General features: G+C 34.4%; 1 protein-coding gene across 1 annotated transcript; it reads left to right on the plus strand.

Annotated features, from left to right (window-relative positions):
• Positions 1-3,969: 3,969 nt before the first annotated feature.
• On the plus strand, positions 3,970-46,051 carry LOC101890479 (uncharacterized). The gene is made up of 3 exons (XM_059125540.1): positions 3,970-6,825; positions 38,056-38,103; positions 43,708-46,051. Exons 1-3 carry the CDS (start codon positions 3,984-3,986, stop codon positions 45,300-45,302), a joined length of 4,485 nt encoding a protein of 1,494 aa, XP_058981523.1. The 5' UTR covers positions 3,970-3,983; the 3' UTR covers positions 45,303-46,051.
• The last annotated feature ends 26,038 nt before the right edge of the window (positions 46,052-72,089 follow it).

Below are 72,089 nucleotides of genomic sequence, written 5' to 3' on the forward strand. Positions count from 1 at the left end.
AAGTCCAAACTTAGAGCTCGGTTAGTCTTTGAATTAAATATCGTAACAGAAAGGCTATAAAAAGTCTTCCAATCCTAAAATAATTTCCTTAAAATGTTAAAAATTAAAAATTTAAAAAAAATTAAAAATTTTATTTAAAGTCCACATTTAGAGCTTTCAAGCCTTTGAAAAAAAGTAGCCAAAAAAAAACTGAGAAATATCCCTCAAAATCTATACATTATGGCTCTGATTGTCTTCCTAAATTTTTTCTCTTGGAACTTTTTCTAAAAAAAAAATCAATTCTATCGAAAAATAAAATATTTCAATTTTCCTATGATTTATGAATCACTTCTAAATCATCCCTTCACAAACATCTGTGCATCAATGGAACTAAATATATTTTAATAGAGTCCTAACAAGAGAGCTCATAATTTTTCTGCCGCCACACAAAAACAAAATGGCATCGGAAAAAAGGACAAAAATACACCAAAAAAAATCCTTTTATTTTTTTTTTATTTGGTATGAAAAGCCTGGAATTAACCCTTTAACACCCCACAATTAAGAACATAGTTATGACAACAAGGACATCATTATTAACACTTGTTACCAGTTGGCTGGCCGTAAACACAAAAAAGTGAACAAATGTAAAAAAAACAACAGCAGCAAGTAAGGAAGGGGGAAGGAGTTAAAGGACATTTAGCTGGGCATCACCCCGCACCCCTTTTACCATGTAACAATTGGTTGAGAGTTTTTTTTTACCCCCAAAACGTTGGGCATTGAAAAAACGTAACTATTATTAACATGATAATTTGATAGCTGATGTTTTTTTTTTTGTGTTCAGTTTGTCCTTCTTTGTCCTTTTGCCGACTAACCCTTTTTGGGTTGGTCGTGCGCTCCCGCTTGCATTGTTTTTTGTTGCTATGGCCGTCCGTGGAAAATTGCATTATGCATTGGATTCGTTACATCCATCACTCCCCTCAGCCATTTAGCCAAGGCAATTGATGATGCATTTACTTGGTTTTTTTGTGAGTCCTGCCTTCAGCCTCTAGACCAGGCTTTTGATTTCGCCATAATCATTGGCCCACAATTTTTGTGTGGCCATATTTGTTACAGTTGGCAGTTGCTGGAGTCTCTGTTGATAGGTGTAATTTATGACATTGATTGATTATGAATTTTTCGCTGAGGGTAATATAATGTAACATTGTGATTTTTTTTTACTGGAAAGGGATGGGGGAGGTCTATCAGTGATTGAATTAATAGATATGTTTTTCTACAGATATGGTTTTTAAATGGAGGCGGGATTTTGCCTATAACACATGTTACGAATTCTGTTTGTAATTTGTTCATTTTAAACTACGAATTTTGAAGTGAGGAGTGAGGGGATAAATCCAGAGGATATTTAGTTAATAGATATGAAAATGTATTTTTTAAAAATATTGTTTTTGAGGACCATCAGAAGCACAAAGCTTGGATTTTTTATGGATACTTTTTCAAGAAACATCAAATCATTTTTTCAAAATCTTGTCAAGCCATCGAACATGGAGATTTTAAGGATATATTTGCAAGGACAAGTACAACCTTCAGCTTTTTTTAACCAGGGCCATGAATTGAAGATTTTTAAGAATACCCTTGCAAGGACTAGAAGAGCCTCCAACAAGGTTTTTTACGAATAAAATTTCGTGTCCAACGAAAGAACTTTGGAAGAAAACAATCGTTACTTTTTTGAGAATATTTTTTTTTTCGAGTCAAACTCTCAATAACATATTTTCAAGAAACACGAGAAGAATATTTTCTAAAAACATTTTTTTCTAGAAACGTCAAAGCCCTTAATTATTTTTCAAGGGCCATCAGTGCTACCAGTAGAAAAATTTTAACGAATATTTGTTCAAAAAGAAAATCAGAAGCATATTAAAGTTTAGGGGTATCAAGATTCGAAAGATTTTTTTTTAAGAAAATAGTTTACAAAGACTGGAATACCCTTGCACTTAAAGTTTAAGAAGATTTTTTCATAAGGTTTTGCCAAAACTAGAAATGCCTTTAATACCTTTTTTTCAAAAATATTTGTTCTCTCCTTTTTTAGGGAATTTTTTTAAAGGCTTTAGCAGCCACCCAGTATGGATTTGTCAGATCCTCAATATGGTCTTGCTAATACAGGAATAGATTAGGATTAGAAGGAAATTCAATGTAAATTTCTTTTTTTTTTTCAAGGAACTTTAAGAAGCCATAAAAATGATATTTTTGGAGTTTGGTTTTTATAATCTCAGCCATATGGCTACATATATCATTTTATTCGGCCAAAACGTGCATCATCGAAATATCTATTTCAGACACTAGGTCTCTTTGGACCAAATCTGTTTAAGGAAATCAGTAGCGGATCTAGGGGTGCCGTACGTCCGTCCGTCTCTCTGGCTGACTGATGCCAACGATAACTCTCGAATGGGTATCTTATTTGGCCCATACTTGATACTTCGCAATATTACTGTCAAAATTAGATCCTGTTCGGAGTTATTCGAGATTGGTCCACTTTTTCTGGTACCTTCCCCACAAAGAGGCAATTTATCTCATAGAACATGAAAGGATCATCCGATTTGGTGCAAACTTTGCAAATTCTAATACTTGTATCATTGCTATACAGGGTGATATAAAAAAAACTGCATCAAAGTCAAACGCCATAATTTTTAAATTTTTTTTAATTTTATTGAATAAAAGCAAAACAAATCTAAAAAATAAGTTTAGATTTTTCGAATTGGTCACCTTTGGCACGAATTATGGCTTTCAAATGGCCAATGAAACCGTCACACGCTGCCTGAATGTTGCTCTGCGGTATTTTGGCCCATTCTCGGCGAAGCGCTTGTTTGAGGTGATCGACACTTTGGTATTTTTTAGTGCCAACCTTCCTTTCCAGACTCCAGACACAATAGTCCAATGGATTGATATCCGGAGATTTTGGTGGCCATTGTGCACTGGAAATGCAGCGAGGAAACTCATTTTGTAACCATTCTTGGGTGTCGCGTGCTGAGTACAATAGTTCTGAGTCCTGTTAGAATGTCCAAGGTCTGCGGCCAAAATCTTTGCTTGCCCAAGGCTTTAATACACCCTCCAGAATATTTTCGCGATAATATTGGGCATTTATTCTGATGCCACGTTCGGAGAGTGACCATCGACTTTTATGGCAGCCCACACCATCACCGGCGCTTGAGTTCTGGTGGCCAACCGAAGGTGCGCATTTTCAGCTGACCTCTATGGCAAGTAAACACGATCATTTTGTTTGTTTACAATCTGCTGGACGACGAATGTTTTTTCATCGGAGAAAACCAAATTCGGCAGATCACCACTTTCGACCAAGCGAAGCAACTCTTTAGCTCTTTTGAGTCTATTTTCTTTCTGTTGCGGTGTAAGTTCTTCCACTTTTTGGAATTTCAATGGCTTTACCCCGAGCTCATTTTTCAATATTTTCCGAATGGAATATTGCGATATGTTCAGCTCACGAGCCATTTTCGGCCACTTCGACGCGGGTTTCGAACTACTTCTGCTGATGTTGCTGTTTTCTTCCGTCCACTTCCTTGACGTCGGGCTACGCTGCGAGTATCACGGTAACGAGCGATGATACAAGACACAAAAGATTTATTCACATTTAAATGCTGGATTGCACTAACGATAGCCACTTGTGGTTTTCCAGCCAAATATAAAGAAATCCCACGATCACGCTTGAATTCCGTCACGAATAACTTCATTTTCTGGAAAATTCTCACAAAAAGCTTTTGAACGCTTGTAAACAATATAATGAGCTGTCACTGGAATAATTTTAACAGCTGTCGTACGAGTGGTTTAGAAACGACAGCAATCTGAAGTTGGTTGCAGTTTTTTTCATCTCACCCTGTATATTTCAAGATAGTAATTTAGTTTTACGAAATCAATTAACAAAAATCTTTCCCATCTTCTTCCAGGCAATTATGAATCACTTTTACCTCTCAAAAGAATAAATAACTCAAAAAGTCCGCAAAATGAAAATATCCGAGGAAATGAAGTTATGCAATGGCATTAAAGAAGAACCAAATTACGAAGAGGATGAAAATCCTGGAGAATACAACTTCTGTGACAACCAGAATGAGGGATATCAATTGAATGCCAGAACCGCGCAAGAAAACTTCTTTCAAAAAAATCAAAATGACATTATTACAATATCGGATTATCAAAACTATGAAAATCATGCTGCATATCAGCCGCTTAAAACCGAATTTCCAGTATCTGAGACAAATCCACAAGCCTTTGGTGAATATCCTTTGACGTCATACTATCAGAACATACCAAGTGTACACCGCTCCAATGCAAATTTAAATTCAAATGCCGAAAATAATTTCGATATGAATCTCAATCCCTTGGATAGCCAATCCTTGATGTGCCAAACAATGTCAAGAGACAAAGAACCGGTTTTAAAATTTCCCTCCAAGACACCGAAATCGGTGGTGCCAGAAATCGATAGGGCCTATGGTAACACAGTCAAGGATATGCTGAAATATTTACGGGAGGGAGGAAAGCAGGCCGTCATTAAAGGAAATGAAGCCTTTCCAAGGCCGGCGGAGAGAAAATTGGATGAGAGGTCCAGAGAAAAAATTGACAAATCTCCAAACCCCTCAAAGGAGAATACAAGGAGAAAAGGTAATTGTCAACCTGAAAATGGAGTTCTCACTTTCCCAAGCTTTCCAAATTCGTCGGGAAATTTTGGCTCCCAATTAAATGGCTTTAATTCCACGCCTCACAACTTCCGAAATAATGAAGGTCCTTTGTTGACCTGGTCCCAATTGTTGGCCACCAATCTGATGCCAATTTGCATAGCTCCAATCAAGCCTGCGTCCATGACAAATGACACATGGTTCCCCCTAGAATCTGCAATGCAAAATACCACCGAACGTGATTTGAAATCTCAAATAACTCCACCACAATCTCCGCACAATTTGTTGCCGGCAGCATTTCTTTTGCCTTTCAGCACCAGCCAAGGAGGTTGTGATCCTTTCGCACAACGTCCAACCGCAGCTACGTTTGTGGTACCAGATTTGTTAACAACATCTACGAATGTTCACTCATCATCAATCGCTCCCACCACCACCACCCCCTACCACAACATCCTCTCCCTGCCGTCGGAGGTAATTAACAACATAAATTTAGCAAATATTGGACATTCCACATTTTTTGGTAAAAGTGTCGACAAACTGGCCAATACAACGTCACTAGCCTCAGCATCAACACCTAACCCACCCAGAGACAAGGTGGCATACCAAAATAATGAAACAGACACAGATGCTGCGGCCACGGCAGATGATGACATGGCCATGGGGCAGAGGGAGGTAGTGGAGGACAAAAAATTACTTGCCCCGTCTGTGTGGCATACGAAATGCATAAAACAGTCTGGCATGTCTGACTTGGAGAATCTAAGAAAGTCATTAACCCAGAATGAAAACAACAAAGCAGACAGCGGCGCTGCCTTCGATGTGACTGTTGCTGCTGCTAAAGCAACAACTATTTCCATGGAAACCCAGAGTTCCCAGCCGGCAACCAAACAAAAGAAAATCAATAACAAAGCACAGACGATGAAAGTTAAGGAAACTGCTCACAAACATCATCGCCATGGACATGGACAACATTACCAGCATCCTCATGTGGCGGGGATGCCTACTCCAAAACAACAACAAGGACAAGTGCATACTCCTGCTTCCTTTACTGCTTCGCCCTCCTCCTACTATGGCGAACAATCCTTGTTTGTTCACCATATCCTGGAAAGAGATCGTCTAATACGAGAGCATCAATTAAGGCAACATTTGTTGGAGAGCAGCTCCTCTAGCCCCCAAAATACTGGAACTACTCCTGCAACAAAACATGCGAGTGGAAGTGGCAACACAACCACCTTGGACAACAATTATAATAATTCACGTGTTTCGTTTGGGCCACTTCAACAGCAGCAACAACACCAACACCTCTCACACCATCCATCCCTCCCCCACAATCCTCATCATTACCATTACAATCACGACGGAAAACAGCAACAGCCTCTCCAGCCCCCACCGGCCTCCAATTTTTATATTCGACAAAGAGGAAACCTCGTAAATCCTGCAAATGTGCAAGATGCCCTTCCGAGCTGCCCGGACTTGGAATGGGAGAATGGAGCCGAAGAAAACACAAAACAACAAGCAGACGAAGCAGATGATGAAGAAGAAAACGAAAAAGTAAATAACACCAATGTTCAGGATAATAATGAGGATGATGATAATGATGAGGACCACCACCATAGTCCTTCCACTAATGAGGAGTCTGAGGCCAGGCGGGGGGATAGCAGTATGGCTGCCATGGCCATTGTTAATCCAACTAATTGGTATGGTGATGTCGATTGTGTTGATGACATTTCTTGTCAGCTAACAAACGGAAAGGAAAACCAAAAAGAATTTCGTAGACAAAAAGAAGTTGCGACACCAAAAGAAGTTCTCATACAAAAGGATTTTCCAATACCAGAAGATTTTCATAGCCAGAAAAGTAAAGAAAAAGAATTTGAAGGAAAAGTTGGAGCTGGAGATGATGGTGGAGAAAAACTTCAATTGGCGGAAAAACCACAAGCAAATAATAGTGTTTTAAATCTTTGCCATGATGATGACAAACATGAAGGACAACACTTTTCCTTGTCTTCAAGGAAGTCTATAAATCCGTCTTCATCGACTACTGATCTGGAGACAAGCCGGATGGCAGAAATAGTGACAAATAATGAAGTTATCTCTAACAACCACATATCACAAACTTCAAATGTTCCTGACATGAACGATGACACATCGTCCATGGCATTGGTGTCTGTAAGAAAAGGTAAGTGGAGAAATTATTTAATAAATTACTTTATTTTTGCTAAACTTGACAAGGCTTTACTTGTGAAGTGTCTAATCTTTGAGGGTAATTTCGAAGTTATTTTAATAGGGAAATTAGACTGGATAATTTTTTTTTCTAAAAATAGAGTTTGTGGAAGAGTAATTTGAGAAGAAGATTTGAGAGTGGGAGAGGGAGAAAGAGAGAAATTACTAAAAAAAATAGACGGAAAAAGGAAAGTTTAGTTCTGATTAAGGAATTCTTGGCAGAATTCTGCTGAGGTTCCTAAGAAAGTCATCAATGTCAATAACAACCAATAAAGAAAGTCTTAAATACGGGCGGGGCCGACTATATGATACCCTACACCACTTTGCTAATTTAGTGGGGGCTCCGCATAACAATCAAAAATTTTCATGGGAGAATTCAATCATACACGCTATGGTTATAATTATAATTTAAAGTTCAAAGGACTAAATATGCCGAAGCATTTGTATCTTTTAAATTCGGACTTGTATTGCCCATTTGGTGCAAAATTAATTTGAAAACGGATAAAAATATATATGGGAGCTATATCGAAATCGGAACCGATCTCGATAAAATTTGGCAAAGATATTTCTGAGCTGCATTTGATATATTTCCCTGAATATCGTTGTTACGGAGTGCATATTACGGCTGTGGGTAACAAATATAACAAATCGGATGAACAATATGTATGGGAGCTATAGCTATATCTGAACTGACCTTCACCAAATTTGACATACTAGCTTCTATACTCAATTCGGTCGTAAGTGCCAAATTCCATCCCATTTGGACAAATATTAGAAATATTAGTAAATCGGACGAAGTTATATATGGGAGCTATATCCAAATCGGAACCGATCTCGATAAAATTTGTTAAAGATATTTCTAAGCTGTATTTAATATATTTCCCTAAAAATTGTTGTTTCGGAGTGCATATTACGGCTGTGGGTAACAAATATAACAAATCGGATGAACAGTATATATGGGAGCTATAGCTATATCTGAACCGATTTCGATCGAATTTGGCATACATTTTTTCAGGCCTAATTTGGTTGTATGTGCAAAATTTCATACTATTCGGGCTGATATTAGACGTTTGGTGCACAATGAAAGGCAAATCCGAAGAAGATATATATGGGAGCTAAATCTAAATTTTGACCGATTATCTCCAATTTCAATAGGGTTCGTCCTTGGGCCAAACAAATGATTTGTGCAAAATTTCATCTGGATAGGCCAATAAATGCGAACTCAACTCTGTTTACAAAAATACATGGGCAGACGGACGGACGGACATGCATAAATCGACTCAGAATGTGATTCTAAGCAGATCATCAAAAGGAACTATGGGTCTATCTCGCTTCTTTTTGCCTGTTACAAAGAAATGCACACAGATATAATACCCTGACCACCTTGTGATGTAGGGTATAAAAATTATGTTCCTAATCGAATGGTCCTTACAAAGAAAAGGAAAGTTGAATACTATTAAAACAAAAATGTATGTCCTCAACCCTGACTTAAATCGAAACCATATGGTTTGGCTTATGTTAAGTTTGGCTGAATCGTAATTTTGATATTCTCCACTATTTCCGTTCAAAAATGATTTTGTCCAACATCCCTAAATGTCCAATTCCTTAAGAAAATGCCAAATATCGAGAAGTACAATAATAAGGGACTTTAAGAAAACGTGGAGCATTAAGACTAGTATTTATTCGGAACTTTAAATAAATAATACTGCGCTACAAAAAATAATTACAGTGGAAATTCAGCAGATTATGAAAGTAGAGCTAATAAAAAAAGTCAGATCCAGAGACAAGGCGTTGTGAAAGTTTACATCGCAAAGTAACATAAATAGAGGAGGTAAGTTCGCCCTCTTCCACATTTTTTTTTTAATTTTCGTATCAAGATTCCCAGGAATCCTGTGGTTTGTGGTATACAGAGTGAGATAAAAAAAACCTGCAACAAAGTCAAACGCCATAATTTTTACATTGTTATACCCTACAACACTATATGTTGGGGGTATTATAAGTTTGATTGGGCCAAAAATAATGTAACATTGGTTTCCCACATAGGAAAGTATATATGGATCTTCCTATCTCGCCGAGCTCAGTCGATCTAGCTATGTATGTCCGTCCGTCCGTCTGGCCATGTTAATTTGTAATCAAGCTACAGGTCGCAATTATGAACCGATCTTCACGAAATGAAAAATGGAGGTGGGGTTTGGGTCTAGTTATTCTGCTTAAAAATCAAGAACCGTTGGGCCGATTTGCATAATTCCCATCAATTCGGAAAGATCTCTTGCCAGAATATGATAAAATCTAAGAAAATCGCGGCAAAATAAACCAATAAAAAAGTAAATATTTTTTGTTCCATTTTTTTCTTTTTTTTTTCAATTTTTGTCATATTTTTTATCGCATGCGATGCAATTTGACTTACAATTTTGAATTGTAATTTTTCTAAATTTTTACACCCTGCAACACTACGTTTTGAGGGTATTATATGCATGCCGCAATTATCGTCCGACTCTCACGAAATTTGGCATAGGGGTAGGATTAGTGTCAGAACTAAAGTCTATTGTTCTTAAGATGTACATTTAGAGGTTCAAATGGTATAAAAAATCTTATTTTTTCTAATTTTGTAGTCGCTCTATAGGCCACAATTGAAAACTAATCGACACGGAATTTCACATCAGAAGAGTGTTAAGGACAGAGAAGAAGATATTTACCTTTGGACAGAGCTCTTTGACATTATTTCAAAAACGAAATCTTCCAAAATGAATTTGGATATAAGGGGGCTTCGAACATATTGAAGTGTTGTAGGGTATCAAATGGTCGTCCCCGCACGACCATAGCTTTAGCTTACTTGTTTTCCATTTTATTGAATGAAAGCAAAAATGTCGGAATTAGCATCAGATTTTAGAATAAGTTTTGATTTGTTCAAATTGTCCTTCAAACGGCCAATGAAACAGCCACACGCTGCCCGAATGTTGTTCTGCGGTATTTTGGCCCATTCTAGGCGACGCGCTTGCTTGACGTGATCGACACTTTGGTATTTTTAGTGCCAACCTTGCTTTCCAAAATATTCCAGATACAATAGTCCATCGGATTGGTTTCCGGAGATTTAGGTGGCCATTGCGCGCTGGAAATGAAGCGAGCAATTTCATTTTGTAACTATTCTTGGGTGGCGCTTGCTCAGTGCGATGGTGCTTAGTCCTGTTGGAATGTCCAAGGTCTGCGGCCAAAATGTTTGCATGCCCAAGGCTTTAATACACCCGACCATTGGCTGTTAAGGCGGCCCACACCATCATCATGACCAGCACCTGAGTTCTGGTGGCCAACCGAATGTGCACATTTTCAGCTGACCTCTTTGGCAAGTAAACACGATTATTTTGTTTGATTAAAAACTGCTGGACAACGAATGTTTTCTCATCGGAAAAAAAACCCAATTCGACAGTTCACCATTTTCGGCCAAGCGAAGCAACTCTCTATCTCTTTTGAGTCTATTTTCTTTCTGTTGCGGTGTAAGTTCTTCCACTTTTTGGAATTTCAATGGCTTTACCCCGAGCTCATTTTTCCATATTTGCCGAATGGAATATTGCGATATGTTTAGTTCACGAGCCATTTTTCGGCCACTGCGACGCGGGTTTCGATCAAGTCTCTTCATTACTTTTCGAACCATTTCTGCTGATGTTGTGGTTTTCTTCCGTCCACTTCTTTGAGGTCGGGCTACGCTACCAGTATCACATTAACGAGCGATGGTACGACACACAAAACATTTATTCACATTTAAATGCTGGAGTGCTCTAACGACAAGCACTTGTGGTTTTCCAGCCAAATATAAAGACATCACACTATTACGCTTGAATTTCATCACGAATAACTTTTTTTCTGGAAAATTCTCACCAAAATGCTTTTGTAGGCCTGTAAACAATATAATGAGTTGTCACTGGAATAATTTTAATAGCTGTCGGACGAGTGGCTTAGAAATGACATCGGTCTGAAGTTGTTGGCAGTTTTTCATCGCACCCTGTACGGGTGAGGAAATATTTTTCCAATTCACCAATCACTCTACGGCGTCTCGCCTAAATATTACTTAACAAATATGGCCGATGGAAAACTAGTATCAATTTCTGATTGGCAGACGTGATGACTTTGAAGGATATCTGGCAAGATTTGACGCTTTTACCATTAGTCCCCTTCCAGTACAATTTTTGAAACGCAAATCTGTAAGAGAGAGCTCTCACAGTGTATTAATTAAATTGATTTTTCAGAAACCTGCAGTACATATGATTGTCAACTGACCTCCAAAAATATTATTCACAGAAGGAATAGGTGGAAGAGTAATAGGGGAAGTTACAAATCTTCCTTACACAGAGGACATTCAAACTATGATTAAGGAAATCCGAAACTTACCAATAATGTCAAGAATCCAGAATCACTGCCAGATGCTCCAACCACCATGCACCACTTTTTTAAATTCATGAATTATTCAATTGTTTTTTTTTTTTTTTGCATTCAAAAATAACTCCCAAACAATTTAAAAAACAACCATAAAATCTAATAAAACTCCATTACAAATTCGCTACACCATTTCCAACCAACCGACTGTAAACTTACCAATTCTAAAAGTCCTCACTCATATTTCCCAACCACCATGGAATTTTAAACTTTACCCCCCTCACCACCCCTAAGCAAAAAAATAAAATGTTTCTCAATCAAATTGCCTTCTCAGCACCCCCCCCCCCCCCCTCTGCCCTATGCTCAGCCCACACAACCATTACCTGAATGATGAGGTTAGGGTTACGCATAATAAATGTTCAAATATTAATTTTACAAAAGTGCGAACAAAATATTTGCAAAGACCAAACTCCATGGAAATATGAGGATGACCTTTTTTCCAAAGCAATTTTAAAAGAATTTCCAAACACTTCAAGGCAAACCAGAACAACCAGAACAGAAGGAAATATAACAAAAAATATTTTAGTCCCCTGAGCAAATTGAAAAGCCATATGATGAGGAGAATACACTTGCCATAATAATAATCCGAGAAAAATGGAACACCTTCAAGGGGGGTAGGCCACAAAACAATTTACAGCCGAGTGCCGACAACAAGTAGATCAGGCCAAAAGCTAAAAGAAAAGTGTAATGCTAACCTTTGACCGGTAACATAATACAAGGCTTGCCACCCTCATCAAAGCCATTTGAAAGCAAATTATGTTTTTTGCCATGTCTTGTGTTTTTTTTTTTTTTTTTTGCACAGGACCGTCAAATATTGCAATAAAAGTTAAAAATTAACCCCCCGCTAGGAAAGCCAACAGACTGGTGTCATCACCGGCTGTGCATTAAATAAAAACACAACAATTTTTATGGGATTTTCAAAAAGAACAAAGGCTGCCAATATTTTTTCCTCCTTCCACACACACAGGGAATGGCAGGGCTAAAGGACTTTCTCTCGTCCTATGGCAAATGTCAAAGCCGAAAAGGTATTGTGGGTGGGTGTATTAACACAATTGTTTTATGGCATATAAAAGTATGTTAAATAAATCCAATAAAACAACGCTTTAGAATAAAAACTTTATTTCACAAAAAAAAAATTGCAAAAGCTGTATCCTTACATGAGAGGGAAAGAGACAGAGACCGTCAAAGGCAAATCAAGATTTATGGCCATACATCCTTGTCGCACAAATTTCAAATCGCATTTAAATGTCTCTATTGCGCGTTTTTTAAACGTTTTATTTTCATTTTTTTTTAGATTTAGGGGTTGATGCTGTGATTTAGGGGTGGGTTTTTGTTTTTTAATGCGGATTTGTAGATTTATAAAAAAAACGATGATTTAAATATAAGGGAGTTTCGATTGAAAGGGTGGAAAGGGGTAAATTTAAATAAGTGGTATCCTAAGGTTATGTGATCTGCTGTTGAGAAAATTTAAATATTTAAATCATGCCGATTGGTTGCTTCCGTTTGAATATGAAATTTTTTTAAAGGGGTAGGGTATCTGCGGAAAATGGCGTATGTCATCACTGAGAATAGGAAATGCGAATTCTAATTGGCTAGCTTAAATATGGAATTTCGTAAAAAAATAGGGTTTGTCGACAGATATATACCCCCGTATAAGCGAAAAAAGCAACTTCAGACTTCGAAAATTTTCTATGGAATTAACATGAAATTAACAACATCTAGATTTTTGTCATTTAGAAGAGAGCAATAAATATATCTTCAAAAATAATTTATAATATTTCCGTATTGAAAATAAACTTGTGGACCAAATCGCAAGACAGAGTGCAACGCTTGTCCAAAGAGACATTGGGTCTAAGATCGTTATTAGGCCATTTTGGACGTAAGTATATAAACGTTATCCGACGTATAACAAATAATACGATTTTTCAAGCAAATTTTTCAAAATTGATAACCTTGCTTCATCTGACTTCGCCGGTTATCTCTTACTATCTCTTATATTGTTAAATTGTTTATTGTGAAATAAATGTCCGATTTTTTTTTAAACTACATTCAAAATATAAAATATTTCGGCCAACATAAGATCTGGTGTCAAAACGGAAAACAGGGTGAGAACTTCAGACTGCTGTCATTTCTAAGCCACTCGTCCGACAGCTACTAAAATTAAAATTCCAGTGACAGCCCATTATATTGTTTACAAGCGTACAAAAGCATGTTGCTGAGAATTTTCCAGAAAACAAGTTATTCGTGATGGAATTCAAGCGTGATAGTGTGATTTCTTTATATTTGGCTGGAAAACCACAAATGGCTATCGTTAGAGCACTCCAGCGTTTAAATGTGAATAAATCTTTAGTGTCTCGTACCATCACTCGTTACCGTGAGCGATGGTATCTGGTAGCGTAGCCCGACGTCAAGGTAGTGGACGGAAGACGGAAAAACAGCAACATCAGCAGAATGGTCAAAAAAGTAAGGAAGCGACTTAATCGAAACCCACGTCGCAGTGGCCGAAAAATGGCTCGTGAGCTGAACATATCGCAATATTTCATTTGACAAATATTGAATAATGAGCTCGGGGTAAAGCCATTGAAATTGCGAAAAATGCAAGAACTTACACCGCAACAGAAAGAAAATTGTCTCAAAAGAGCTAGAGAGTTGCTTCGCTTGGCCGAAAGTGGTGAACTGCCGAATTTGGTTTTCTCCGATGAGAAAACATTCGTTGTCCAGCAGTTTGTAAACAAACAAAATGATCGTGTTTACTTGCCAAAGAGGTCAGCTGAAAATAAGCACCTTCGGTTGGACACCAGAACTGAAGCGCCGGCCATGGTGATGGTGTGGGCCGCCATAACAGCCTATGGTCACTCTTCGCTCGCATTAATCGACCGTGGCATCAGAATAAATGCCGAATATTATCGCGAAAATATTCTGGAGGGTGAATTATAGCCTTGGGCACGCCAACATTTTGACCAGACCATTCAAGAATGGTTACAAAACGAGGTTCCTCGTTTCATTTCCAGCGCACAATGGTCACCAAAATTTCCGGATACCAATCCATTGGACTATTGTGTCTGGAGTATTTTTGAAAGCAAGGTTGGCACTAAAAAATACCAAATCACTTCAAGCAAGCGCTTCACCGGGAATGGGCCAAAATACCGCAGAACAACATTTGGGCAGCATGTGACGGTTCCATTGGCTGCTTGACGGCCATAATTCGTATCAAAGCTCATCAATTCGAACAAATCTAAACTTATTCTAAAATTTGATGCTACTTCCGACATTTTTTGCTTTCATTCAATAAAATTAAAAAAAGTAAAGAAGCTGTAAGTTCGGCCGGGCCGATCTTTGAATACCCTCCGTTCCGTTGAAAATTCTTTTAAAATCTTAGAAATACCGAATGTAGCTGTTATATTAGGGTCAATACGATAACATGGACCTCCATAGGTAACTTTTGTCATAAGCTATTACAATAATCAAATGCGAAACTTAGAAAAAAAATCGGTGAATAATGTCGCTAAAATCATCAAAATACCGAATATCGGCAGGTACCCTTATATGAGGTCTATACGAAGACGTGGACCTGCACAGACAATTTTCTGTCTTAGGCTGTAGTATCCATTGCGAACTTCAAGTACCAAATTTGAAACAATTCCAGTAAATAATGTCGCTAAAATCATCAAAGTACCGAATATCGGGAGTACCGTTATATGGGGGCTATACGAAGACGTAGACCTGCACAGACAATTTTCTGTCTTAGGTTGAGTTATCCATTACGAACTTCAAATACCAAATTTGAAACAATTTCAGTAAATAATGTCGCTAAAATCATCAAAATACCGAAAATCAGGAGGTACCCTTATATGGGGGCCATACGAAGACGTGGACCTACATGTCCCATTTTTCCTGCAGACGTTATATACATTTGAGTAAAATTTTATCATTTAGTTAGATTTGATGTATTCGGAATCAGGAGTCAAAAAAGTTTTATTTCAACCAATTTTTCTAAAATGTCATAATTTGTCTTCCAAGGGAGTATAGCACCCCTTCTTTCGAAAATTTCTTCTTCTAGGCCTTTCTTTTTTTGAGAAACTTCTTTGTCCTTTATGCTAACGGCTATAAAGCATTCAACCCTACCACATTTAGCACCTTTTGATTTTCTCCTTTCAATAAAACCAAAAAAAAAAAAAAAATCCAGTAATTTCTGAAAATTCGTAACGTATTTTCATTTGGCATATTTTCTAGAAAAAAAAATTGAAAAATAACTCCATGACTCCATTGAGCACCCTTTCTGTGACAATAGAGCCAGCAATAATAATTATAATTACTCAAAAAATACGTTACAAAAAAATTCCTCAACTCTTTTTTTTGCCATGTTTTTTTTTTCGATCTCCCCACATTTATTTCGAATGAAGAATGAAAAGTCACACCTGGTTGCTTGTCGAAAGTCATTGACAAAAAACCAGCCAGTCAGCCAACCAACCAATCAAACAGCCAGATACAATAAAGCACAGGACAAAATAGTGAAAAACAATCCATGTTGGCGCCAAAAACCCACAGATTTCTATCAAATGGAATTCCTTGACTCCCAAAAAACAACAGCAGCCATCCAGCCAGCCATAACTGGCATAGCTACACAGCCGCCATTTATCAGCAAAAAAAAAGTGTTTTGAAGTAGACAATAATGCCACTACAAACCACGATGGGAAACCCTTGCTTTTTAATTTTTCCCCCTTTTTTTGTGACTTGCATCCGCCTTCATGGGTAAATAGATTTAAAATTATGGGTTTTCCAACCCAAAAAACTAAAAGGAAAAAATCAAAACAACAACAAAATCAGTTGGAAAAAAAATCGAGAAAAAAATGGGAAGGATCATTTTAACCCAAAACATCCTGTTTAACGGAAATGGAAAAAAAAATCTCGTCGTTTATTTTTTTTTCATAGATGGGCAGCGAAGCCTTTAACTTCCCATTTTCACAACTTTGTCGTTGCCGTTTCTTTTCTGTATTTTTTTTTAAGGATTTTAAGGGAAAAATTGATTATTTATTGTCGAATTTTTATTGTTGTTGTACTTGGGCCTAGGCTTACCTAATGAATGATGACAGTTTTTTGTAAAGAAAAGAAAACCCCAAAAAAAAAGTCCTTTCCGAAGTCCTTTTTTTGCAAAGAAAATTGTGTTCCTTTTTTAGAGGAAAAAATTTACCCAAAAATTTGATTCAATCAAAAGAAAAAACTAAAAGAAAAACACAATAAGAAAAATCATTGTCATTCTTAAGAGGATCGCAAATACTAAAGAGAGATTACAAACGATCTTCCACAACTCAGGACAATGGAAGATCCTTGGCGAAATGAGGGTAGTTTTGTAAATAACAAAAGGAATTCAGGCACATCAATGCCGATGATGTGGATGATTAAAGGACGAAGAGCCTCAACACCCAAAAAACATCATCAGCCATCGAAAAACAACCCCCTTTTTAACAAGGATAACAACATCAGCAACACGACCACCACCAAAATATCTGTTAAAAATATTCAATTTTTTACCAAAAAAATTATTTCAATTTTTTTCTCGTTTTTCTAACATTATCCAACAATGATAACAACAACAACACTCAAGGATATTTTTACCCCCAAAAAACAACAACAAAGAATCCTTGCAATTTTTTTGTATTTTTGACATTTTGCTACGATTTTTTACCTAAAAAACCGCTACGCTTAATGAATCTTAAGAAGAATTCCAAAGACAAAGGCCCATAATTGTTTAGATTTTTTCCTTAAAAAATTCCTTTTATTTTTGTTGGATATTTAGTTTTGCTACCGTTCACCGTTTTTTTCTTCTGTTTTTTTGTTTTCTTTAGCCCTCAACAATGGTATCCGGCGGGTACCGTTCGAAGGTAGTAATATCAATTTTTTTTATTGACATGTTCGCCGGCAATAAGTAACTGTCAATTGTGTAAAGGAATTTTGTTTAGCACAATTTTTTTACGGCATTTTAAGGCAAAAAGATATGATTTTTATTACAGAAAATGAAAGGCAACAAAAAACGAGAAAGAAATTCAACGGATTTTTGGCAAAATTTTCACACAGCTAATCAATGGATTCCTTTTGTGCCTTTTTAAGGATTATTGCATCAGTTTTTTTGGGTTAAATTCACATTTTATTTTAAAGGAATAAGGAGAAGAGTTACGAAATCCTTTCGCAATCAAAGGTTTGGCGCCAAAAAAATTTATAGTTTTTCTATAGGAATTAAATTTTAGCAGATGTTGCTATTTTGAGATTTCGATGGGAGAAATAAAAAAGTTCCCAAAGAAAAAATCTCAATAGGCTAGAACGTCTTTGAATTTGTTACATACAGGAATTCTATACTATCTTTATTTTTTTTTTTTTTTTTTTTTTGTAAATTAAAGATAGTAGTACCCATTACGAACTTCAAATACTAAATTTGGAACAATTCCGGTGAATAATGTCGCTAAAATCATCAAAATACAGAAAATTGGGATGTAACGTTATATGGGGAATATATGAACACGTAAACCTACACACGAATTTTTTTGTCATAGGCGGTAGTACCCATTACGAATTTTGTTACAATTCCAGTGAATAATGTCGCACAAATCATAAAAATACCGAGTATCGTGAGGTACACTCATATGGGTGTTATACGAAGTCGTAGAGCTATATACAACAATTTTTGTCATAAGCTGTAGCACCAATTCCGAACTTGAAAAATGAAATTTAATATCATCAAAATACCGAATAAAGCGACGTACCGTGGGCTATACGAAGACGTGGATCTGCATAGACAATTTTCCGTCATAGGCTGAAAGGAACTCCTTGTGTGGATTTTCCATTGAAAAACGTGGCTAAAATCATCAAAATACCGAATATTGGGGGATATATGATATCGTGGACCTATATAGACAATTCTCTTACAGGCGGTAAAATACCCACAAAAACTCTTCGTGTAGAATTCAGATCAGACAATTCCATTAAAAAAATGTGGCTAAAATCATCGAAATACCGAATATCGGAGGTACCGTTATTATAGGGGCTACACGATATCCTGGACCGATATAATCCAACTTCGAACTTGGCCTGCCTGCACTCAAAAGTCTTACCTGTGCAATATTTTAGCTCCCTATCATATTTCGTTTTGACTCTAGCGTGATTACAACACACAGACGGACGGGGCTTATTCGTCTTTGAATTTTACTCTGATCAAGAATATATATACCTTTTTAGGTCTATAATTGATATTTCGAAAATGATGAACTTAATACAGGGTGAGACAAAAAACTGCAACAAAGTCAAATACCATAATTTTTACATTTTTTTTTAAATTTTATTGAATGAAAGAATAAAAAAATGTCGAAAATAGCATCAAATTTTAGAATAAGTTTAGATTTGTTCGAATCGGCGAATCGCTTGCTTGAGGTGATCGACACTTTGGTATTTTTCAGTCCCGACCTTACTTTCCAAAATACTCCAGACACAATAGTCCAATGGATTGGTATCCGGAGATTTTGGTGGCTATTGTGCGCTGGAAATGAAGCGAGGAACCTGATTTTGTAACCATTCTTGGGTGGCGCGAGTGCAATGGTGTTGGCGTGAGTGCGATGGTGTTGAGTCCCGTTTGGAATGTCCAAGGTCCGCGGCCAAAATGTTTTTTGTGCACAAGGCTTAAAACAATCTCCAGAATATTTTCACGATAATATTCGGCATTTATTCTGATACCACGGTCGATTAATACGAGCGGAAAGCGACCATCGGCTGTTATGGCGGCCCACACCATCAAGGAAGGCCAAACGAAGGAGCACATTTTCAGCTGACTTCTTTGGCAAGTAAACACGATCAATTTGTTTGTTTACAAACTGCTGGACAACGAATGTTTCTTTCATCGGAGAAAACCAAATTCGGCAGTTCACCACATTCGGCCAAGCGAAGTAACTCTTTAGATCTTTTGAGTCTATTTTCTTTCTGTTGCGGTGTAAGTCCTTGCACTTTTTGGAATTTCAATGCCTTTACCCTGAGCTCATTTTTCAATATTTGCTGAATGGTATATTGTGATATGTTCAGCGTACGAGCCATTTTTTTCCATTTTTCCATTGAGTAACAAAGATTTTAGATTCAGACATCTGAAAATACCTTTTTTATAAAGTCGTCTATGTTTTCTTTGTCATTAGCGTTGATATTTAACTATTCAAAATCCCACAAAATATTATTTCCGAAGACAAGCTTCCAGTGTTCCTCGCATGTAAATATCGATTAATCCATGAAAAATTTCTTGGGTCAAGAATTTTCCCCTATTTTGCTTTGTCACATATTTCATAACAAATGCAAAAGTTATAAAAATGCAAAAACGAAATAAAAATAAAAACTAATTACACAACATTAAAGGCAATGGCTAGCTAGCAAGTGGGTGGTCCACGCGCCAGTCAAACAGTCACTGAGTGGGTGGATGGAAAGGTAGATTGTCGAATGCTAAGCATTTCTTGCAACGTAAATTGCAGACGAAATGAAAATCGATGCAAGGAATATTTACAAATCGAACAAATAATTAGCAGTAAAAGTGGAAAACGATTTGAGGGGACAGCCAAAAGGCAGCGTGTGTCAGCTTAAAGTTCACTCAACTCAAAGCCACACAGTTTAGAAGTGTGGCGTTAGCTGGCGGGGATGATATTGCATAAACCAAAGTTTTATTTGTTTTAATTTATTTTCAACACAATACAACTCCTACGATCCTTTGAGTACGTTTGTGTCCAAATTATTTAGATTTCATTTTTGGACGCTTTCCTTTGGTCATATTAGTGATGATTTTGCGTATTAAAAAGTTTTCCTTTCATCGACGACAATTCAGAACTGCTCGTGTATCGTCCAAGTGCAATGACCCACTTGTCGATGGGTACACAAGAATAGTTTTGTATTTATTTTGTTATTTAACGTAAAATATTACAGGAAAGTAATAAATAAATGATAAATGATATTTCGAAGAAAAAAAAATGATTTCAAATTGTACCCATGTACAGCATGAAAATCCAAAAAATTGTCGAGGTGGTTATATTTGTTGGATTTGTCACAAAATGCATTGATAAATTCAAAATCAATATGAATTTAATGCAAGGGTCTGGAGACGACATTTTACATTAATAACAAAAAAAGACCAGGAAGGAAATGGCGGTACCGACAATAATATCTTACGGAGTTCTGAAAATGTACAGGGTGAGATGAAAAAACTGCAAACAAATTCAGACTGCTGTCATTTCCAAGCCACTCGTCCGACAGCTGTTAAAATTATTCCAAAAGTATTTTGGTGAGAAATTTCCAGAAAAAAAACGTGCTGAAAATGTGCACCTTCGGTTGGCCACCAGAAGTGAAGCGCCGGCCATGGTGATGGTGTGGGCCGCCTTAACAGCCGATGGTCGCTCTCCGATCGCATCAATCGACCGTGGCATCAGAATAAATCCCGAATTATTATCGTGAAAATATTCTGGAGGGTGTATTAAAGCCTTGGGCAATCAAACATTTTGGCCGTACACCTTGGACATTCCAACAGGACTCAGCACCATCGCACTCAGCACATGCCATCCAAGAATGGTTACCTCACTTCATTTCCAGCGCACAATGGTCACCAAAATCTCCGGATACCAATCCGTTGGACTATTGTGTCTGGAGTATTTTGGGAAGCAAGATTCGCACTAAAAAATACCAAAATGTCGATCACCTCAAGCAAGCGCTTCGTCGGGAATGTGCAGAGCAACATTCGGGCAGAGTGTGACGGTTCCATTGGCCGTTTGAAGGCCATTATTCGTGCCAAAGGTGACAAATCTAAACTTATTCTAAAATTTGATGCTATTTCCGACATTTTTTGCTTTCGTTCAATAACATTTAAAAAAAAGTTAAAAACTATGGCGTTTAATTTTGTTGCTGTTTTGTTTATCTCACCCTGTAACCATCAGAGCAAAATTATAAGACATAGAATGAGAGCGAAAACAGTAATTTTTTTCAGAACATTTTTCAAATGCCTTCAAGCCAAAAATTGAACATTTTTTAGGAAATCGGAACAAAAAATTCGATTATTTTTAACATTTTTTAATTGGAACATTTTAAAGAATAATTTTTAGGGACCAACAGAGGCAACCACCAACACAGACCAACAGAGCCACAAAATATGTTTTTCTAGAGAATAACTTTCAAGGGCCAATAAATTTTTTTAAATTCTTCAAGGGTGTATATTTTCAAAAGTATAATTTTTCAAGAGCCTTTAACCTGGACTTAGAAAAACAAGTAAAAAACATTAAGTTCTGCCGTGCCAAACTTTTAATATCCTCTACCTTAGGGTAAAAGAAACATTAGAAGAAATGTGACAAAAACCATAAAATTACCGAATATCGGGAGGTACCGTTATATGGGGGCTATACCAAAACGTGGACCTATAAATTCAATATTTCGCTACACGAATTAGGACCCATTATGACCCACAAATACCAATTTTTAGACAAATCAGTGAAAAAATGTGGCAAAAACCATAAAAATACCGAATATCGGGATGTACCGTTATATAGGGGCTACATCAAATCATGGACCCATGCATGCAATGTTTCGCCACGGGATCTGGAACCCATTATGACCCACAAATACCAATTTTTAGACAAATCCGTGAAATAATGTGGCAAAAAAACTAAAATACCGAATATCGGGAGGTACCTTTATATGGGGGCTATACAACAACGTGGACCTATACATACAATGTTTTGCCACACGCTCAGGGACCCGTTATGACCTACAAATACCAATTTCCAGACAAATCCGTGAAAAAATGTGGCATAAATCTTCAAAATACCGAATATCGTGAGGTTCCGTTATATGGGGACTATACCAGAACGTGGACCGATATTTCTCATTTTCAATACCAACCATCCTAGACACAATGCAAATAGCTCTGCTAAATTTTGGCGCTCTACGTCAAATAATGTGGGCTGTATCGTGATTTCAACAGACAGACGGACAGACAGACAGACAGACGGACAGACAGACAGACGGAGATCGTTAAATCGACTTAGAATTTTATGCTGATTATGAATATATATACTTTATGGGGTCTAAGACGAATATTTAAGGATGTTACAAACGGAATGACAAAGTTAATATACCCTCCTTTCTAAGGTGGAGGGTATAAAAATCAAGGACCAAAGCAGTCTCAAAGGATTTTTTCCAATATTTTTTTAGAGAACATTTTTCAAAGCCCAACAAAGCCACAAGCATGAATTTTTAAGGATATTTTTAAAGGACCTACAGATGAAAAATTAATTTAGAAAAAAATTAAAGAAATCATTTTCATATTTCGTCCTTCTAAAAAAATCAGGGTTTTTGGATGTTTTAGAAGGACGAAATGCCTCAAAAGGGATTTTAAAAAAATTACAAACGCTCAGAGTCACCCTAAGGTACTTTTTAACGAATATTTTTGTCTAAGAAAACTCAGAGCCCCCAATGTCATTTTTTAGGGTATGCTACTATAGGATCAATAAAGCCCAAAAATGGATTTTTTAAGGAATATTTTTTAAAGGACTAACAGACCCTAAAACGTGATTTTTTTGAAGATCCTTTTCAGGGCTATCATAGCCAAATTGATTTTTAACGAATATTTCCTACTTGGAATAATGGAGCCTCAATGGTGAATTTTTAAAGAATATTTATCAAGCACCTTAAAAGAACGAAGACACAAAGTTCTTCAAACGTGGATTTTTGAAATATTTTTTTAGGGATAAAAAAGCCTAAAGTGTGTAATATTTAATTAAATTTTTCTGAGAACCAAAAGAAATTCAAACGATTATTTTTTTAATTTTTTTTTTTAAGTTCCAAAAGACCCTCAAACGTGGATTTTTCATTTATTTTTAAAAATATCCTAATCTTGGATTTTCACAAACGCTCCACACCTCAGATGTGTTTTTTTAATATTTGAAGGAAGACCTACCTTTTATAATATTTCTTTCAGGATAAAGAAGGCTCAAAGGTAAAATTTTTATAGAATATTTTTTCAAGAACCAAAAGAGCCATAGACTAGGATTTTTAAAATATTTTTTTTTTGAGAACCAAAAAGGCCTCAAGAGAATACTTTTAAAATATCAAGGGCCAAAAGAGCTTCAAACGTGGATTTTTAATTTTTTTTTTTTTAAATCATTAAAGCCTCATTTTTTAGCATTCATATTTTTATAGAACATCCAAAGTTTGGATTTTTCTAAAAATATTTTTAAATGAAAATTAAAATCGTGCATTTTTTGGATATTTTGAAGAATTTTTTTTGAACACATAAGGACCATTAGCAGAAGAAATGTATATGGGGAGAATCTGTTTATCAGTTCCTATCTTGTTGATTCTTTACAATATATTTTATAGACGGAGGATAATTGGGAGCTATCCTGAAATTTGCAAGACCTTTTAAAAATTAGTTTTAAAAAACAAGTCCTAGAATCAAAAACTTGATTTATATAAGAATATTTTTTCAAAGAATTTTCTACGTTACTATCAACAACGTGGCCTGTTTAAGAATATTTTTAATCTATTAAAAGATGGATTTTTTAAAAATATTTTTTTTTTCAAGGACTATCAGCAACTTGGAATTTTAAAAAATATATTTTTTCGGCATTATTACCATTGCGGATTTCTTAAAGGGTATTTTTCAAAGACGTAAACATTTTGACGAATATTTTTTTCTAGGACTGGACGCAAATTTTTTCAAAGAAAATAAAAAAATCGTAGATGTTTAAGGATATTGTGCAAGGACCTCCGAACCTAAGTAGTTCAATAATAGTTCTAAAGTATCATTACACTTTTGTAGTAAAAATTAGATTTCAAGGAGCAAAAAATGGATTTTTCAGAACATCTTTTCAAGGGACAAAATCCTAGACTTTAAGAACACTTTTTAGGGCCTTAAATCTTAGTTTAAAGATCTTAGTTTTGAAAGAAGATTTTGGTAAAAAATATGGAATTTTTAAAACTTATTTTCAAGGGTCATTTTGGTCAAAAACTTTTATTCTACAGAAATTTGTTATGAAAGGCAATTGGACAAAAGAAAAACTTACAACCATTATATTATAGAGGGGAGATATTGAAGATCCACAAGTTGAGTAAAATATGGAATGTTCCAACTATCTAAAGATTTATTCGACAAACTTCTATCTATTGTATTTGCGGAATCCATAACTGATTCCGATCTTTCATATCTTCAAATACGGGACATTTTTCAAATATACACCTCTTCAATGACATTTGCAATCGAACTAATTTCAATACCCAGAAAACCCCAATCAATTCTGTTCTCTGGCGATAAACTAAATAAAACAGACAAAGAGATGTACAATACAACCATACACGAACACATACACCACAATGTCCTGAGCGTATTATCGTAAATTTCCCGTTTTGACCACTATTCACTGCAATGCACCACAGCAGGCGGAATGGACGGCTGATTAAAGTTGTCCTTAGGGCTAAAAGGACTTGAGTTCTTTGCATGTTGTGACGCAGATACGGTTCGGGTGTGGGTGTCTGTCTATGTGTGTGTGTGTGCGTTGGTTCATTGCGACAGCATCTGATGTCTGGTAAGCAAATGATAAGCAAAGCACAAAGGAAGGCAACTAACTCGTGCAGCAATAACAACAACACCAACGACAGCTACAGCTACTCGTACAATAATAATAATGGGAAATACCGGACTGTCAGGACAACGACAACAACAACGCCATTGAATTGAACACAACAATAGGTTTCGATTCTGTTCGAGTCTTTCGAGTCTGTTTCCCTTGTTTCTGTCTGTTTTGATTATTTGCCAAAAACAGATATTGTTCGAAACATCTCTGCATTTAGATGACCACCATGCCAAAGGATTTTTGTATTCGGATTTTTGCTATTTTGCCTATTAATGAGGGTTGTTGTGATGGAGCTTGATGGAAAAACGAAGAAGGAGGAGGAGGAGTGTCAAACTATGTCCAGTAAATCCTATTTTCCCCCAGTTCGAACATAAACAAATGTTTTAGTCAAATCAAGTTTTCGTTAGAAAATTAATCAACAAAATAAATAGAAATAACAAGCTACAGATGTAACCCTTAGTTTTTTGGAGTTCCATCGTGGGTGGAAGTATGAAAAGTTTGGGAAAATATTATTAAATGTGATGAATATATGAAGTTTTAGAATTCCGTAGCTCTAGTGTGCTTTGTTGTAACTCAGCGGCATAACCAAACTCAGTTAGAATAACAATAAAATTCCGCAATTACCAAATATACAAATTTCCCAAAGCTTGAAAAAAATTCAATTAGCCTCCGCAATAATGGTTTAATTACCATACCTAACCTCGTAATTTGGCTATTTTAACTAGCAAAACAGACAAACAAAATTTGCCTATGCTACCAATGTGTGATTGGCAATCATCCGTGGATACCATCATCCCTCTCGATGGTGAAATGTTTTTTGGCTTAAATGATTTGCCTATGAATTGAGTGTGTTGTTGTGTACATGTTTTTGTAATGGTAAACTTTGTCCCTTCAATGGATCGGACAATGAGACTTTTAGACCATCGTAGTTTATTTGTGAAGACCATGGTAACACGAATTATCCCTTATACATTAAAGTTGTTATAATTAGCAATATTTAGAAGACCTTTAATCACGGAAGAAATGTAATAGGTCTTCTGTCGGCGGAGATTTTCAATCAATAGAAAACATTCCAAAGAACTTTTCTCTATGGAATAACTATCAGCGGTCTTTTCTATCTATAAATGGCTATCAAAAGGATTCTGATACTGTGAAAAGATTTCTTTAAAAATCCACTTTTGAGGCTCATTTGATCCTTAAAAAATATTTCTTTAAAAATCCACTTTTGAGGCTCATTTGATCCTTAAAAAATATTCTTTAAAAAATCTACGTTTGAGGCTCATTTGGTCTTTGAAAAAATATTCTTTAAAAAATATAAGTTTGAGGTTCTCTTGGTCCTTGAAAAAATATTCTTTAAAAAATATAAGTTTGAGGTTCTCTTAGTCCTTGAAAAAATATTCTTTAAAAAATCTAAGTTTGAGGATCTTTTCGTCCTTGAAAAAAATATTCTTTAAAAAATCTTTAAAAAAATTGAAAAAATATTCTTTAAAAAATCTTTAAAAAAAATGGAAAAAATATTCTTTAAAAAGTCCACGTTTCTGATAGTCCTTAAAAAAATTCTTTAAAAAGTCCACGTTTCTGATAGTCCTTAAAAAAAATTCTTTAAAAAGTCCACGTTTCTGATAGTCCTTAAAAAAAATTCTTTAAAAAGTCCACGTTTCTGATAGTCCTTAAAAAAATTCTTTAAAAAATCCACGTTTCTGATAGTCCTTAAAAAAAATTCTTTAAAAAATCCACGTTTCTAATAGTTCTGGAAAAAATATTCTTTAAAAAATCCACGTTTCTGATAGTCCTTGAAATAATATTCTTTAAAAAATCTAAGTTTCTGATAGTCCTTGAAATAATATTCTTTAAAAAATCCACGTTACTGATAGTCCTTGAAAAAATATTATTTAAAAAATCGACGTTTCTGATAGTCCTTGAAAAAATATTATTTAAAAAATCCACGTTACTGATAGTCCTTAAAAAATATTATTAAAAAAATTCACGTTTCTGATAGTCCTTGAAAAAAAATATTATTAAAAAAATCTACGTTACCGATAGTCCTTAAAAAAATATTATTAAAAAAATTCACTTTTCTGATAGTCCTTGAAAAAAAATATTATTTAAAAAATCCACGTTTCTGATAGTCCTTGAAAAAAAATATTATTAAAAAAATCCACGTTTCTGATAGTCTTTAAAAAAATATTCTTTAAAAAATCCACGTTACTGATAGTCCTGAAAAAAATATATTATTAAAAAAAATCCACGTTACCGATAGTCTTTAAAAAATATTATTTAAAAAATCCACGTTACTGATAGTCCTGAAAAAAAAATATTATTTAAAAAATCCACGTTACCGATAGTCTTTAAAAAATATTATTTAAAAAATCCACGTTTCTGATAGTCCTTGAAAAATATTCTTTAAAAATCCACGTGTCTGATAGTCCTTAAAAAAATATTCTTTAAAAAATCCACGTTTCTGATAGTCCTTGAAAAAATTTTCTTTAAAAAATCCACGTTTCTGATAGTCCTTGAAAAAATATTCTTTAAAAAATCCTCGTTTCTGATATGCTGAAGAAATATACTTTAAAAACGCCTCCTTTCTGATAGTCCTTGAAATAATTTTTTTTAAAAAATCCACCTTACTGATATTCCTTGAAAAAAATATTCTTTAAAAAATCCACGTTACCGATAGTACTTAAAAAAATATTCTTTAAAAAATCCACGTTACTGATAGTCCTTGAAAAACTATTACTTAAAAAATCCACCTTACTGATATTCCTTGAAAAAAATATTCTTTAAAAAATCCACGTTACCGATAGTACTTAAAAAAATATTCTTTAAAAAATCCACGTTACTGATAGTCCTTGAAAAACTATTATTTAAAAAATCCACGTTACTGATAGTCCTTGAAAAATATTATTTAAAAAATCCACTTTACTGATAGTCCTTGAAAAAATATTATTTAAAAAATCCACGTTTGATGCTTACTGATAGCCCTGAAAAAAATATTCTTTAAAAATCCACGTTTGATTCTTACTGATAGTCCTGAAAAAAATATTCTTTAAAAATCCACGTTTCTGGTGGTCCTTGAAAAAATATTATTTAAAAAATTCGTGTTACTGATAGTCCTGAAAAAAATATTCTTTAAAAAAAAATCATCATTTGAGGCTCTTATGGTCCTTAAAAAAATCTTAAAAAATACCCATACTTGAAAATGTTCGCTTTGATGGTCTATACAAAAATATCCTTCTTATATAATTTGGGTAAAATTTCTTTTCTTTAAAAAATCCAAGTTTAAGGCACTTATGGTCCTTACAAAATCTTAAAAAAAACCATACTTGAAAATGTTTGCTTTAATGGTCTATAGAAAAATATCCTTCTTATATAATTTGGGTAAAATTTCTTTTAAATCTGTTTGTTGGTTCTGATGGTCGCTAAAATGCTGTAATAATCCTTAAAAATATCCTTGAAAGCAATTACTATAAAAAAATTGTTTAAACTCCTATAAATCTATTATATTAAGGTCTTATATCAAATTAGTATCTCGTAATTGTTTTATCGAGGGTCTTTCAGCTACACAATACCTAAATAATAATAAAAATAAATAATAAAAAAAAAACATTTAAATAAATACAGTACTATTAAGGGATTCCTGTGCACAGAAGTCCTTCTAATGATTTTCTTCTTTTATAAGATCTCTTAAAGGTTCTCGACCTCTGAAAAAAGGATATCTGGATAAGATCCCTTGAAATTGCTTTCAAAGGTCTTTTAAATATAAACGATTTTTTAAAACGTATTCTGTCTATAGAAAATCTGACAAAGGTATTTTTTCCATGGAAATCCTATCGGAAGTTGTTTATCAACAAACGGCTACTGAAAAGTCTTCTATCTATTTCACAGTTCTGAAAGATCTTTACCTATTTAAACCTCTCAAGAGTATTTTATACATGTTAAAACTTTCAAATGTCTTCTATGTATGAGATCCCTCAAATATCTTTCTTCTGCTTATAGAAGATTTTTTGATGGTTTTCTGGAGAAACTTCGTGCAACTCTCTGGAAGATCTGCTATCTACAGATAACTTCTGAAAATCCTTCTACTTATGGAAAACATTTAGAGAGAGAATTTCATATAATATAACGTCTTCTATTTATAGAAGACCCCTAGGAAGGGCATTTCTAGGACTACCAAACATTCAGAGCATCATAGAAGTAAAAAACAAAAAAACTTACACAAATTTCGTCTAATTTCCATATCTGCAAAGAAAAAGCAAACAAAATCCATAAATTTTGATTGAATGTGTACTTAAAAAAATATAAAGAAAGAAATATGAAAGCCAAAAACACAGCAAAAACAACAACAACAACAACATCAATACTGGCATACAACTAAATAAGAAATTACTACCACCTTCAACTAATTATGATTTACCACCCAATATATAGTCTGGTGTTTAGACTACCCCACCTCATACCACCCTTCCTTTCATCATACAATGGCATAGCCAAACCAAAACAAGCGAAAAAGGAATTAAAGCAAAAAAAACAGACACAGACGCATAACTTTTATGGAAAAACTAAATGTGTCTGCATAGATGCTGCTGTTTATGGCTAGCCATGGGAGAGAAGGAAGTACTCAAGGATATACATACGTACATGTGGATGTGCATATGTATAAATCAAGTGAAGTGATGAAGGGAAATATACAATAACTCATACTCTTTCATTCTTGTAAAGAGAATCAATGGTGGCCAAAAGCAAGTGGAAACAAATTGCCAAGAGGTTAAGTGAGAAAAGCCAAAAATGACCTCCATTTAGTAGACGTGTGAAGGCAAAAAGTGAATGGCGTAGTTGTAGAGGAAATGAAACTATGAGATGTGTAGAATAAAGAGAAATATGCAAACGTTGAAAATCGATGGAAGGATATCTGTGGTACCGGAATTAGATACTATATCGTCTTTTATTTTACATAAATGTTTATAATATGTAGATATGCTAACTGTATGTGACCAAAAATATGTTTTATATTAGTCACAATATAGACCAACATGAAATGAAAAAATGTTTCAGGTGGAACTTTCCAAAATCGATCTTCGTCTAGCCACTAAAATAGCGTTTAATATGCCTTATGATCCGCTAACCTACGGCGAAACGCATCGCATACTGGTTGATGCGTAAGAATTCGCTAGGCTTTAATTTTCAATGCCATCTCCACAGGTCAATTAAAGCTGGACTTGAAAGAGAAAATTACAAATATCCATCAACAAATGGATCGCCTCAATAAGGCAACAATTTCAAATAAAACTAGAATTCTTGAGTTTTGTTAATAAAAATGTCATATTTAGTACAAGAAGTTTTCAGAATTTCCTTAAAATGTACAATACATTGTTTCTAGATATCAAGTGGTTAATTTCTTTTAATTCTCAATTTTTGTATTTTAATTTTTCCATGGAAGGAAGTCCTTGAAAAATTCTAAGATTTTAGCTCGAAAATCCTTGTCGAAAATGTTCTTAAAGGAATCCATGATTTCTGCTCACAAAGACCTTATAAAAGATATTCTTAAAATTTCTTACAAATATATTTAAACATTCCAAGACTATTGACCAGAAAATCCTTAAAAAGCAATTTAAAAAAATTAAAGGATTTCCCTAAATCTATTTCTTTAAAAATCTCAATATCAGCGCAGAAGAGTGTTCCTCCAAGATTAAGGCTATTAATTCTTGAAAAAATAATCCATAAATAATCATCGATAGAGGATATTATGGTTTTAAGAAAAATGTTTGAAGCTCTTCTGGTCCTAAAAAAATATGAAACAATCCACATTTGAAGCTCTTTTGGTCTAAGATAAATTATTTGAGGGTCTTCTGATCGTTGACAAAATAGTCTTCCAAAAGTCTCCATTTGAGGCTCTTTTGATCCTTAAATACCACTCTTTGAAAAATCTACGTTTGAGGCTCTTTTGGTCACTATAAAAATCTTCGTGTGAGACCCTTCCAGTCCTGGAAAAATATTATTTTAATAAAAATCCATGTTTAAGGCTCTTTTGAAAATGTATTATTTAAATAATCTAAATGTTACGTTCTTCTGGTCGTTTATACAATTTTCTTTAAAAATTCTCCTCCGAGGCTCTTGTGGTCCCACAAAAAATATTTGAGGCTCTTTAAAAAAGTTTAGGCTCTTCTGGTCTTTGTAAAAATATTCTTCAAAACAAATCGATTGAGGCAATTTTGCTCCTTAAAAAATATTTGAAGCTTATTTTCAAGAATAAGGCGCGTTTGGTCGTTGAAAAAATAATTTTTAAATAAGCCACGTTTAAAGCTCTTGTGGTCTTAGGAAAATATTTGAAGCTCTTCTGGTCCTTATAAAAATATTATAAAAAAATCCACATTGAAGCTCTTTTGGGTGCTCTTTAGATTCTTGAAAAAATTGTCTTAGAAAAGCCCTACGTTTGAGTCTCTTTCAGTCCTGGAACAAATATTCTTAGAAAAATCCACGTATGAGGGTCTTTTGGTACTTGTGGCTCTTTCGGTAATTGAAAAAATATTCGTCGTTGAAAATGTATTTTTTAAATAATCCAAGTCTTAGGCGCTTTTGATCGTTTAAACAATTTTCTTTAAATATCCTCGTTTGAGGCTGCTATAGTCGTTCAAATATATTAGAGTCATATTGGGTACTTGAAAAAATATTCTCTGAAAAATCTAAGATTGAAGCTTTTCCAGTACTTGAAAAAATATTTGAGGCTTATTTGGTTCTAGAAAAAATATTCTTTGAAAATACAATATTGAAGCTCTTCTGGTCCTTATAAAAATATTATTATAAAAATCCACGTTTGACACTCTTTGGGTCTATGAAAAACTATTTGAAGCTCTTCCGATCCTTGATAAATAGCCTTTGAAAAATCCACGTTTGACACTCTTATGTTGCTTGAAAAATACACACTTGAGACTCTTGTGATCCTTGAAAAATAGTCTTTGAAATCCACAAAAAAACTTTACGTTGAGGTTCATTTGATCCTTGAAGAATAATTTAAAAAAACCCACCTGGTCCAAGAAAAAACTCATCGCCGTTTGAAGCTATTTTCTAATGAGATCCACATTTTAGGCTCCTTTGGTCCATGAGAAATTGCTTGAAGCTATTTTGATACCTGAAAAAAATATGTTTAAAGATTCACATTTAAGCGTTTTTTTGGGTCTTGAAAAAGCACTTGAAGCTGATCTGATCCTTCAAAAACTATTCAAAAAATCCATGCTTTTGGTCCTTGAAAATATATTCTTTCAAAAATCTGCCTTTACGGCTTTTTTGGTCCTTGTAAAATTATTTAAAGCTCTTCTGGTCCTTGGAAAAATCTTAGAGATTACATATGTCTAAAAGATAGAACAAGAATTGAGCCTTAGGTCTAACTGTATGCAACAATATTATTATACAATCTCTTCATGGACCCTCCATATAAAAGTGGATCTTCTTCACAACATGTGCAACAACTACTTGAAAATTTTTTAAAATTCGAAATCGTGACCGAATCGAATTTTTCTCTATATGCTCTGATCAATAATAGATTAAAAAAATTATTTTCGCCAGAAAAAATATTGAAAAAACTGTCAAACTTAAAAAGTCCTTCTAAATATTTCAGTATAAATTGGATTTTGCGGAAATATTTTAAAAGTAAGTAATACATGCATAGGTATCTCATTTATTTCCGCACACACTGTTGTAGAGTACTTGGTAAGAACATGTGATAAATAGGCAAATTGTACCTTCGCCCGAGGAATGGAGCCTAGGTGGCACATATGGCAAGCAAGGAAATGACCATATATGGATGCCAGCATTCATATGCATATGTATGCATTATGCATGCACATATACTACTTATACATTATGCATGTATATAGCATACATATATGTATATAAAATCTCAATTTTATGCATAAAAGCCACACCCATTAAAAAAGGACAAAATGTGAGATATTTTTTTTCGTTTTGTATTTTGCAAGTTGCTGTTGAAAATGCGCATTGCATATGACTATGGTATTGGAGGGGACAGACACCTACTAATGCGATATGTATGCTAATGCAGAATAAAACGACAATATAACAGCAGCTACAGCAACAACAACGACGATGACTAGAAGAAGAAGCAAATGCAAAATGCACACGCAAGGACTATTTGCTTCTCTCTTTGCATAAATTTCTTATAACACTCAGCTGCAAATGTGTTTTTTCCTTTTCTTTGAATGCATGCAGCCACAAGTGTTAGAGAGTTGCAGACTATTGAGGAGAATTTTCTATTTTCCTAAAGAAAGTCTGGCTGCACAATCCACTTTCTTTTTGGAAATTTCTCCTATTTTTCTTTCTTTTTATGCAGTAATGTAAACAAGGGAGAGAGGGGTAAGGGAACCCAATAAGATTTTTTTCCAAATTCAATTAGATTTCTTTGTGGATGCTATTCTCTTACTACAAAACTGATAGGAATAAAGAGTTGTCTAAGAGTTCAATACATTATGGTTTACTGGCTGAGAGACAAAGCCAGAGGGAGAAAGAGGAGAAATTGTCTGTGCAGCCAATTATTTATTCACATTTTGGGGTGGTTTAACCAACCACCACTCGGCTAGGCAACAATGTCATGTTATCATCCACACACAGTTTCTCTCGAGCACACAACACAAATAACGGAGAGAGAGAGCATCCATTGCATGCAAGGGACGATGTGTGAGTGCCTGTGTGTGTGTGCTTCGTTAACGGAAATGTATGCACGAGAGTAGTGCTCTGCTTTGAATAATGTCGTGTTTGCATTATTGTTGTGTTATGATGAGTTCCGGTGAGCATAACAGTGAGAGAGAGAGCGAGGGGAAGTTGTTACCATTACAATGCACAGTATGCAGCCAATGCCGTTTGCTGGCTTGCTTGCACCACTACTATTACCGTTTTCAAATAGAAAAATAGAAGAGGGGTTATTTGTTGTTGTCATGATTTTTTTTTCTTCTTTATTTTTTTTGGCATTTTCTTACCCAAAAATTCAACATGGTTGTTGCTGTTGCGCTGCATACAATGTACGCTTGGTATTGGGATGATATGCCATGCTTGATTAGAGTTTAACAACACCGAGTAGAGTGGAAATTGTGGCTCGGCCAAGATAGCTGGGACGTTCGGCAAGTGTGATTCAGTTGCATTCGAACTGTGCACACAGTAAGACATACAGCTTTACATACTTATAAAACAAATTTAGAAAAAATAAAACTAAATGTTTTAATTATTTATTAATACAAAAAAGAGATATTAGAAAATTTAAAATATTTTTATAAACAAATACACAAAATCACATATAATTAAAAAAACTTGGAAATTATATTGAAAAAAAAGGAATCAAAAATTAAAAACAAGAATTTTTAAAAACAAAGTGTTGTGTTAATATTCGTGTGTGAGAGAAAAGTTATTAAAAAAAACATTAACAAAATGATGCTGTTACAACAACAAATGTTATGGAATAACCAATCTTCGGCTGCCGTACAAAATAATTCTTCCAAAGAAGAATCCCGTCTATTGGATAATTCATCACCGGCCAGTTTAAGGGATTTAAAAACGGAAATATTGGATGATCATGATGAGGAGCAGAATCACCGTCAAATCAATAATAATAATAATCTGCATCATCATCACATGCATATTTTCAATCATCATCAACACTATTATCATCAACACAATGATGGTCAGGATGGAGATGACCATCATCATCATCATGATCATGGGGATGACAATGTACCTGTTAAACAAACATGTAGGTGTCACAAAAGAGTTATTTTTTTAATTTTATTGAAAATTTTTAATTCCAACGTTTTAAAACGGGAAATAAAACTCGGAAAGTAATTTCTGAGGATTAAACAATTAGCCGTCGTAGGAACTAGATTTGTTTGAATTTGGAATTGAACCTTTAGCAAAAGGGCCTCTTAGCCAAACTCCAATGTTTTGGCTGCCAAAAAAATATATTTTTAGGAATATAATTTCTAAAAAATAGGAATAGGAGTTAATTAACTGAATTTGGATTTGAGTCTTAACAAAAAGGACTTCATACGTCAAAGCCATTTTTTGAACTTACAAAAAAATATATTTTAGGATCTTGAAATCTGAACATTTTACGCAAATTTCTAAGTCTATAGACCAAAAAGTGAATAAGGATGAAAAAAATAAAAGAGGAAATTTTGAGTTATATGCCTTGAAAAAATACGCTATTTGTTCTCTATAAAAATATTATTTGCGGATCTTTCGGGTCTCAAAATGTTCTCCACATTTTGAGTCATATATTGTGAAAAAGTACGATATTTGTTGTCTATAAAAATATTTTTTTGCAGATCTTTTGGGTCTCAAAATATTTTTCACATTGTTCTCCGTAAAATGGAGTATCTTCTAGGACCCTATAATTTTTTTTTTTCAAAATTTTTATTTTCAAAAAAAAGATATACTTATATACTATATACTTTTGAAACCTAAAAAACTATTTTTATTTTACATTTTTTATTTGAATTTTGGGTTTCAAACATTTTTTTTCCAAACGACCCGTCGGAAATTAGAATTTTACAAATTTTTATTTTCAAAAAAATTTTTAAATAACGCTTCCAAGTCTTCTCATTTGTCTTGAGGAAAAAATATATTTTTATGGACTTTAGAATCTGGTTTCAATCTTCAGAATATCCATGGGAGAACAGCGTATAGCCAAAGGACTTTTGTAATTTTTAAAGATTTTTCTCTCAAAAACCTGCCACTTTTAAATCTAAGACTTCTAAACCCCTCCTTACGAAGGACGTTTTTGCCATCATCAAAAAATATTTTCTTTTGGGGACTATAGGGTCTATTTTTTTATTTTCCAAGCCAATCTTAAAAGAAAAGGCTATTGTCTTTGACCTTCCAAAATTTATTTTAAATTTAATTTTTTTTTTTAATTTAAAATTTTTTAAATTTAAAATTATTTGTTTTTTTTTTAATTAATTTCCTTCAAAAAAATGTTTTATTTTTTTTAATTTTTATTTGCTTCAAATTTTTATTCCAAAAAAAATCCCTTTTTATTTTCACCTGCCTTCGGCCGTACTCACCAGGATGTCTCATCTTACTCTTTCTTTTCGTGTTTCTACTCTTTGTTTGACAAGCAAGCAATGGGAGAAAAGTAAGTAAGCAAGCAGAAAAAAGGACATGTGTGAAAGGTCTCTCATTATCGGGGCAAACATCCACCACTTGTATTGTTCGAAATCTTTGTCCAAAGACAAATTAACATAAATCCAGCTGGGAACAATGCTCACATTTCCTATTTGGGAATTTAATGATAACCATGCAAATCCTGTTCAATAGGAATTGGATCAGTTTACGGGGCATAGAGATATTGGCCGGCGGGAAGACAAACAAAAATCGTATCTTACGTTTCTCCCTCTCTGCTGGTCACAATGAATATTCAAATTTTTTCAATTTCCTAGGTGATCGAGCATTTATTTTTTCTCATATAAATGCATTTGTGTGTGTGCATTGTAAGGAAGCCAGGAAATTTACATTTTCTTACCTGTCCAGAAAAACCCATGTTTTGCATGTCTTTACTTTTTTGCTTCTTCGTTCGTCATGGGGGTTGAGATAAGATAAGACACAAATCTTAACACAAAAAACTAGCATGAAATTTATGTTTTTTCTCATCAATAGTTTTTGTTTTTGCCATTGCAAGATTTTAAAAAAGGATATGTGTGCATGACCAAAAAAGGAAGAAAAAAGGCAAAAATTGCCTTAAAAAACTGACAATTTTTAGGTAGACAAACAACCAACCACAAAAGCCAGTTTTGAGAGGTGTTTAATTTTTTCCTTCGTTCTTAATTACAGGGATTACAGGGAGGAAGTAAATACCATAAAATTTGTGTTGCAAAAAAATTAGGCAAAAAATTACCTGAAAAAATACTAAATTTGACTTTTTAACATCTGCAGGGAAGACGATCATAAAAAAATTCGATTTTTTGCGCTTGACCAGAAAACAAGCCATGGCCTTCAGCAATTCCCAGAGAGGTTTGCCATAAATAGCAATGTATTTAAATCTTCTGCTTTTTGCCGCCACTTCTTCTTCTTCTTCTTCTTGGCCATTATTTAGGTGATAATCTAAGTATTTATGTTACTTTTATTTGCTTATTCTCTTTTTTGCTTTTGAGGGGAAAGGAAGGACATTTTTACATATTTTGTGGTTAAAATATGTTGGCTTTCACGCCAGACCTCCCCCCTCTCGCCTCGGTCACTCCTGGGCAGTGTGATAATGTTTGTTATCTTTGTAATATGAAAATATGTAGCCCAGGCTAAAGAAATGATAACACCCCTGGGGAGCTATAAATTCCATAAATAGTGTCCCTTGTTTGTCCTTCATTTGTGGCAAGTAAAGTTTGGCCAGTGTCCTGTTTTTTGTGGCTTTGGTTGTTTATTTGTCTGCTGGTTATTGATTTTTTTCGCAAAGCACATAAGCTAAGCTCCTTAAAAAACAGAGAGAGCGAAGAAAAGGATACGCAAATGTCAAAGGGAATTTTATTGCATTTCCATGTTTTTTTTATTATTCAAATGTAAGGGCATGCAAAAGGACAAAAATACTTCAGAAATATATTCAATTTGTCAGAGATTAAGGACTTTCTTTTGGATTTTTTTGAATATATCTTTTTTACATAAAAAATTATTAAAAAAATAAAATTAAATAATCATGTGATTGTATTTCAGTGCCTAAAAAATAAAAAATATGTGCTTTTCTTTCAAAGAATATTTTAAAAAATAATTTTTATTTTTTCTTCCAAAAAATTGTTTAAAAACAGTTTTTTAATTTATTTGTTTTTTTTTAATTTTTTCTCAATATTTAATTTTTTTGGTTAAATTTTTTTAATTAAAAAAATTCTTTTATTTTTTTCCTTAAAGAAATATTAAAAAATTCCAAAACTCATTTTTTCGCATTCTCTCACTTCACAATTTCGAATTTAAAAAAATTATATTTTCCTTTAAAAAATATTAAAAAACACATCCAAATTCCTTTCTTTTCCTTTCCGTTTTTTCACATTTTTTCTCTTCACAATAAAACTAATTTTATGTACGTGATTTTCCTGGAATTATTTGCATTAATTTTCTATTTTGTTTTCTCCTCTTTTTTACAGATCTACGACACATGTCCAAATCACCTTCACCCATACGATCCTTATCAGGTATGTATTGATTCGTAATTTATTTGAAAATAAAATCTCTAGGCAAGATTTTCTAAATGCGATAAAACGGTACATTTTATTCCTATATTACCTTTTAACGGTATTTAGTGTGGTGTCTCACAAATTACCCCTACGATCCTAGGTTGTCCTCTACTGAATAAAAGAAAACGTGTCACAATTGTACAAAATCCTTGTCACGGCCAAGCAGCACGTGACCAAAATTCGAAATGAACTTGTAGTAGATGGGACATGACAATTTTCTTTAAACAAGGATCGTCTTCTTTTTTGTCGCCACTTTATGATCATTCTCTAGGATGTTTGTGGTTTTGATAGGCCACCAACCCCTTTTTCCTGATCACATTTTTTGCTTGTGCAATTTTATTACCCCCACACGTGCCCGCAGAACCTATTTCTTTAGACTGCACTTCAGAAGATGAAGAAGGGTTTTTTTATTTATAATTTCTTGAAGATGATCCTCCTTTCAATATCTTGTTTTATCATCAAACAACCCCTTTTTAAATTTCTTGTGCAATTTTTCCCAATACCTCCACGTGCTGAAAGTGGGTTAGGCACGTGAAAGGGTGTCCTTTTCTTTCATAAAAATTATTTGCAAAAAAAAAAAAATAATAAAGTCATCAAATGAAGATCTTAAAAGAAAATATATATGATGATGTGATACTTCCCATCTCTGCTTATAGCGGCATATACACCTGCAGCATATCATGTAATAATTTATTCAGTAGCTACTTGCTACTCAAACGGTTCTTCCTTTCTCAGTTACTAATCTCTGAGTAGCTTCTCTCTATTTGTCTCAGAAAATTTCTTAATTTTCCTCAATTAATTAATTGTATCAATTCCATACTTCCCACCTCTGAATGTGGCGCTTACATGCTCATTAAACTGTTGTTGTTTTCTCATTAACTCCTCTTCCTCTCCGAAAAGTTAATCAATTTCTTTAATGGATTTCAATGATCACCTCTCTCAACAATGTAATTTGGGAAGAGAAAGCTCTCCCATCATTGAATGCCAATGGGAGAATATCCCACCCAAATGGCATTCAGAGATGACAGTGCATAATTTCATTTATTATAATAAAATCGGTTATTTTTTGTTTTAATTTTCCATTTAAATTAATTTTGTAATTTTTTCACAATTAAAATTTTGCAAAAAATTTCTGCATACTTTGGGGATGAAAAGATTCAAAAAAAACTGGTTTAAAACTAAATTAAAAAATAATTTAAAAAATTAATTTTGTGGACATAAAAATTAACTGAAAAATTATTAAAAATAAAAATTAATTAAAATAAATAATAGATTATTTTTTAAAAAAAAAAAAGACTTCCCTTATCTTTTTTAAATAATCCCACCAAGTTTCGTCTCTAGGAATTAAAAAATCTTCTTTAACAAACTTTTTTAAATTCCCTTTATCCTCAATTCCCCTAATCATAATTTACCGCATATTTACATAATAACATGCTAATAATCCTTTAACAACACCTCTACTACCCTCCATATGAAACTAATAAAAAGTGAATAAAAAATCAATCACCACCTTATCAGGGAAATTGAGCCATTATAAAACAATTTAGGTGGAACACGCAATCCTTTAACACACACCCAACCCTTTCGAATTACCATAATCAAATCAGACAACAAAAGGAACAAGGCAAAAAAGGACCCTTGCACACTCACAAAAAACAAGGCGCTAACAAATAAGCATATCATTTGAATAATAACAGCGTTGTTTTTTAACTCTCACCCAACAATCAAAGTCAAATCCTTTTCTATTCGAGCGAGGGGAGAGCTCTTGCTCATTTGCACTTGAAAAAAGGTAACCCTTTGCCTTTTTTCAAACTTCCTGTTGCATTTGAATATTTTAGGGTGGTGGCTCGCGGTTTGTGTTTTGCATAATCAAAGGGTGCTAAGTGGCGGCTTGTTAATTGGTTTTTTATTATCCAAAATTATTTGAGATTACCCCATCTCTCATGACGACCTTTGTTTTACGCCGTGTTCAAATGTCACAATATTTTTTCAATTTGCCATAGGTAAATTGTTGATCGTTAAAGTTAAATGGCATATAATTTACATAACCTTTTTCCGGCTTTGAATGATGGCCTATGAGGATAATGAGGATGATGGTGGTGGTTGGGCATGTAAATTTAGGGGATATTTAAATTTTCTCCCATTTAGGGGAGGGTAGATGATTATGCAAACATTGTAAATTCAAAACACAACCGTTTTACTTAAGATTCATTCAAGTGGTTTGGTAGGGGGATAACATTAACAAGGTGCCATGCATTTGTTTGTGTGCAGGGTGGTGTTTTTGAGGGTGTCAAAAATTTGCACAAACATACATACATACAGACATATTTTGCATTCCATCCCATTGTTTGTTGATAATTTACAGTGACAAATTTGTTGCGTTTGTGTTTGAAAAATTTCTGAAAAATTCTTTTATTTTGGCCAGGGGTCAGTTTTGGAAATTTAATAGGGTCATGTCCATGACCATTACTTGTTCTGGATATTTTTAGGCAAAAATCTTTTGTCCACTACGAGGGGTCAAGGGTGTCTGTCATCTGCATTTTGGGGGTGTTGTAAATTTGGGAAAACTGACAGTTGTTTTTATGATCATGACAATTCAACATTTGTAGGGGTGGATTTTTCAATGGAATTTGAAATTAGAAAAAATCTGTGCATTAGTTTGAGGGGGAGAGACAGTTTTGGTGAATTCAGAAAAATCAAATATAAAAATTGAAATAATTTTTTTTAAAGGAAAAATTATTTATTTTTATTTACAAAATTGCTCTGTTCCAGAACCTGCAATAATCTACTAGTATTGCAATTTTTTTGATATCATAAAAGAAAAAATCGGTTATCGTAGTAAAAAGTTTTACATTCTTGTAATTCTGGAACAGAGCAAATATATATTTTTATGGAAATTTCATAGATAAATACTACAAAATTACATTGCATACTTTTGGGATAAAACAATGAAATAAATTCTAAAAATCATTTTTAATTCGAAAAAAGTGATATTAATAGAAATTTCGAATCCTTGGTCAAATTATTTAAATTCAAACAAAATCTGTGCTGTATAATTTCTACGTTTTATTTTAATTTCCCTCTCCTCCTCCCCCAAAATTTTCAACATCTGCCTCTTCATTTTTTTCGTTCTTTTTTACACAAAATTTTCTAACGTATTTTTTATGGGCCAACATTACCATGAAATTCCCTAAAAAACACTCACACACACTCTCAATATTGTTAGACAACAATGAACACTCCCTCAATTACACAATAAGCCAACCAAAATCCTGACTCCGATTACATGGAAATACACAGAACAGCCGAAAAAAGGACAATGGTTTTGGTCCTTTACAAAAGCAAAAAGAAAAAAAAAACAACCATAAAAAAGACTGGACAAACAATAGTACAAAAAAATAGTAAACGGAAATGTCATAAAATTTGTTTAGGCAAAAAAACGAGATTTATATGACAGTTTTGAAATATAAAGAAAGGCGAAAAATAGACAAAGAATTATGGAAATTTGAAATGATCGTCAATTGACAGCAATTGTAATGGTACAATGAAACGATGATCAAAGGGCAGATGTTGGGAAGGATACTTAAAGAGATTTTTTATATGGGTTTGAAAAAAAAAATAAATATTCAAAACAAAAAAAAAAATAAAATAAAATTTAAAAAAATTAAATAAAAAAAATATAAACAAATAAAAAAATAATTAAAAAAATTTAAATTTAAATTGTTATTATTAATAGGAATTTTTGATTTAATATATTTTTTTTTTCAATTTTATTTTAATAAATATATTGAAAATATTTATTCTATTAAATTAAAAAAAATATATTAATTAAAATTTTTATAATTAATAGAAAATTTTAATTTAATATTTTTTTAATTTTATTTTAATAATTATGTAGAAAATATTTATTCTATTAAATGGAAAAAAATGTATTAAATTAATTTTTTTAATTTTAATTAATTTTTTTTTTAATAATTATTTTGAATATATATTTTCAATATTTTTATTAAACATTTATTTCTAGTGTTTTTAAAAAAATGTACAGTTTCCCATATTTTGGCACCTTTTCCTATTTCCAATTTTTTTCCAAATCTACCCATAAATCTCCAACATGTCATTTTATTACACATGTATGTTTCAAATGATCCATCCAAAGACTTGATCAAAAATTAGCTTGCATTGTAAATTCTTTATTGAAAATTCGTTACAATCGATAAAAATCTCAAAAATCACAAAACATTAATGGAACGTGTAAATCACCCTTTTCGCTGTTACAGCAGCAACCCCTTATTTTTGGCAAACGGGGGATTAAAATTTCTCTTTGGCCATTTACTTTTTGAAAAATTAAACATGGTTCCCGAATTAAAACAAAAACTCAAATCACATTACATTAGGGAAAAGAAAATCACGACGCTGTGCATAAAAGGGTGATTTGAGGGAAAGTCACCCTTTGTTACCCGCAGGAAGGGAGTTTAATTATATTGGCAGGCAGGGAGGCAGGAGGCAGCATAGATAAATTACAATGGCTTGACTTGTTCCAACAACAACAACAAAAAATTCTGATTACAATTGTAACAATTGTTTTCAGATTCGTCAGGTTCTCAATGCAAACTTTGCCTGCCCAGCAAGCCAGAAAAATCGAAATGTCACAACACTTTCTCAAGTTACAGAATTTCTCTCGGAAAGTCTTTTCTCTCTTTTCTTGAAATCAAAAAAAAATACATCAAAAGAAATAAATCATTAAAAATTCTAAATACCAAAGATTTTTACACCTCCTGATGTTTTGGGTTCTCTCAGTGATGCACCACCACCACCAGACCAGCATTGCACTGTCAGCGTTAGCATTTTCCACACCAGGCTCAGACAAAGAGCCAAGTGACCGCCAGGTGATATTTGGTGAGCTATTTGTTTGATGTGTGAATGAATGAAAGGCAAGCAAGAGGCAGCAGCTGTTCGGCTACAGCAATTTTATTTGGAAATTGAATTGAATTTATTGTCAATCCAGCAATTGTTTGTTTTGAGCATTGATGTGTGTGTGTGCGAAACATGTTCTGATTTTCGAATGCTTGGTTGAAAGGATTTTTCACATTTTTGGAATTTTAATAAGGCAGTCGTATGGCTCTCCAAGGCTAGGGTAAAGTGGTATCATTTTAATATTCCTTTTCTGAATATTAAAATCTCTCTCTCGCTCTGCCTTTCTCTTTTGTCGAATATCACATTAATTTTATAGCCTCTCTTTATTAAAATTTTTTTGATATCATACTCTCTCCTCTCTCTTCACCACATTTATCTCTAATATGCTCATGATCCCGTTAGAGAGTTCGCCAAAAAATTTCGCTCATTTGGATATTCAAAATCAAAATTTATCACAGTTATCTATCACTACTCTTCATTACATATCTCTCTCCATTTTCTCTTGCTCTCATTTAAATTTAAATTCTCTTCTCAGAAAAAAAACCGTTTTATCGCATCATCAACTCTCTCAAAATTCTCTCCCACAAAAATCCAACAAAATATACTCACAAAATCCTCTCTCTTTTCTTCTCTCTCTCTCCCCAACAGCTCCCCACTATGACAATGAAGATTTGAAAGAAACAAAATACTGCGCCTCCTCACCCTCACCCACAAATCTCAGCAACAAGAGGCCAAGAGAATTGGATTCGGAAATGGAAAATGAGGTGTTGAATTTGGCCACTCACAGCAATACTCCGAAGAGGCAAAATCGTTCTCCCTCACCCATTATGCAGGACGAGAAACCTCAAGAAACCAACGCCAGCTCCCCATTTTCAGCACCCAATAACTTCCTGGCTGCCTTGCAAAATCCCTTGGCCCCCTTCCTACTGCAAAATCAACTTGGCTTGGCCGCTGCAGCCCAGGCTGCCTTGCAACCCGAGGATATGCAGCAGGCTTTTCAGCTGCAACTGCAAAGTTACATGGAAATGATGCGTCAAATGGCCCCAGAGACTCTACAAAATCCTGCTGCTGCCCAATTTCTTTTGCAAAACTCCTTGCAGGCCATGATCCAGCTACAGGCCTTGCAGCAATTGAAACAACAGCAGCAGCAACAAATCCCACCCCAACCTGAGGTGGAAGACGAAACCCCCTGTAAGACACCCAACATGGAGATGATGAAAAAATACTCCACTCCACAAAATAAGTCTCCTCTCAGGAGTCCCTCTCTCAGTCCAGTGTCACGCCATGGCTCAGCCCGCCTGCACAACAGCGGCTCGGGTACCCCAGCCACTTCAACGGCAGCCTCAATGCACTCCCAGCAGCAGCAGACCACACCACCCAACTCCGCCCATTTACCCATGACCTTGAGCAGTGCTGCCATGACCCCCAATACACCCGGCATGACACCAGCCTTTCCACCCTCATCCCTGGGCCAGAACTCAGCTCTGAGTTTCTCCAGCACTCCACAAAACTCAAAAAGTTCCGGAGCCAACACTCTATCTCAAGCAGCCCGTACCTTGGATCAAAGCCCTGAAGAAACCACAGATCTTGAGGAGTTGGAACAATTTGCCAAGACCTTCAAACAAAGGCGCATAAAATTGGGTTTCACCCAAGGTGATGTGGGTTTGGCCATGGGTAAATTATATGGCAATGACTTCTCACAGACCACCATTTCCCGTTTCGAGGCCTTGAATCTGAGTTTCAAAAACATGTGCAAATTGAAGCCTTTACTGCAAAAATGGTTGGAGGATGCCGATAACACTGTCTCTAAACCGGGTGGCATTTTCAATCTCTCTGCCATGACCTCAGCCCCCTTGGCCACACCCGAAAACAACATCATGGGTAGACGTCGCAAGAAGCGTACCTCAATTGAGAGCAATGTACGCTCCACCCTGGAACGGGCCTTTGCCATCAATTGCAAACCCACCTCCGAGGAAATCAATCAATTGGCCGATCAAATGAACATGGAAAAAGAAGTGGTGAGAGTATGGTTCTGCAATCGTCGTCAGAAGGAGAAACGTTCCAACCCCTCGCTGGATTTGGACAGTCCCACTGGTACCCCGCTCAGCAGCCATGCCTTTGGTTATCCTCCCCAGTCGCTAAACCTCACAAATGGCCATGAAGCATCTTCGTTGTGCGGCAGCTCCATAAGTTCTCTGTCTCCCAATCCCCATCACTACAGCGGCAATGGCAAACATGAATGATGTTGGTACGCCAAGGAAGATCCGCATAACGGTTATGTAGATAACATGGATGCACAGCAAACATATCAGCAGCAATGTATGGTGGTGGGGTCCGCACAGGGTTCGATAATGGCAGCGACGCCAGATGCAGATGGCAGCTACATCTCAATGGTGAACAGCAGCAACAGCAGCAATTATCCATATCCCTCGTCGTCGTCGTTCTCTCACAGCAACAACAACAATTATAGCGATTCCTTTGGAGAAGATCTGCAGCGGCAGCAGCAGAATTTTCCGGCAATATCCTCATGGCACAAACAAGCTCAGGATTTCAATCAACAACAACAACAAGAACATTATCAGTATTATTCCAACTCCTCGTCTTCATCTTTACAACTGGCAACTTGGCCACCCAACTCCAAGACGTAAAGAAATTTCGTTTTTCTCTCCCTCGCTCTCTCACTCTCTTCGATAACTTGTTGGTTGCTCTGAAAAGAATTAAACCCTCAGCCTCACTTTGGTCGCCAACTCTGCCTATAAATATGCGACCTTTATAAACAAGCCTAGGCATTGAATCTGTAAATAATCTAGGGAAAGCCACTCCTCTCTCTCCCCCTCCACACCTCTACGACAACATTCCATTTCAGTATTCATATCAAGAAGAAGAAGAAACAAAAATCAAAAAATGATGATTTTCTTCAAAACCAAACAAATGAAAAGAAAAAAAAATATCTAATATTGAAACACTCTTCCATTATTTGATAGTTTTTTTTTTAACAAACAAACATCTAGACTAACTATTAACGAATTTAAGTAGAAAGTGTTTTTGATTTTATTTGTAAATATTTATTTAAAAAAAAGAGCCGGAAAGAGTTTAGAGTTCCTATATATAGACCCAAAAAAAAAATAATAATCAACCTATTACTGGAATTTGAAGTATACTAAAAGAAAAATTACAAACCGAATTCATGTGTATTTATTACAATTATTAACAATAAAAAAAAACTAGATATCAATTTATATAAAATTAAATAATTGTATATATTATATAAGTGTTTAACAATGAAACAACAACAAAAAATAATAAAAAACAAATATTAAAAATTTAAAAATTATTTGTGTTTTCATTTGCGTTCTCCGTTATTTCAGAAAGCTCTTCTAAAAAATTATATTAGCCCGAAAAATGTTTCCAATTTACGAAAAGCCAACCTGCGAACTATAACTACAATTATTTTCAATTTTAATATCCTCCAGCATACATAGTATGGAGGGTATATGAAGTTGGTCATTTCGTTTGTAACTCATCGAAATAATAGCTTTAAATCCAACAAAATATATATATTATTGATCAGCGTAAAATTCTAAGACGATTTAGCCGTGTCCGTCTGTTGTAATCAAGCCACAGTCAAAGCGAATTAAGATAGAAAGCTAAAATTTTGCACAGATCTGTCTTTTGTCTACAGGCAGGTCAAGACCGAAAATGGGCTATATCGGTTCACGATATCGTATAGCCTCCATATAACGGTACTACACGATATTCGGAACTTTGATGATTTCAGTCGCATTTTTCAATGGAATTGTCTGAAATTCTACACAAGGAGTTCTTTGTGAATACATTACCCTCTGGAAGAGAATTGTCTAAATAGTTCCATGTTTCAGTATAGCGCCCATATGACGGTACCCCAGATATTCCGTATTTTCCTGATTTTTGCGGCATTATTCACCGCACTTGTTTCAAATTTCGTATATAAAGTTCGGAACAGTTACTACAGCCTATGACACGAATTACTTATGCAGGACCACGTCTTCGTATAGCCCTCATATAACGGTTTTCATTTGAGCGATATTTTCCGACGGATTTTTTTAAAATTTTTCAAGTTTCTTCCAAATGGTGAAGGGTATAAAAAGTCCGGCCCCGCCAAACTAAAAATGTAAAATAATCAATTTTAGAAAAAAAAAAAACAAGTAAGCAAAGACTATAGCCGTGCAGGCCGACAATGTGATGCTCTACAACACTACAATATGTTAGAAATTCCCTTATGTCCAAATCCATTTTGGGAGATTTCGTTTTTAAAATTATGTCACGGAACACTGATATTACCAGATATTACCCTTTTGCATTTTGACCAGGGACATTTGCCCAATATTTACGCACTCCGTCGTGCTGTTAGCTGTTATGGTCCATTTTACAGCTAAATGTAATCCAATGGTTATCCAAAATGCTACAACTATTTCCTGTCTTTAACTCTCTTCTCAGGAGATCAGGAAATTTTTTTCTGTTTTTGGGTCATTTGAACCCATATTTTGCGATCATCTCCAAAAGCAGCTCCTCTGTATCTCTAAATTTAGACTCATCTATATGATTTGCTTGTCTACGATAATTGGCTATATTCTGCATTAATCAGTAAAGAAAGTCGGGCGGGGCCGACTTTATGATACCCTACACCACTTTGCTAATTTTGTAGAGCTCCACATAACAATTAAAAGATTCTATGGGAGAATTTAATCATACACGCTATGATTATAATTGTAGTATCTTTTAAATTCGGATTTGTATTGCCCATTTGGTGCAAAATTTAATTTGATATCAGATAAAGATATATATGGGAGCTATATCCAAATCTGAACCGATCTCGATAAAATTTTGCAAAGGTATTTCTGAGCTGCAATTGATATATTTCCCAAAATATTGTTGTTACAGAGTGCATATTACGGCTGTGGGTAACAAATACAACAAATCGGATGAACATATATATATATATATAAGGGAGCTATAGCTATATCTGAACCGATCTTCACCACCATGCTAGCTTCTAGACTCAATTCGGTCGCATGTGCCAAATTTCATCCCATTAGGGCAAATATTAGACGTTTGGTGTACAATAAAAGGTAAATCGGACGAAGTTATTTATGGGAGCTATATCCAAATCTGAACCGATCTCGAAAAAATTTAGCAAAGGTATTTCTGAGATGCATTTGATATATTTCCCCAAATATTGTTGTTACAGAGTGCATATTACGGCTGCGGAGGACAAAAATAAGAAATCGGATGAACAATATATATGGGAGCAATAGCTATATCTGAACCGATTTCGATCAAATTTGACATACTTATTTTCAGGCCTAATTTGGTTGTTTGTGCAACTACTATTCTGGCTGATATTACACGTTTGGTGCACAATAAAAGGCAAATCGGACGAAGATATATATGGGAGCTATATCGAATTTTTTACTGATTATCTCCATTTTCAATAGGGTTCGTCCTTGGGCCAAACAAATATTGTTTGGAATATTTCATCTTAATCGGATAATAAATGGGACCTGCATTTTGTTCACAAGAATACATGGACAGACGGACGGACATGCATAAATCAACTCAGAAAGTGATTCTATGGAGATCCCCAAAAGTAATTGTGGGTCTATCTCGCTTCCTTCTCCATGTTACAAACAAATGCACAAAGACATAATACCCTTACCACTACGTGGTGTAGAGTATAAAAAGCCAGAAGTTTACCATTTGTATATTTTGGATTTCATCCGTCATTTTTCTTCAGCGTTTCGGTAGAATGGAAATTTTGGTATTTTTCACACAAAAGTAGTATTCCGTTCTACCCACTGTCCTAAACTCTAACATCAAGCCAGATTTCGTGTCCTTTGGATTCTATTTGTGACCTTTATAACGGCTGCAAAATCATTAATATTTGTAGTTGTTGGTCCATGTCAATCCCTTAATATATTGCGGACATCTTTGAAAACAATAGGCCTAGCCCTTCCGAACCCTTATGAAAATGTTTGTGAGGATCGGACGATAGTTGCATTCTGTATATAATAACCCCAACCTGTGTTGTAAGGTAAAAAAATATTAATATTACTATTATTTACTATCGGCATCTACGAAACGCTCAGAATTGACCTGTTCGTCTATTTGTGTCTAGTATAACTGCAAAATCAGGAAAATTTTCAAAATTTTTCAAAATTTCCAAAAGCAATAGAGTTCTATTCTGGCTCTAGTCCCACCTCCATTCTAAATTTAGTGAAGATCGGGCCATATTTACGACTTGTAGAGTGATTATAAAAAAAACCAGTAAAGAAAGTCCTAAAGTCGGGCGGGACCGATTTTATGATACCCTACACCACTTTGCTAATTTAGTTGAGCTCCACTTAATAATTAAAAGTTTTTATGGGAGAATATGATTATAATTATAATTTAAAATTCAAAGGACTAAATATGCCGAAGCATTTGTATCTTTTAAATTCGGACTTGTATTGTCCATTTGGTGCGAAATTAATTTGAAATCGGATAAAAATAGTTTTCATATAAACTATATCCAAATCTACTCAGGATATGATTTCTACTCAGGATATGATTTAAGGAAATCAAAAGACAAAATAGTTAATCAAAAAGGTTCAAAATTCATACAGCTTTGTGATGATTACAATATGCTTATATTAAACGGAATAACAAAAGGCGATAAGGAAGGAGATCTCACATACATATCAACATTAGGCGATTCTGTGAATGACTTATGTGCAGTATCTAAGGAAGTTCTAGAAAGAATTGTAGAATTTAGAGTGGAGGATAAGGTATGGTCTGATCATTTCCCGATTCTAGTAAGGATAAATATTGGATCCTATTCGCAAACAGAAGAAAAGATGTCATTACTGCCAAAACTCATCTGGAAAGAGAATAATAAGAATAACTACCAACGAAGATTGAACATAAATTTGGAAGTAATCCAAGAAACAACACAGTCATGCCTGGAGGCAATATGTAAGGCGATTTCAAGGTCATATCCCACACAATATTCAAACAAGCCGACATTTCAAGCAAAACAAAAATGGTACAATAATACATGCAACAAAGCTCGTTTAAACAGTTTTAATTTGCTCAAAATATATAGAAGAACTGGAGATCTGGATGACAAAAGAAGGTATTCAGCCGCACAAATCCAATACAAAAACATATGTAATATAAGTAAATCTGCATATTATAAATCAATCGGCAATAATCTAAACAGCATGCGAAACGCAGGAGAATGGTGGAAAATGGCAAGAGAACTTCGAAATGAAAGCAACTTCGTAGGGATAAATATAACCCCAGAAATCTTAAATGCTATTATTCAAGTCTCTTAAATAATTCCGAAGAATCCACACTCATTTACTATGCGCCTACATATAAGGAAGATGTTGATTTGGACACACCAATAATTATGTCCGAACTGGAAAAAATATTTGCATGTGTGAAAAGAAATAAAGCTCCCGGAGAAGACAGGATCCCATACGAATTTTATATAAATGGCACAGAACAACTACATACTCAATTGTTGAATGTATATAATAACATATTTTCGAGCACAAATATTGATACCTCTTTCACAAAAACGGTAATTTTTCCGATACATAAAAAAGGAGATTTTAATGAGCCATCTAATTATAGAGGAATCTCGTTCATGAACTGTGCGGCAAAAATTTTTATGGGGATAATTAATGAACGGCTCTACAATTGGGTTGAAAAACATGAAATTTTGAACGAATATCAAGCTGGTTTTCGTAGAAACTACTCTACAGTTGACAACATATACAATCTTGCCTCTATTGTCGAACTCAAATTAGCAGAAAAGAAAAAAGTATACTCATTTTTCATCGATTTCAAAGCAGCATTTGATAACATATCAAGACAAGCACTTATTTATAAGCTGTTTAGAATGGGAATTTCATACAAAATGGTCACATTAATAGAAAGAATATACAATAACACCCAATCGGCAGTATGGAATGGAAGAGAGCTTTCAGATTTCTTTCCAACTACAAAAGGTGTAAAACAAGGTTGTCTATTGTCACCGTTATTATTTGCACTTTATATAAACGATCTGCACGAGCATATTGGTGGTGGACTTTTCGTGGACAATATCAATATCAGAAGTCTTTTGTACGCAGATGATATTGTGCTTCTTGCTGATGATATTGCAATACTCCAAAAAATGATAGATAAAGTGGAAACATACTGCAAAATTTGGTGCCTAGAAGTAAACTTATCCAAATCGGAAATAATGGTCTTTAGAAACGGAGGGAAACTAAGCAAACATGAAAAATGGATGTATAATGGCAGAGAAATCAAAATTTCAAATGAATTTAAGTATTTAGGCGTGACGTTCACACCAAAAATGAAGTTCCTAAAACACGTACAAAATCGGAATAAAGAGGCAAAAAATGCTATAAACTCGACATGGAAACAATTTATTGGTAAAGCAGACATAAATATGAACGCAAAATGGAAGCTGTTTTTAGCAGTTTGTAGATCCATACAAACATATGCTGCCCAGGTCTGGGGATTCACTTACTTCGAAGAGTCTAACACATTATTGAGATTCTTTCTTAAACGAATATTGAGAGTTCCTAGTTTTACTCCAAACCACATTTTGATGCTGGAAACGGATGTTGAAGATACTCAAATATATACACTGGGGCTACACCTCAACTATCTCGGAAAAACTCTGTTTCAATATTCTGAAAACAGGCTTCCTCAAAAACTTACACAACTCATATATCGCAAGAACACTTTTTGGGCCAAGGAATTGAAGGTACTGGCTGAATCATTTAGTTTGGAATGGTCGCATGTAATGTCCTCTCAAAACAACTGGTTTACTTTCTGTCAGGATATTATAAAATGCATAAAGTTACAAATCCACAATGAAAATATACGGAAAAAAGAAAATAGCCAGAGTCAACGAATTTATAGACATCTAAAAACAAATATTGGCCATCTCTATTTAAATGATAAGTACTCTGAAGAGAAAATCATTTGCATCTTTAAAGCGCGTAGCGGTATGATACCTCTGGAATACAACAGATTTGACCAAGGAGACCGAAATAGAGAATGCAAGCTTTGTAATATGCGGGAAGTAGAAACGATGCAGCACTTTCTAGGAATTTGTCCCGTATTACGAGAATTCAGAATGAGATCATTCAGAAAGCCAACGCTTGATGAAGAGGAAATAATCAAGATACTCAATGGCGAAGAAGAAAGTGGCTGGAATGACTTAACAAACTACATTGAAGTCAGCTATAAATACAGGCAGCTTTTGATAAATGAATTTAACTAAACACTTTTATCTAAAAAAGAAAAACTTTGAATTTATTAAACTAGGCGACAGACGTTTTAAAAACATTGTCGCAATCCCAATATCAACTTCTTAATATCTATTAATGTCATACTGTATTTGAAAATATTTATTCAATAAAGAAGTTTTTACTACTACTACTACATATCCAAATCTGAACCGATCTTGATAAAATTTGGACTAAATTCGGTCGTATGTGCCAAATTCCATCCCATTTGGACAAATATTAGACGTTTGGTGCACAATAAATGGTAAATCGGACGAAGTTATATATGGGAGCTATATGCAAATCTGAACCGATCTCGATAAAATTTAGCAAAGGTATTTCTGAGCTGCATTTGATATATTTTCCCAAATATTGTTGTTACAGAGTGCATATTACGGCTGCGGAGGACAAAAATAACAAATCGGATGAACAATATATATGGGAGCTATAGCTATATCTGAACCGATTTCGATAAAATTTGGCATACTTATTTTCAGGCCTAATTTGGTTGTATGTGCAAAATTCCATACTATTCGGGCTGATATTACACGTTTGGTGCACAATAAAAGGCAAATCGGACGAAGATATATATGGGAGCTATATCTAAATTTTTACCGATTATCTCCAATTTCAATAGGGTTCGTCCTTGGGCCAAACAAATGATTTGTGCAAAATTTCATCTGGTTAGGGCAATAAATGCGAACTGTACTTTGTTTACAAAAATACATGGACAGACGGACAAACGGACGGACGGACGGACAGACGGACGGACGGACATGCATAAATCGACTCAGAATGTGATTCTATGCAGATCATCAAAAGGAACTGTGGGTCTATCTCGTTTCCTTTTGCCTGTTACAAACAAATGCACAAAGACATAATACCCTGACCACCTAGTGGTGTAGGGTATAAAAACATGGACAGACGGACGGACGGCTCGACTCAGCTCGACGAGATAGGAAGATCCATATATACTTTCCTATGTGGGGACCAATATTTCGAGGTGTGACATAATTTTTGGCCCAATCGGGCTTATAATACCCCCAACACATAGTGTTGTGAGGTAAAAATAAAATGCACATGTTCGGTAGTCATTTATCAAATGTTTTTCAAAAAATATTCTTTAAAAAAACACATAATTTTTTGAAAATATATTCTTAAAAAAAATCGAAGTTAGAAATATGTTTTGAGTCTGTCAACGATGTGGATTTCGAAAGATTTTTTTTCCAAATTCCAAGTTTTCTTTTTAAAAATCCTACTATAGAAAATCCTTATCCTTTGAATAATTCTAAATGACCCTTGAGTTCATTTAACATATGCTGGCAAAATATTATCAAGGAACTCTATCAAATTGTGCCCACATGGTCTAAGGAGCAGGTTGACATATTTGATAAAGGTCCAAAAGTCTCGTTGCCTAAGAAAGTGGATGATAAAAAAGTACTATTTAAAACATTGAGGCAAATCAGAGCAGAAACACACACGCAGGAAAAACAAATTTTAAATGACCAAAGGACAACATGCCAATGGACAGGATACCCAATTGCCAGCCACATGTATAAAGGGGAGTGGGGGAAGTAAACTCGGCGAAAAAGGGTTACTCGTTTACAAGTTCATATTTCATGAACTTGTAATCGACACAACAAGTTGTCGAAGAAGGAGAAGCCCAACACAACACACAGGACATATATAAAACACAAACAGACATAAACATTTAACTTAAGTATGTGTGAATCACAATGATGTTGTCCTTGTGTTAAGCCTCCTTTTCAGTGTTTAACCCCTTCGCAACTCAAGAAAAAACTTTCTTATTTTTTGCCAAAAAAACAAGTGGTACCCCACTCAAGCGATAAAAAATCGCCCAGAAAAAAGGGTTTCCCCCCGCGCTTCAGGCCAAATGGGAAAAAAGAAATATGGTTGAATATTTATACACACCATGCAAACAACAGAAGGACATTGTCAAAGGATTTACTGGCCCGGTACTGGCCTGATTTGCCATATACAAATAAGGGTTTCGCATATTTGTTTGTCCTGTGCTAGAAAATAGAAAAAGATTTCCACAACCACCACCACTTCGACCAACCTCCAAGGCAAACCAGCCAAACCATTTTTCATTCATGTTGAAGACCTTAAAAAAAGGGGTGAAGAGCGACATAAAGCGCAACATATTGACATAAAAATTGTTGAAATGATTTTTTATCCTTTAAATCTACTTTTAGGGCCATTATTTAACTGCTAACATTGTAAGGAGTGGACGAGAAGGTTATTAAGAAAGCAAAAAAGGGTTTCTTAGCTGGAAAAGTAGATCAGCACCCCGTACCACCACCATCACCACCGGTTAAGTACTTTTATGTTGATTTCTTTTGCCAATAGATTTAACCTTTTTTTTCCCCTCTCTCTCTCGCTCTTTTTTCAAAGTCGGAAGTTCATTTAAAAAATGGTGTTTCCTGTTTACTTTTCGACGCGTGCCATTTTCTTCTCTATTGTCCTCCGTCCCGAGTTAACGGAAATATTTGCAAAATTTTATAAATTGGCTTAATGTTTGCATAGGAAATGTTTATAAATATTTAGATTGAAAGTAGGAGTAGGGATATTATTTCAAGGGAACAACAAAAAAGTGATGGGGTTGCTTAAATAAGATGGAAAAAATGGAGGCATTTCTTTGGGGTATTCCTATGGGCATATGTGGTAAATGTTTTAATTATTTTATAACTTCTTGAGGGAAAACAATATAAAAGAATATTAAAAACTATAATGTACACAAACCTGGATTGTTGTCTGAAAGGAAAAAATAAAAATAAAATTTTAAATAACAAAAATATTCAATATTTTTAAAAAATATTCAGAACATCAAATTTGGCAAACAAAGACCATATTTTATAGAAAGCGAAAATAGTGTCCGAATCGATAGAACATTTGCACAGTGTCATACTTGTTCTGGTATAAAATTGCCATGGCTGTGCAAGTCTCAAAGATGCAGGAATCCTTGAAAAAAAATAAATCACGATTTTATACCATAATCCCTAAAGACGCATTCTTTCAACGTCCACAGATTTTAGCAGAAATCTTTAAAAATTATTCAGCAAATATTCTGTATTTTTTACAGAAAGTATTTAAAAAAAAATTAAAAAAAAATATATAATTTTCTTGTAAGTCCTTGATTTGCCGTGGACTTTATTCAACATGACTTTTGCCCTTAGAAAAACTTAAATTAAATATCCTTTAAAAAATCAAGGATTTCGAACTTACATTTTTATGCACAATAAGCATGAAATCTGGTGAAGATTGACTACAAATGGCCTGAAACGGATTTGGTCTAAAATCGTTATATCAATGAGGCACGTTTTGCCGTATCAAGTGATGTACAAGGTGAGATAAAAAAAAACTGCAACAAAGTCATACCCCATAATTATTAATTTTTTTATAAATTTTACTGAATGAAAGCAAAAAATGTCGGAAATAGCATCAAATTTTAGAATTTAGTTTGACACGAATTATGGCCTTCAAACGGCCAATGAAACCATCACACGCTTCCCAAATGTTGCTCTGCGGTATTTTGGCCCATTCCCGGCGAAGCTCTTGCTTGAGGTGATCGACACTTTGGTATTTTTTAAGTACAACGGATTGCTATCAGGAGATTTTGGTGGCCATTGTGCGCTGGAAATGAAGCGAGGAACCTCATTTTGTAACCATTCTTGGGTGGCGCATGTTGAGTGTGATGGTGGTGAGTCCTGTTGGAATGTCCAAGGTATGTGGCCAAAATGTTTGCATGCCCAAGGCTTTAATACACCCTTCATAATATTTTCGCGATAATATACGGCATTTATTCTGATGCCACGGTCGAATAATACGAGCGAAGAACGACCATCGGCTTTTATGGCGGCCCACACCATAACCATGGCCGACGCTTGAGTTCTGGTGGCCAACCGACGGTGCATTGTACAATTCTTCTCATCGAAGAAAACCAAATTCAGCAGTTCACCACTTTCGGCCAAGCGAAGCAACTCTTTAGCTCTTTTGAGTCTATTTTCTTTCTGTTGCGGTGTAAGTTCTTGCACTTTTTGGAATTTCAATGGCTTTACCCCGAACTGATTTTGCAATATTTGCCGAATGGAATATTGCGATATGTTCAGTTCACGAGCCATTTTTCGGCCACAGCGACGCGGTTTTCGTTTAAGTCGCTGCTTTACTTTTCGAACCATTTCCGCTGATGTTGCTGTTTTCTTCCGTCCACTTCCTTGACGTCGGGCTACCAGTACCAGCTACCAGTATCACGGTAACGAGCGACGGTACGAGACATAAAAGATTTATTCACATTTAAATGCAGGAGTGCTCTAACGATAGCCACTTGTGGGTTTCCAGCCTAATATAAGGATATCACACTATCACGCTTGAATTCCATCACAAATAATCTTTTTTCTGAAAAATTCTGACCAAAATGCTTTTGTACGCTTGTAAACAATATAATGAGCTGTCATTGGAAGAATTTTAACATATGTCGGACGAGTGGCTTAGAGATGACAGCAGTCTGAAATTGGTTACAGTGTTTTCCTCTCACCCTGTATACTTAAAAGACACTGGAGTGGTTATTTTTCTTTGGAGAACTTTTTAGAGGGACCTTTTAAGTAGGGACGGCCTGAAAGAGGTCTTTCATAGAGGCAACCCCTTTAAAAGATCCTCTACACAACGACCTTTAATCTGGAGAGACCTCCTAGAGGTATTCTATACAAAGACCACCGGTCTTCATATCAGAGATCTTTTAAGGAGTCTATACAAAGAATACAAAGAAAACCATTGTAAGGAGAAGTAACCTTATGAAAGCATTTTAAAGATTTAAAGCTTGACGTACATCTATAGGAAAGATCTTTATGAGGACTTTGAAGAAGACCTTAGAAAGACACTCATATATATTGAAAGCCTTTGTGAGGTATTATATTTAAATAATTTCTTTTAGAGATATGTATACATGTTAGACCTGGATAGTTGCGCCACGTCCAAAAAATCATTGAAGTTGTTCTACACCTATGAGATGACTTATATCGACTTATAGAAGGGCATGATTTTCTATACAAAAATGCTTTTATCAGGTCTTCTATAAAAAGGATACCTGTTTAGGGTTTTCTATAGGTAGGAGATCATTGAGAGGCCTGCAATACATAGATGTCTTTTAGGAGGTCTCTTATAAATGAAATACGTTTGAGTGGTGTCCTTTACACCACTATATATGGAAGAACTTCAAGAAGTCTTCTATAGGAAAACGAGTTCTGAAAGGTATCCTTTTCATAGTAAACCCCTTCCCTATATTTATAAGAAGCTCGAGAAATCTCCTATGGGTAAACGTCTTTTGAGAGATATCCTATAAACAAGACCCTTAAGAAGCACTTTCATAGGTATCTTATGAATAGACGTTTGCATTGAGAGATAAAAAGCCTCTGGGGGCTCTTTTATGCCTAGAAGACCTAAAAGAGAGATCTTCTATTCGTCGAATAATTTATAAAGGTAACTTTTTTTTACCAATTCTCCTATATATTCTTCTTCTTTACCAATTCCCCTATCTATATAAGAATTACATGTGGTCCTCGGTAGATTAATGTTCTTTTATAAAATTTTACTAAAATTCCTATTCAAAAAAATATTTTTCCTTTGGAAAATTCTCTATGTTTGATTTTTTCTGTAGTTAAAAAAAATGAAGAAACATCCTCTTTCCGATAAAAATTACCATTAATGCCTGTCCAAGAAAGCAAACTTACCATTGTAATTGAAAAAACACCCAACCCCTGCTACCAGTTACCAGATATGGGTGGTTAAAAGTTCATTATGGCCATTTGAATTTGTTTTCTCCAAGGGCTGGTTTTTTACTGATAACATTCAAGAAAAATGGTTGAATAACTGGACGCATGTGTGGGCCTTGTTTTTCTTTTCATCCAAAGTAATTTCTCATTTTTTGTTCAGAGGGTGTGTGGTGAGTGTTTTTTTTTCTTTAAAAACAATTATTCAAAAGATGCCTGAAATGAGGTATTCCTCGAGGGCATTGTGGATGAAGATTTTAGCCAGATTAATGGCTGGTTTTAAAACCATGTTATGTTATGTTTATTTTGTGATATCGACAAGAGTTAGCCTTAGGCTTTGCAAAAAAAAAAAAAAAAAAAAACAACATTGCAAAGTATAAAAGTTTTATGCTTCAGTGGCTTGTCTACTGGTGTGCATTTGACCTATGTCCAGTCTCGGGGTTTTTTGTATGTCCTTTTCAGTCTTGCTTAAGGCAAACTATGTCAAATGGAAATTAAATTGAAAATTTAATTTGATTTTCTCTATGGCCTTTTTGGATGTTATCGGAATTGGGCTATTTAGAGTTGAGATGGAATACATTTTTTTTTTTTTTTGGAAAAGGAAAGATTAGGCGTATTAAAGGGGGGCATGGAATATGGGAGGTTGTGGAATAGATAAGTGGCTTTACACGGTTGTGTATTCACACCGGGCTTTCTGAAGCTTGGTGGAATTTTGTGGCCTTTAAAGGTCTTTTATGCAATGAAGGCATCCGAAATATTTCAAAGGTGTATTTTGTATTTCTGCAAAAGTCATAAGATCAATTTAGAAAAGAGCTCTTAAAGGTATAATTTACAAAATACCTCTTAAAATTATCCATTCAGATGGGGCAGGCTTCCAAGATGTAAAGGGTGAGATGAAAAAAACTGCAACCAACTTCAGACTGAGGTCATTTCTAAGCCACTCGTCCGACAGCTGTTAAAATTATTCCAGTGATAGCCCATTATATTGTTTACAAGCGAACAAAGGTATTTCGGTGAGAATTCTCCAGAAAAAAAGTTATTCGTGATGGAATTCAAGCGGGATTGTGTGATTTCTTTATATTTGGCTGGAAAACCAAAAGTGGCTATCGTTAGAGCAATCCAGCTTTTAAATGTGATCAAATCTTTTGTGTCTCGTTCCATCGGTCGTTACTGGTAGCGTGACACTGGTAGCGTAGCCCGACGTCAAGGAAGTAGACGGAAGAAAACAGCAACATCACCAGAAATGGTTCGAAAAGTAAAGAAGCGACTTGATCGAATCTCGCATCGCAGTGGCCGAAAAATGGCTCGTGAGCTGATCATATCGCAATATTCCATTCGGCAAATATTGAAAAATAAGCTCGGGGTAAAGCCATTTAAATTGCAAAAAGTGCAAGAACTTACACCACAAGAGAAAGAAAATAGACTCAAAGGAGCTAAAGAGTTGCTTCGCTTGGCCGAAAGTAGTGAACTGCCGAATTTGGTTTTCTCCGATGAGAAAACATTCGTTGTCCAGCAGTTTGTAAACAAACAAAATGTTCGTGTTTACTTGCCAAAGAGGTCAGCTGAAAATGTGCACCTTCGGTTGGCCACCAGAACTCAAGCGCCGGCCATGGTGATGGTGTGTGGACGCCATAACAGCCTATGGAATAAATGCCGAAAATTATCCCGAAAATATTCTGGAGGGTGTATTAATGCCTTGGGCACGCAAACATATTGGCCGCAGACCTTGGACATTCCAACATGACTCAGCACCATCGCACTCAGTACGCGCCAACCAAGAATGGTTTCAAAATGAGGTTCCTTGCTTCATTTCAATGGCCTCCAAAATCTCCGGATACCAATCCGTTGGACTATTGTGTCTGGAGTATTTTGTAAAGCAAGGTTGGCACTAAAAAATACCAAAGTGTCGATCACCTCAAGCAAGTGCTTCTCCGGGAATGGGCCAAAATACCACAGATCAACATTCGGGCAGCGTGTGACGGTTTCATTAGCCGTTTGAAGGCCATAATTCGTGCCAAAGATGACCAATTCGAACAAATCTAAATTTATTCTAAAATTTGATGCTATTTCCAACATTTTTTGCTTTCATTCAATAAAAAATAAAGAAAAAATGTAAAAATTATGGCGTTTGACTTTGTTGCAGTTTTTTTTTATTTCACCCTGTATTTATGTAAGACATTTTTCCTGCAAAATCCAAGATGTCTTTATTTTACAAGACCTTACAGAAGTATTTATCCGTGCGGCTTTTTAAGGAGTTCTGCAGAATTATTTAATGAGCTCTTCAAGCTATGCAAGACCTTTCAGTCAAATTAAAGTACAATTTAAATTAATTCAAATAATAAAAGACTTAAAATGATTTGGAAATCAACTTCCCGCCCTCAGCATTTGTACATTTCCCATTCAAGGAAGCCAACAATTGAATAAGAATTTTTGAAAAATCAACAACAACTCCAATTCAATTTTTGGAATAAATAAAAATCAATCAACAAATATAAAATGTCAACAACACACAATTACGATAGAATAAAGGACGCAAGGAAAGGATAAAGACTTGTGGCCAAAAAAAAAAATACGAAAAAGACGAATTGGGATGAGGGTGCGGGTGGAGGTGAAAGCACGCATATTCTCAATCCAGCAACGAATAACAATTCAATTCTTTTTTTTTATTGACAATATTTGTTAACATACGCACGACTTATCAAACAGACATCGCAAACTACGGACGACAAACGGAACTCGAAAGGATTGAATGGTCGGTTGAAAGTTCGCATTCGCATCCTTGGTCCCTCGTTTCGATTATATTTTGTATTTGAAATTTGCTTCGCAGTTCCAGCATGAAGGAAAATTGCAAATTAAATATCAACCAAATAAGAAAAAACAATTTCACTTACAAATACAATTTTTTGCATGATTTCCAATTGACGAACGACCGAAAAAACTGAGGGGGGATTTGTGTACGCAAAATGCATGCAAGATTAAGCAGAAATATGTGGCGAGAATAAATAACAATTTCAATGTTTTCAAAGGTCATAGAACTTTCACGGTTTAAAAAGTTTGCCAGCAAGGTAAAGGGTCAAAGATGATCCGATTATAATTTAGGGCCCTTGGAGTTCTTCTTATTCGAAATTAATTTCATCTGTATTATATAATCAGCATTATGACTACAGAGGGTTTACAAAGTTTGGTGCATCCTAAAAAATCCTCATCGGGATATATATATTTTTTTAAATTTAGGTGGCAAAAATGCAAAACTTTAAACCAGTAAAGAAAGACTTAAAGTCGGCCGGGCCTACTTTATTATACCCTACACCACTTTGCTAATTTAGTAGAGCTGCGCATAACAATTAAAAGTTTTTATGGGAGAATTCAATCATACACGCTATGATTATAATTATAATTAAAAGTTCAAAGAACTAAATATGCCGAAGCATTTGTATCTTTTAAGTTCGGATTTATATTGCCCAATTAATTTGAAATCGGATAAAAATATATATGGGAGCTATATCCAAATCTGAACCGATCTCGATAAAATTTAGCAAATGTATTTCTGAGCTGTATTTGATATATTTCCCCAAATATTATTGTTACAGGGTGCATATTACGGCTGCGGAGGACAAAAATAGCAAATCGGATGAACAATATATATGGGAGGCTATATCTGAACCGATTTCGATCAAATTTGGCATACTTATTTTCAGGTTCAATCTGATCGTACGTGCAAAATTCCATACAATTCGGACTGATATTACACGTTTGGTGCACAATAAAAGGCAAATCGGACGAAGATAAATATGGGAGCTATATCTAAATTTTTACAGATTATCTCCAATTTCAATAGGGTTCGTCCTTGGGCCAAACAAATGATTTGTGCAAAATTTTATCTGGATAGGACAATAAATGCGAACTGTACTTTGTTTACAAAAATACATGGACAGACGGACGGACATGCATAAATCGACTCAGAATGTGATTCATGCATATCATCAAAAGGAACTATTGGTCTATCTCGTTTCCTTTTGCATGTTACAAACAAATGCACCAAGACATAATACCCTGACCACCTTGTGGTGTAGGGTATAAAGAGTTGACATTACACAAAAAGCTAAAGGAGCGCCCAACAAGATATTATTCTCAAGCAAAAGGTTTGACTACTTCGATTTTCCTCACTCCCGTACCCTTCTGGTCCCACCTCCAAAAAGTCCCACTTTCGGAAAAAATGCAAATGAAAAATTATAAATAACAGATAAAGCAAATGGAGTCTGAAACTAAGGACAAAATTTTCATATCTCAGTCACACATAGACCAGGGACGAAAAGTCGAATGTGTCGAACCATTTTTTCTCGTTTCTCCGCCCACATATCAGCAAAATTCTAAAAAAAAAAATCATAAAAATGGAAATTTTGATTTTGTCGAGTTTACCGAAATTAGAGATAGAAACTTTATGCCAGCATGAACGGCTAAATTCAAAAAAATAACTGAATCCGAGGACCTGGACCTGGAAAACATAATATTTCTATCAAACTTAGGTCTATTTATACCCTACAACACTATGAGTTGGAGGTATTATAAGTTTGATTGGGCCAAAAATTATGTAACACCTCAAAATATTGGTCCTCGACATAAGAAACTACATATGGATCTTCCTATCTTGCCGAGCTGAGTCTTTCTAGCTATGTATGTCCGTCCGTCCGTCTGTCCATGTTAATTTGTAATCAAGCTACAGGTCGCAATTGTGGTCCGATCCTTACAAAATTGAAAATGGAGGTGGGGTTAGGTTGAGAATAGAAACCAATTGTTTTTGGAGATTATGATAAAATATTAAGGGGTGGAAATGGACCAAAAACAGAAAAAAATACCTGCCACAATTATAGACCAATCGACGGGAAATTTGGCATGAATTTAGAGGGAAATTGGGCAGAAGCCTACAAATTTGGATGGTCCTCGGACAATATTTAGCGGGTAAAATAAACCATATTTTTTATGTAAAACTAATACGAAAATTTCCACTAGACCGCGAATATTTTTTATCACGGCAAAATCACAAATGCATTAAAAGGTCACTACTGACCATTACAGTGATGCTGATATGTAGCGAAATAGTTACAATCTGTATGTAAATGAAATTGATATTAGTTATTCCGCTTATAAGTCAACAACCGCTGGACGAGTGTTGATAATTTTACCATTCTGCAAAGGCCTCTGGTCAAAAAAGGGTAAAACTTTAAAAAATCGCATCAAAGTCTACCAACAACAAAGTAAATATTTTTTGTTACATTTTTTCAATTTTTGTCATAATTTTTATCGCATGCGATTTCTTCAATTTGACTTACAATTTTGAATTATTAATTTTCTAAAATTTTTCTACACCCTGCAACACTATGTGTTGAGGGTATTATATACAGGTCGCAATTATCGTGCAATGCTCAAAAAAATGTGCATGGTGGGTAGGGTCAAAATTTAAGGCCTATTTTTATGAAGATGTACACTTTGAAGTTTAAATGAACCAAAAAATTAAAATTTCCTGATTTTGCGGAATTTTGCATGAGGAGGGAGTTAAGAACAGGAAAAAGGTGGAGAATTTTGGATGCGATGCTATTTCTTCAATTTGACTTATAATTTTGAATTAATAATTTTCTAAAAATTTTTCTACACCCTGCAACACTATGTGTTGAGGGTATTATATACAGGTCGCAATTATCGTGCGATGCTCAAAAAAATGTGCATGCTGGGTAGAGTCAAAATTTAAGGCCTATTTTTATGAAGATGTACACTTTGAAGTTTAAATGAACCAAAAAATTAAAATTTCCTGATTTTGCGGAATTTTGCATGAGGAGAGAGTTAAGAACAGGAAAAAGGTGGAGTGGAACCAATGGATTATATTTAGTTGTAAAATGGACCACAACTTTTGTTGAATTTATTTCGAATACATAACAGTACGACGGGGTGCGTAAATAAGCAATTCAGTAGTTCAAAAACGAAATCTTCCAAAATAGATTTGGACATAAGGCGGCTTCCAACATATTGAAGTGTTGTGGGGTATCACATGTCGGCCCCGCACGTCTGTAGCCTTTGCTTACTTGTTTTTCGAAAGACTGGGCGGATTGGATAGGTAAATATAACTCCTTTGGTCTAAAATTGTGTATCCCAAGGCCAAAGTGATAGGAGTCCTTTCTAAACTTGGCAAGAAAAAGCGACGTCGACATAGAAATATGAGTGAAAACAAATGAAAATCGAATTTTTCAAGAGCTACATTGTATGGTATTCAATCGCAGATAGCATAATTTTTACGCAGTTCATTGACTGAAAATATTCCATAACAAAAATCCCATAATTTTCTTTACATTTTTTTCAATCCTTGGAACGGAGAGGAGCACAATCTATATGAACATAGTTATGCAAACAAAATCTATTTTTTATTTATTTTAACATTCCCATATTTGATGTTGAGAAAACACATACTAAGAATGAGCAAATATGAACAAATGCTATTTGTTTTTAAGCAAAGTGGACAAAGGATTTTTGGAATGAAAAAACAATGGATTGAAAATTATGATGATGATGATGGCGATGACAGTGATTGCGTCTAAGTCAAAGATAGAAGAAGATGGCTATGCCAAAATAAAGAAAGAGCATAGAAATGAACTTTACATTTTACAAATAAATATTTGCTCAAGTGGTAGAAGAAACTTGTGAAAAACCGATTAGATTAACAAAAATTAAGGAACAATGATGGTTATAAGGAAAGGGAAATTGAGGAATGTTTTTGAAAAAATTAAAGCGGCTGACAGTGAGTTTTAGGGTTTATAGTGATTTTTGCAGAGTATTTTGTAGGGATTCTGATGAACAATGGATATTTCTACAATACTTGAAGGGATACTTAGAATTACAAAGATGAGAGTATTAAAAAGGGACATATTTTAAGAATAATTTGCATTGTGAATTTTTTTAGAATATATCAATGGGCTGCAATCGTGTATTTAAAAAAAATATATTAAAAATTTTCAGTGGATTTCTCTTAGGAACATACTTTGAAAAATAACAAGTAAAAAGGCTGTAAGTTCAGCCAGGGCGAACTTTGAATACCCTCCACCATTTAAAACGATTTTGGCAACTTTCAAAAAAATAATATTCGTTAAAAGTTCTGTTAAAATCTTAAAAATACCGAATGTAGCCGTTATATTAGGATCTATACGACAACGTGGACCTGCATAGGCATCTTTTGTCATAAGCCATACAATATTCAAATGCGAAACATGAACAAAATCGGTAAATAATGTAGCTAAAATTATCAAAATACCGAATATAGGGAGGTACCATTAGACAATTTTCTTCAAATACCAAGTTTGAAACATTATCGGTGAATAATGTCGCTTAAGTCACCACCGAAAATAGGAAGGTACCGTTATATGGGGGGCTATACCAAAACGTGGACCTACATGGCCCATTTTCAATACCAAAAGTCCTGCAGACATAATATACATTTGAGTAAAACAGACAGACGGACGGGCATCGCTAAATCGATGGGTCTAAAATGTATATTTCGATTTATTATAAACGGAATGACGAACTTAATGTACCCTCCATACTACGGTGGAGGGTATAAAAATAGTTATTTTATTTTCCCTAAGGACTCTGAGGAATATATGTAAACATAAATATATTAGCAATATTCCCTGAATACTATAATCGTGGACAGATTTTGGACACTTTAAAAATAGATACTTTAAAAATATTTTGGAGGGACTGAAAATTATAAACTTGGCACTTTTGAAGAATAAGTTGGTGGAACTAAGGATTATAGTCGTGGAATGTAAAAAAACTGGAGGGAATTTTAGGTCAATAATCGTTGATTTACGAAAAATATTTTTGATGATATTTTGAACGTGGAAGGGTCTTTGAGGATAATAATCGTGAAACTTTTCCTTTTTTTTTCCAAAAAGCTCTGAGGTCAATAATTACTGATTTTTAAGAGTATTTAACTAGGGATTTTTCAAGAATATTTTTAAGCGTCAAGACATGTATTTTTAAGAACATATTGGAGAGCCTAAAATATGGATTTTAGGAATAATTTGTAGGGCCTTATTAGTAGGTTTTTAATAATATTTTGGAGTAACTTAATCTTGGATTTTTAACAATACCTTAGAGGGCCAAAACGTGAATTTTTAAGGGACCTTATTTTAAAGGACCTTAATTGGCAATTTTTTAAAGTATTTCTTTGGCCTTCATTGTGAATTTTTTTACGGACCCTAATTATGATTTTATACCCTACACCACAAGGTGGTCAGGGTATTATGTCTTTGTGCATTTGTTTGTAACATGCAAAAGAAAACGAGATAGACCCATAGTTCCTTTTGATGATCTGCATAGAATCACTTTCTGAGTTGATTTATGCATGTCAGTCCGTCTGTCCGTCCGTCCGTCCGTCTGTCCATGTATTCTTGTGAACAAAATGCAGGTCGCATTTATTATACGATTAAGATGAAATTTTGCAAACAACATTTGTTTGGCCCAAGGACGAACCCTATTGAAATTGGAGATAATCGGTAAAAATTTAGATATAGCTCCCATATATATCTTCGTCCGATTTGCCTTTTATTGTGCACCAAACGTGTAATATCAGCCCGAATAGTATGGAATTTTGCACATACAACCCAATTAGGCCTGAAAATAAGTATGCCAAATTTTATCGAAATCGGTTCAGATATAGCTATAGCTCATTAGCTATAGCTATTGTTCATCCGATTTGTTATTTTTGTCCTCCGCAGCCGTAATATGCACTCTGTAACAACAATATTTGGGGAAATATATCAAATGTAGCTCAGAAATACCTTTGCTAAATTTTTTCGAGATCGGTTCAGATTTGGGTATATCTCCCATATATAACTTCGTCCGATTTACCATTTATTGTGCACTAAACGTCTAATATTTGTCCAAATGGGATGGAATTTGGCACATACGACCGAATTTAGTCTAGAAGGTAGTATGCCAAATTTGGTGAAGATCGGTTCAGATATAGTTATAGCTCCCATATATATTGTTCATCCGATTTATTGTATTTGTTACCCACAGCCGTAATATGCACTCCGTAACAACGATATTCAGGGAAATATATCAAATACAGCTCAGAAATATCTTTGCCAAATTTTATCGAGATCGGTTCAGATTTGGATATAGTTCCCATATATATTTTTATCCGATTTCAAATTAATTTCGCACCAAATGGGCAATACAAGTCCGAATTTAAAAGATACAAATGCTTCGGCATATTTAGTCCTTTGAACTTTAAATTATAATCATAGCGTTTATGATTGAATTCTCCCATAAAAACTTTTAATTATTAAGTGGAGCTCAACTAAATTAGCAAAGTGGTGTAGGGTATCATAAAATCGGCCCCGCCCGACTTTAGGACTTTCTTTACTGGTTTTAGAATAGTTTATAGGGTATTTATCTTATTTTTTTTTTTTTAGAATATTTAGGATTAGCTTTTCAAAAATATTTTGAAGGACACTGATAATCTTAACATTGTATTTGTTAAAAAATATATTGGAGGTGCTCCGAGGACAGTAATCGCAAATTTTGTAAAGAAAATGTTGGAGGGACTCAAATGGAAATAATCGTGTAATTTTTAAAGAATATTTAAAAGAACTCCCAGAACGGTAATCGTGGATTTTTTAAAAAAATATTTTGTAGCTACTCGGAGGATAGTAATCGCGGATTTGTTGAAGAAAATTTACAAATTCTCCAAAGGCAAACATTTTGGGTTTTCTCAGACGTCAATTATCGTGATAATAATCGTGCAATAATGTAATAATCGTGTAATATTTTGATGTTTTCTAAAGGCAATATTCGTGGAAAGAATATTTTGTAGCTTTCTGAAGGCAATAATCGTGAACTTCTTAAAGAATATTTCCTTGCGTTTTTTTTAAATATTTTGGAAGGTCCACGATTAAGTCTTTCGAATATATTGAAATACTTTAATATTTTTTGGAGGCTTTACTCGTGAGTTTTTTCAAGAATATTTCAGAGGGCCTTATATTTAATATATTTAATTCCAGAATATTTTATATGACCCTGATCGTTGGTATTTAAGAATATTTTGGAAGTACTATCAGTGCCTTAATCATAATTTCTAACAATATTTTTGATGGACTATCTATTCCTTAATTGTGATTTTTTTGAGAATATTTTCGAGGCTCTAACAGTCTCTAAATCGTACATTCTTGTGAAAATTGTGGAGGGTCTTCATCGTTGATTTTTCAAGAACATTTCGAAGGGACTTTGGGGATCAAAATTGTGGAAAACTTGTAAGACTATTTTGGAGGGATTTTAAGGTTCATTCGTGCATGGTTTAAAAATGATTTGGATAGAATATGAGGAATAATATTGAGCAGTTTTTAGCAATATTCAATCGTTGATTTTCAAGAATATCTTGGAATAATGTCCATTAATTTTGGTCCAAATAAGAATATTTTGAAGGGATTTCTTTAAGAACAACTTTGAAGGACTATCAATGAGTAACTGCTCAATCCAAGATAATAGCCCCTAAATAATATTCATAAAAATTCCCCGACTTTCAAAATAATCACATAAATTTTTTTACAGCCAACGAAGCATTTTTAAAAATACTTTTAAAATCCCTCGACATCATTGTTAAAAATGCTGTGATGAAGCTATTAAAAATAGGTTTTAAAAAAAATCTAAAAAATGCTGATGAAAAAAAAAATATTTATCCACGAATAAATATTCGCAAAAAAACAGAATTACAGCCAATCAAAATTCTTATTGAAAATTCTCCATAGCAGCCCCACAAAAATATTCTCAAAAAACTTCTATGTTCTACAGCCAATATTCCAGTTCTGCTAGCTTTAAAAATCCGCAATTAAATTCCTGAGAGTCACACAAAAATATTCTTAAAATGTTGATATTCTCAAAAATCAACGATTAAGAGACTATCAGGTCCTTAATCACATATATTTATACCATACAACACTATGTGTTGGGGGTATTATAAGTTTGATTGGGCCAGAATTTATGTAACACCTCGAAATATTGGTTTCCCATATAGGAAAGTATATATGGATCTTCCTAGCTCGCCGAGCTGAGTCGATCTAGCTATGTATGTCCGTCCGTCTGTCCGTCTGTCCGTCTGTCCATGTTAATTTGTAATCACTCTACAGGTCGCAATTATGGCCCGATCTTCACGAAATTTAAAATGTAGGTGGGGTTAGGTTAATGTCAGAATAGAACCCTATTTCTTTTGGAGATGATCGCCAAATGTTTAGGGGTTGAAATGGACCAAATACTGAAAAAATGTCGTATTTTGCAGTAGCTATACAGGTCGCAATTATAGACCAATCGACGCGGAATTTCGCATGTAGCTAGAGTTTAGGACGGGGAAGAAGCCTACCAATTTGGATGGTCATCGGATAATAATTAGCGGCTAAAATAGACCATATCTTTTTTGTTGAAAAAATTCAAAATTTTTCATTAAACCGCGAATATTTTAAATCCCGGCGAAACCACAAAGCCATGACAAGGTTACTTCTGATCTTTACATTGATGTTAAGATCCAACAAATCGAATATATAGCAAAATATGTGCGACATATTTGTCTATCAAAGAAGATATGCTTGAAAGATCTATTTTATGTCGAGAACGGCTGAACTGATTTCGACAGTTCTCATTAATTCAGAATGGCCTCTTGGCAGAAAAGAAAAAACGCCTAAAATATCGCATAAAAACATCTCTCTAAAGATGAAAATATTGATTTTGTAAATTTTCTCATATTTTTTCAATTTTGTCATATTTTTGGCATATTTTCATTTTGAATTAAACATTTGGTAATATTTCTACAGCTAACAAAACTAAGTAGTTAGGATATCAATATATCATATACAGATCGCATTTATGGCCCGATCCTTACGAAATTTTGCATGGGGATAAGATGAGGGTCAGAATAGAAGCCTACTCTTTTTGGAGATGATCGCCATATATTTAGGGGTTGAAATGGACCAAAAAAACTGCAAAATTGTCAGCAGGTCGTAATTATCGCCAGATCCTCAGGCATATTTGAATGGGGGTTACCGGACATTGCAAAAGCCAAGCAATTTTGGATGGCCATCCAAAAATATTCAATGTGTGAAATAGTTTGCCAACTTTTGTAGACAAAATACGAAAATGTCCATTCCAGTGACTTTTTGGAGAATTCACAAATACAGGAAAGACGCACTTCTGACTATTTCGTTAACGCTGATTTAGTTGAAGAATATAGTCAAATGGGTGTATCTCATATAGATGCGTTTCAGTCAAAAACCAATAATAAATGTTAATCTTTTGCCACTTCTGAGAGATTATAGGTCTTGGGCAAATATTGGTTCCAGATCTAGGAAGACCATTTACGCGCAACATCTTCCAATAAATTGGAAATGAGCAAATTAGTTAAAGTTGCTATTATTCGAAAATTAGAGAACGAAACCTGATGGTTTTCTTCTATTATTTGTCACAATATCTTGTGGAATTCTTTCGAGTATCTCGCCTATATAAACTGTATCGTTTATTGTAGTGTTGTAGGGTATTCAACGGTCGGCCCCGCTCGACTGTAGCCTTTGCTTACTTGTTTTTTTTTTTTTTAATATTTGGAAAGCACTCTAAGGGTTTAGTTATGAAAAATTTATGGGAATATTTAAAGGAATAGCCTTAATCGTTTATTTATGAACATATGAATATTTAGGAAGAATTCCTGGAGCCATAAACGTAGATATTTTTAAATATTTTGGAGAGACTCTTAAGGTAGTGGAACTTTTTTAAGTATGTTTTGGACTTTAGGTCCCCTAGGTCAAACATCGTCAATATTTTAAGAGTAATTAGAGGAAGTCTAAAGTCGCTTAACTCGGTTATTTTAATAATATTATATATTATTATATTATCTAAATATTATATCTTAAAAAATATTATTGAAGGACTATCAGTTTTTGAAAAATATTTTTAGGGACTATTGGTGTCCGAGTATTAAGAAGGAATCTGCATCTACTTTCTAAAATATATTTAAGAACCTCTCAGAGCTATAATTGTGAAAATTTTAAAATAGTTCTGATTAATTTTTGGGTGGTAATATTGATTTATTTTGAAAACGTTATTTTTTTCAAACAACAGTTTGGGATTTTAATCGTGGATTTTTCGCGAATAATCGCTAGTTAATAATTTTGAATTTTTTAAATTTTTATTTTTTGAAATGTTTCGTAAAAACTGTCTTCTGTTATATCAATGTTTCCCCCTTCTCATATTACCATTTTTTTATGTTGGATCCAAACCAAAATAAATTTCTAAACTAATTTTGTCAATAGAATTAAAGTCATGTTACCCCTTTTTTCTTTGAAATATGCAACCCCATTTAGTGATGGCGGTTTAAAATAAACAAGTATTACTTTTTTGTCCTTTCATCCCTTTTTCGGGGTTACGCCCCATCATGACAATAGCGGAAATTCCAAAGGCATTGTTTGCGGTTTAAAGTATTATCACCCGCACGCACCATCCCCCATCCACCATGGCTAATTGGTTTAAATTTTTCACACACAGCTATCTTTTTTACGGAATAAAAAAAGAAATCCTAGACAAATTTAAAAAGATTTTATAAACTTGTACAACATAACTTTGAACAAATCACCATGGCAAATGCGGTAAAGAAAAGGGGTAGTTTCTGGTACACCTTCCCTGTGAGTTAATTCTCATTTACATACGAAAATTTAAAACGGAAAGGGGGATGGTGTCATGCTTCTTCTAGTTTTCTGCAAAATCAAAGTAATCCGCCATTTTTTTATTTTATTTATCAGCCATTGTGCTTTCATTGAATTGAAGTTGAAGATTTTAATTCTTTGTAATTTACACCACCCCCAACCTCATTCCCTTCCATTCTACTTCA

Source organism: Musca domestica, unplaced genomic scaffold (assembly GCF_030504385.1).
Source record: "Musca domestica strain aabys unplaced genomic scaffold, Musca_domestica.polishedcontigs.V.1.1 34, whole genome shotgun sequence".
Taxonomy (NCBI): domain Eukaryota; kingdom Metazoa; phylum Arthropoda; class Insecta; order Diptera; family Muscidae; genus Musca; species Musca domestica.

Coding starts and splice junctions, on each gene's coding strand:
- LOC101890479 (XM_059125540.1), top strand. CDS start 3,984: ATGAAAATATCCGAGGAAATGAAGTTATGCAATGGCATTAAAGAAGAA. Junction 6,826..38,055: donor ATTGGTGTCTGTAAGAAAAG/GTAAGTGGAGAA, acceptor TCTTTTTTACAG/ATCTACGACACATGTCCAAA. Junction 38,104..43,707: donor ACCCATACGATCCTTATCAG/GTATGTATTGAT, acceptor TCTCCCCAACAG/CTCCCCACTATGACAATGAA.